The sequence below is a fragment of the Ornithodoros turicata genome, chromosome 9, assembly GCF_037126465.1.
Source record: "Ornithodoros turicata isolate Travis chromosome 9, ASM3712646v1, whole genome shotgun sequence".
NCBI lineage: Eukaryota > Metazoa > Arthropoda > Arachnida > Ixodida > Argasidae > Ornithodoros > Ornithodoros turicata.
The window spans coordinates 8787164-8858919 of record NC_088209.1 but is presented as its reverse complement, the minus strand read 5'-3'; the positions used below and the strand labels follow the sequence as shown (position 1 = coordinate 8858919).

General features: G+C 47.4%; 4 protein-coding genes and 1 long non-coding RNA gene across 6 annotated transcripts in view; all 5 read right to left on the bottom strand.

Moving 5' to 3' along the window:
- Window positions 1–2585, bottom strand: part of LOC135369275 (endothelin-converting enzyme 1-like) — a 6065-nt gene extending 3480 nt beyond the window's left edge. For both annotated transcript variants that reach the window (XM_064602881.1, XM_064602882.1), the window contains exon 1: window positions 2483–2585. Coding sequence is in view for 1 of the 2 variants with exons in the window: in XM_064602882.1 (XP_064458952.1) it covers window positions 2483–2548 (66 nt within the window). In the remaining variant the exon portion in view is untranslated. The remainder of the gene's footprint in view (window positions 1–2482) is intronic.
- Window positions 2586–12004: 9419 nt separating this feature from the next.
- LOC135369274 (uncharacterized) lies at window positions 12005–13901 on the bottom strand. Its single transcript, XR_010415042.1, has 4 exons — window positions 13829–13901; window positions 12544–12921; window positions 12314–12492; window positions 12005–12160 (listed from the first exon to the last, which is right to left on the bottom strand). It is a non-coding gene; the product is annotated as an uncharacterized LOC135369274 (long non-coding RNA).
- A 5120-nt stretch (window positions 13902–19021) lies between these two features.
- On the bottom strand, window positions 19022–19576 carry LOC135369376 (uncharacterized). The gene has a single exon (XM_064602970.1). The coding sequence runs from the start codon at window positions 19574–19576 to the stop codon at window positions 19022–19024; it is 555 nt and encodes a 184-aa protein (XP_064459040.1).
- Window positions 19577–24942: 5366 nt separating this feature from the next.
- On the bottom strand, window positions 24943–45751 carry LOC135369273 (uncharacterized). The gene is made up of 2 exons (XM_064602880.1): window positions 45658–45751; window positions 24943–27145 (listed from the first exon to the last, which is right to left on the bottom strand). The coding sequence occupies exons 1-2, from the start codon at window positions 45724–45726 to the stop codon at window positions 25010–25012; spliced, it is 2205 nt and encodes a 734-aa protein (XP_064458950.1). The 5' UTR covers window positions 45727–45751; the 3' UTR covers window positions 24943–25009.
- A 5700-nt stretch (window positions 45752–51451) lies between these two features.
- LOC135369272 (neprilysin-1-like) lies at window positions 51452–65897 on the bottom strand. Its single transcript, XM_064602879.1, has 2 exons — window positions 65728–65897; window positions 51452–53634 (listed from the first exon to the last, which is right to left on the bottom strand). Exon 2 carries the CDS (start codon window positions 53248–53250, stop codon window positions 51511–51513), a length of 1740 nt encoding a protein of 579 aa, XP_064458949.1. The 5' UTR covers window positions 53251–53634; window positions 65728–65897; the 3' UTR covers window positions 51452–51510.
- Window positions 65898–71756: the final 5859 nt, after the last annotated feature.

The window sequence follows — 71756 nt, the reverse complement described above, 5'->3', positions numbered from 1 at the left end:
TTCGGGATATGGACTGTTGTTCGGGCGCCCCGTTGGCTTTAGACATGTATGAGTATATTTTATCCATATGAATTGCGTTTCATAAGCCTTGGAAATAAAACGGAGCAAAAACACAAGTCAGCAAAGGGTGTGGCATCTCGTCAACTTGTGCGATAGCGCAACCTACGCACCTACGTATTGCTGATGAAGGCCCAATAAGGCCGAAACAGCTGTCCAATGCTGGTGTGTGCGACTTTTGGGACAGTAAACATTTGTTCAAAGTGCAGCCAAAGAGCCTCTCCTAAGACTTTACTGATTTCGCACAGGGCTTTCAGAGGTGTTTCTCACACTGACGGGAGGACATCACGTTCCACGTGACCTTCCGACTCTACTCGCTCAAATCTCGCCCACCTACGCGTTGCTGATGAAAGTCCAATAAGTCCGAAACAGCTGTCCAATGCTGGTGTGGCGACGTTTCGGACTGTAAGCATTTGTTCAAAGTGCAGCCAAAGTGCCTCTCCTAAGACTTTACTGATTTCGCACAGGGATTTCAGAGGTGTTTCTCACCCTGACGGGAGGACATCACGTTCCACGTGACCTTCCAACTCTACTCGCTCAAATCTCGCCTATACCTACGCATTGCTGTCCAATAAGTCCAATAAGTCCGAAACAGCTCTTCAGTGCTGGTGTGGCGACGTTTCGGACTGTAATCATTTGTTCAAAGTGCAGCCAAAGTGCCTCTCCTAAGACTTTACTGACGCACAGGGCTTTCAGAGGTGTTTCTCACCCTGACGGGAGGACATCACGTTCCACGTGACCTTCCGACTCCACTCGCTCAAATCTCGCCCACCTACGCGTTGCTGATGAAAGTCCAATAAGTCCGAAACAGCTGTCCAACGGAAGAAGTGCAATGGCGCAGGCGAGCTGGTACATGATAATACGAAGGGAACCCAGAGACAGGGGAAAGAAAACACAACACATAGATCGTGTGTGTGTTGTGTTTTCTTTCCCCTGTCTCTGGGTTCCCTTCGTGTTATCGTATTACAGCTGTCCAATGCTGGTGTGGGGACGTTTCGGACTGTAAGCATTTGTTCAAAGTGCAGCCAAAGTGCCTCTCCTAAGACTTTACTGCTTTCGCACAGGTCTTTCAGAGGTGTTCCTCACCCTGACGGGAGGACATCACGGTCCACGTGACCTTCCGACTCCACTCGCTCAAATCTCGCCCACCTACGCGTTGCTGATGAAAGTCCAATAAGTCCGAAACAGCTGTCCAATGCTGGTGTGGCGACGTTTGGGACTGTAAACATATGTTCAACGTGCAGCCAAAAAGCCTCTGCTAATTTTCTTCCCATATATATATATATTGTTGCTATAATGCAGAAAAAAAGCCATTAAAGAACCAAGTAAATGACACTAGACGTGTTTGAAATTCGAAATTACAGATTAACATGGCTTCTATGGCTGCACGCAGAGAAACGGATACCCATGGAATGATGCGACAGCACCAGAGGACACGTGTTTCGCCGTGTTTGCGGCTCGTCAGCTCTGGGTAGCTGCGCATCGTTCGGAGTTGGCAAAGCAGGGGTCGCTCAGCGAACGACCCGTGGTTTGCCAACACGTCTAGTGTCATTTACTTGGTTCTTTAATGGCTTTTTTTTCTGCATTATAATTCACTGGCTTGTACTGTGGCATTGAGGAGTGCTCAATCACCCTCCCAGGTGTATATCGCTCGCTAAGCGACCCCTGGTTTGCCAACTCCGAACGATGCGCAGCTACCCAGAGCTGACGAGCCGCAAACACGGCGAAACACGTGTCCTGTGGTGCTGTCGCATCGTTCCATGAGTATCTATTGTTGCTATATACAGGGTGTTCAAAATTAAGCTTTCACTAGCACTTTATAAATAGGCGAACAAAAGAAAACTGGTGCTATTTTTTCTGTTCCTTTAGTAAGAAACAGGTGCTACATAATTAGGAGCACCTGTTTCTTACACAAGTAGCGTAAAGTTATCATCCGGTTTCCTGTCATCGTTGTGTTTGCGTAGCGCTCGCGAAAGCTTAATTTTGAACACCCTGTATATGGCTGTTTAAATTCTGAAGGTCCGATTGACCACGAGAATGATATAAGTAGGAAGAACCAGAGGAACATAAACAGCTCACTGGAAAGGGCAAAAGGGAGTCTGCTAACAATTAGCGAAGTGGGTCAGCGTGAGCACTGCCCAAACGTTGACTTCATTTCTGGACTCCTTAGAGTTCTATGCTCACGATTACGTCGTAAGATATTGCGGTTCTATTCCTACATTTGACCTATAACAGTAAAAAAAGAAAAAATGCGAGCAATTCAAAACTGCCTCAAAATTTTCTCAGACGTTCGGCTGTTGCCCCTGCATTTACCTTTGAAGGAATCAGACCCGATGCCGCTAGTGTTCTTTTTATTTTTTTCTGAAACCTTTCCAACCTGCACATTGTTGATAAGAAATAACACAGAGGGGATTGCACAACTTACTTCATTGTGGTCGATTTCAATCATGCTAACTCCTGTACCCTGGACTGCACCGTATCCGCCCGCCATGTTGGTCTGAGGTTCTTTCTTCTTCCTCAAAATAGTGGCGCGTAGCCACAATTTCTTCGTCGTCTTCTACATCCGACGCTGGCCGGTATCGACCAAGGGAGATTGCTCAACGCTAGTATATTTCACGACCTACTCTATACTAGAGACCTGGACAGCTGGCGATCCCCTATGGGAGAGACGGGTCACGGGTTAGTTACGTTAGTGACCGCTGCAAGCGCCACATAGCATTATTGGGGAGAGGGAATCACCCTTGCCACCGCCTTTAGTCTGCTACGCAGGGATACGGGATACACAGGCTGTTGCTAAGCACGCGCTATTATCTCTCTTATACTGCTTCGTCGTTGTCAACACAGCCTACCATACATCGTCGCGGTTTCGACAAGTCACGTGGTAACGAATAGTGCGAGCTAGCGCCAAATCGCATAGCCAGGCGGCGATTGCCAGAACTACTACCCCGGTGCTGGGAGCATTGCGGATGTCCAGGTCTCTAGTATAGTAGTAGGTCATGGTATATTTATTACTAGCTGTGATTGGTGAGGATGGGACCTTTGTTTCAAAAGAGAAGATCAAATGATACGCACACGTCATTTGTGGTTTCTCTTTCGGAATGTCTCCTACTCTCCTTCGGAGTTTCCGTGCGTCCCATTGTGACGGTTCGGGTCTTAAAACGTTTTTCCCACAGACCATGATAGGCAAGCCTGAGCGATGGGCAGGACACATAAACAAACACAAACACGAAGGTTCAAAACCAGCAAGACGTTTAATTGATAACAACGAACTTCATGAACATGTAGACGGTGCGAGGGAAGACAGAGAGAGGGGAATAGGGAATTGAGGACAAAATGAGTTGAAGGAGGTCAAAGGAGGCGCTTGAAGGCCGGGTGGATACATACAGACGGCACACTAATACAATTGCCCACTCTCTGTATGGCCAACGCTTCTCTCAAAAGACGTTTTCGCCTGTCTGGTTCCCACGCCAGCACCGCCGTCTGGGACGATAGGGGTTGACAATTATTACACATTCTTAGATGATCCAACAAATTTGAATCTGGGGCTGTTTTTATGCTGGCCCAACCTTTGGTTAACGCATTGAGATGTTTGACCTATGGATATAAAGCCACAAGCTAACGGGATTCTATATACAACATTTTTTGCACAAGGAACAAACTTGATGGTTCTGTGTTCAACATTACAGGCAGACTCTGGTTTTGAAAAAGGCGTTAGACGATCTAACCTGAAGTTGTTCCTAAAGAGGAGACGGACCCCCATCTCATTCGACATAGCCTTCAAATTATGTGAAATCTTGTGGTAGTACGGAACTACTGCCATTTTCTTGTTTTTCTCATTTTCTTCCATTAAGCGTTTCGGGCGAGCTTGAAACTGAGCAAGTAGATTGTGCTGTATTAGCTTAAACTCATATCCTGCTCTTTGTAATTTGGCGGTCTGTAGCTTGAGAGCACTGAACATAAAATGCGAGCAAGATTTGGTCGATGCACCGGTTATCAAGGAATTTATCAAACTATTTTTCACCAACTTAGAATGGCAACTCCTTCTTGGCAGAAGGGGTTTTTTACTTGATGCACCATATTCCCAGCATAACCCACCTTTGAAGCGTAAGGTCAAATCTAAAAACTTCAACTTCCCGTCGGTAGGATGCTCTTCCGTAAAAGTTAATTCGGGGGCCGATTCACGAGCCACACGTTGCAGTTCTACTATGGCTGTTCCACCAAGTTCTATAGTTCTACCAAGCAGGAGCGGGAACGAGACACAAATATCAGATCATCAACGTATCTAGCCACCAAAACAGTGTCAGGCAAACACGAATTTACAAAAGCACTTAAATGAGAGTCGAGGCAGCCTAAATAGATTTCAGATAAGAACGGTGCAACAGACGAACCTATGAAAACACCATCCTTTTGGGTGTATAAAACGCCATCTATGCAAGTTACATTAGAATCCAAATACAAATTCAGCAAGTCCAAAAAATCACTTATTGCAATGCCAGCGTGCCAGGGACTGGAAACGTACCAGATTTGAGTTCAAAAGATCCGAAACCCGTTTCAACAGCAAAGGTTTCCTAAGAGAATAGTACAGATCTTTGACATCCAATGACATCGCAAACATTTCGGAACCATGAAACGGCAAAAGCATTTTGACAAAATCTTGAGAGTTCCTCAGAGATAAGGAGTTGGGTACATCTAAAACTGACAATGATTTCTGGATGAAGGTTGAACGCAACTTCTGCCATGTGCTATTTTCATTGAGTACAATTCTAAGGGGCAGATTGGGTTTATAATCCTTCCATAAAAATTTTGAAGAGAAAGTGCAAGAAGCAGTTCCTTTGATACTCTTTACCAAGGCTGACATTTCATTTTCATTCAAAATATTCAAAACAACCCTTTTCAAAGATTGAAGGTTCCCAATGAAAGGCACCAACAGCTTGTCAATCGCGCCCGAACACCAAAACGGCCAGATTTGTCAGTTTGAAGCAAGACCAGATTTTTAGCCTGCAACTCCTCCTGTGCCGCAACAACAGAACGGGGTTTGACACTGTAGCGGTGACCCGTGCAATGGGAAAGCTCGGCAATCGAATTTTCAATGAAAGCATGTTTCTGAGAACCACATTGCAGCTTAGAAGCTATGAGGTCCACGTCGGAGATGAAGTCGAACTTTGAAGGTTTCACATTAAGGCAGAACTTTGGCGTTTTGGAGAGAAGGTCTGTGAGGTGCGACGACAGATGCACACTTGCAGGATTGACGGGGAGAATCGATGAATGAACGGGATCTTCACTTCGTTTTGCAGCAGGTTTGGGACCCGAGCGACGGAGGACTGACCAAAGAGAAGCGAATTATTTTTCTTGACAACGTTGCCAATGGGAAAATTCTTGGGTATGCCGAAAGTGCGGACCGAAAAGTAGGCCACACAGCATATTGGCTGCGCAGCTCAGATCTGGGTTCGGAGAGCTTTCCTATGAACTTGCAGAATCCTTTTCTTTGTATTGAAAGTTTCGAAGAAGAAGAACCCCGGAGGCGGTGGCTTTTCCTTGGATCGGAGACGCAAACTCAGGAAACACACGTGTGCCCTGACTTGGGCCAAATTGTGACCAACTTTGCACAACGTCCACAGTGCATGAAGACGTAGAATCGGAAGGGACGAAGACGACACTGTGGTAAAATCCAGCTTGAGCTGCTTGAGGGAAGGTCATCGACAGACAGACATCTCATCCAAAATGCTTGTGGTAAACAGAAAGCGGTCTGTTTCGAAGGGTGATTAGAGCCGACGCTGAACCCTGGAACAATTGGGAGCTGTCCCATTGTACGCACCCGCTCCCTCGCGGGGTCGTAAAGGTCTAAAAGTCTGGGTGGCATGTCGCTCGGCCACCGCCACCCGTATGGTTGGCGGGCTATTGGTTAAATTTTTTCACGGTCCCATAATAAATTGGGACATTGGTAATTAACCGTGTCATTTGAAGTTTTGTGTAAACAACCGTCTTTACAGATTCGGTGGTTGGCCGATGGGCTTTGCTGGTTGCGGTTGCTGACGGGATACTAAGTCGGCGGTCGTGATTGGCCCTCACTGCGACGTTGAACCCCTGTGCGAGATTCGTCCGGTGGACGAGAAAAAGTTATAAAGTAAGGAGTGATACAAGAGAGGGGAGATTGAGGAGCACGAGGAAGAAAGTACAGACGGGGCCGCCACGGAAAATCAACAAAACAAACCTGGCTTGGGCAGGTGCTTCATGTGCACCCGCTCGCATCAGCACGAGACGGGAGGCGATGGCGACCGCTGCTCGCAGCGGGCCGATCCTTACTGGTCAGGGTCCGTGGATATTTGCGCAGACCCCCTGAGCCTCTTAAAGACCAACGGCCTTACGTTCATCCCAGTTGCAATCAAGCCTACCGATGGCTCCGTCATCCTGTCCAAGAACCCGAAAGCTCTGCTTCAAGGACTGGAAGCCTAGTTCCGTGACATCGTCGAAGTTTGCAAATATGGACGAGATGGCATCATCTGTAAGTCTGACACCGTCAAAGTCATCGGCTCGCTTCTGTCAACATGCACCTTCGGTAGACAGCCGGTGAGGCCTTCATCCCGCACCATCTCGCCTGTGTCAAAGGGGTGGTGAGGGGCGTCGACGTCTCTCTTCCCGCTACTGAAGTCCTCGAGCTCTTCTCTGATGCTGGTGCCCTCAACGCGTACCGCTGCAGCAGGCTTGACAACAATCGCCGCATCCCTTCCCAGTTCGTAGTTGTGTCCTTTGGACTTGCTGCCCATCTGAAATCAAGTCCTGGCCACTCATCTTCTGCGAAGACACGTGGAAGCGGAGACCTCTACAGTCCAAGCCATGTTTCCGATTCGGCCATACCACGAAAAACTGCAGATCTGATCCCCGCTAACCCCTGCGGCGAGGGCCGTGACAAGTCCAAGTGCTCTGCTATTGCCTCCCCGAAATATTGTCACTCCGACGGGAAGCACTCCGCCGACAACCAATCGTCCCTTGCCGTGAGCAGGAGTCTTCCTTGTTAGAAGTCGTGGAATCTCGCCACTCCTCACGGGCTGATGAGGCTGCTGCCTTGAAGAGACGCGGTTCGGATTTCGCAAGCAAATACCAGCAAGCAGTCCGGTCTCCATTTCCTGGCGATAGGCTTCGGGAGGTGATTGATGCCGCCGTGGAGGCTGCAGTCTCGAAGGTTACAGCGGAACTTGACTCACTATGCGCAGTGGTTGTTTCTCTCTCTTCGGCCCTTTCTCAGACTGTCAACGCCATCTCCGGCAACAAACAAATGGCCTTAGCCTCTGTGCCAACTTCTGGTCCCCCTCATCACTCCTGTGAACCCAGCTCTCCCTCCTGCCCATCGGCCTCCACCCAGCCCAGCCGCCTGCGTCCGGCCTCATCGCACGAGTCCAGGGATGCGTTCTCCTCCAACTCCAAGCGTGACGCCTCATCCGTGTTAATGCGGTGCAGCCCCTACGAAAAGCCCTATGGCAAACCTTCAAAGACGGGTTGCCGTCCGAACAGTAGTGACGACGTCCTTGCAGCCGAAGTCGCTGAATCCATACTGAGTGATGAGTAGCTTGCGTGTCTTGCAGTAGAACTGTCTTGCAATTTCATCAGCTCTACACCCGACCTCCGACCTCCACACGCTTGTCTCGAACTGCTCTCCTGACCTGATCCTCCTTCAAGGAACGTGGCTGTCCCCCCGACGATCCTTTCCTTTTCCGGGTTTACAGGTATTTCGCCTAGACCGGCCAGTGGAACCGGAAGGCGGTCTGTTAACGCTCGTCCCCCTTCAGCGGTGTCATCTCTAATGTGTCTCAGCGTTACATCGTTGCCGGTGATTTGAACTCCCATCGAGTTCGACCTGCCAGCACCCTGACGCCATGTCAACAACGGTGAAATACTGTGCTGATCCGAGCAAGGAAAGGGAAGAAAATTAGCAAAGGCTCTTTGGCTGCACGTTGAACACAAGTTTATAAGTCCCAAATGCCGCCACACCAGCATTGGACAGCAGTTTCGTCCTTATTGGGCCTTCATCAGCAATGCGTAGGTGTGCGTCGGTTGAGCGCAAGGAGAGGGTTTCGTGAACGTTTGGCAGCGGGTCGATTCGTATTACCTTATTCAGTTGACGCTAATCCGCTATCAAGCGGAAAGATCCGTTAGCTTTCTCGACTATAGCAGGGCCAGAGCGCCCCATGGCGACGCGGAGTGCTCAACTATGAGTGCTATGTGTTCGTATCACTGTGAGTGTTACTGTGATCCAGTGACGCGCTGATCTGTCTATCCATTTCCTCCCTTTGGGCGTAAGGCACCCAATATGCACGGCGGTAGACATGCACCTAAGAAGTGGTTGGTACGCGGTGCTTTATTACTTCACACCGACCCAGGTCATGCTCCGACATCGGAAATACACGACGGTGTTTTCTGAGTAACTCTGGCAGCTGTGAACGTTCTCTGTCCCTAATATGACCCAACCTGAACTTGCTGATGGCCTCCTCTTGATTGGATTCTGATATAGTGGCACACAACTCTCCACCTTCGGTTGGCAACTCTTCTACGATAGCCGGAATGAATGTTCCCCCGACGTTTCTTCGGGGCAACGAAAGTTCCTTCTCGGTTGTGTTGGCGATTCGTAATGAAACCATGTTTTCTTTGCCCATCCGTACCAATGTGGCAGCACCTACTAAACCTTGCGTCTCTATCCGGTCTAAGTGGACCGCAACTGTCGTGTGTAACTCCACCCCTTGAACAAGACCGAAGCATATGTTCTCTGTTCTAGGTGGCAACACCACCTCACGGACCAGTCTGATAGGGACACAGTCAAATCTGTCAACTTCCTGCCTACCTTCAACGTGGCCTTCTTGATCCCCATTTATCATCGGGACTTGGCATCCCTTTATAAGTACAACTTCTTTACTGGTAATCAGATCTATGTCTCTCGAACGTAAGAGGTCGTGTCCAATAACGCCTGCAGTGGGGAATACCGCTTCATCCGTGCGGCAATAGTGCTCCAATGTGACGTTCCCTATACGGAAGGGCAACTTAAACACACCTCTTGTGTCTAGTGCCTCACCAGTGATGCTGACCAACTTGGTACGTTCGTCTCGCGAAAGCTCGAAAGGCGTTTCCCAGGGGTCGATCCTGTAAAGTGTTCACGCTTTGACCAACGTAATCAGGGATCCGGTGTCTAGTAAAGAAGTGACCTTTTGACCTCCAACTTGACACTCAATGATTGAACTTGTCTCTGCACATAACCTGACCACCTTGATATGAACCGCCTCTTCGTAGTGGTCTTGCGTAGAGGCTGTCACTAATCACCCGGACTAGTACCTGATATGTGTCTAGTTTGGGGAGACGGTTGTCGCGTTCCTTCAGGGCCGTCACCATTTCGCTGTCTACGGCTGATCCACTTCCTAGGCTTGCCCTGACACTCCCGGGCGAAGTGCCTCAAGTTTCCACAATTGAAGCACCGCCCTTTTCGACTAGTCTGTTGTCGTGACTCCATTTGTCTGTCCTGCCTCATCTCGGTGGTCAGCCCCACGAGCATCCGCTCTAACCGCTCTAGCTGGTGTTTCATGTCCTCCGTCTGTTCTGAATTGGTCGCCGTACGGTCAGTTGCTCTATTGGCATCTTCTCATTTTTCTCTTCCTTTGACGAACCTAGTGCTGCTTCCAGAAATCAAGACGGGTCGCGTGATCGCACAAATCGTCTTATAGGGTCACGCAAACATGTTAAGTACCTCGCGAATAACTGACCGTCCAACAACTCTCGAGCCACAGAATTCTTCTGTTCAGAGCCATCTCCACTAAAAGTTGTGGAAACCTACGTTCCCACAACCTCGGGGCGTCAGCCCGTCCGTTCCGCGCGCAAAGGAACAAGCAACACACCTTGAAATTCAAACAGACATACGGTTTATTCACTTTCTCTGCCACAACGTGCACCGCGTCAGGGCAAGCATCTCCCGAAAAAAAAGGGTCCCTTCCCCTGTCGCACCCTGCCTTTTATCTTCTTCGAAGCAACGCCCCTCTTATCATCGGTGGCCAAGGTTGAGACACTTTCTGAAGCGCCCTCCAGTGGCTTGTGTAGAAAGCTTCGTGGTGTTCGACCACACTCCTCCCCCCTTAAAGGGCCATCAGATCGTCGGTGATGTCGAGAATGGCGTCGTCGGGTGCCTGACGAACCGATTGTGTTGTGGGCGGCCTGGCAGGTGCGGACTCCACCAGCTGTTCGGGACGAAGGCGACATAATATAGCGATGGCAGTGGCAACGTCGGACAGTATGCGGTTGCTTCGAGGCGGGCTTGGTGTAGGATGCCTCTGCGGTTGGTCTCCCTGTGCACCTCTGGCACTTGACATTGCGGACAGAGAATCCGCCTCTCCTCGGCGGTCAGGGGTTGGAGGGGGTCCGAGGGGTGCCTGTCGGCTAGAGTGAGACCCCTGAACGGGGCAGGAGTTCGTGACGGGTCTTCTCCCCGCAGCGGTCGGGGCTGGCTGCTCCAACGGGACCGTGACGTCCATGCCACACACTGTAAAAAATTTCACCGTAAAAAAAACGGGCAAATGCATGGAAAGTTGGCTGCCAAACATTGGCCGTTTTTTTTACGGTGGCCCCGTATAAGTTGTGCCCGTGAAAAAATACTGCATTGCCCAGTAATTTTAACAGGCATACGCCGTGTAGCATTACTGTGCTGTGGTCGTTAAAAGAACTGCATTGGCCAGTAATTTTAACTGGCATATGCCGTGTACCCTTATCGTGCTGTGCCCGTCCCTGGAGCCCCTCTTTCTTTCTTTTTTTTTTCTACATATAGTCGTAGCAATGAGAGCAGTTTAAGCAATGACCATGCGCAACAGATTGTGATGTTTGTCACATTGGGATTTATTTTCTATGTACATAGTGATGAAAATGCGCCAGTCACCTCTGGCATCAAAACCCTGCAAAGAGAAAGGAAACTGTTACAGGGAGCAGGGCAATTGACATGCAGTTATACTCACCGTTTATTTTTTCAAAGGAAGAACATACGAGGGAACCATGTGCACCCATCAGTCAGCTCTGGCATCAAAACCCTGCAAACAGAAAGGAAATTATACTCACCGTTTCATTTTTTCAAAGGAACAACATAAGAAGGTGCACACAAAACGCGGAGACGGCACGGAACTTCTTCTGGCAGCGTTCATAAGGATATCTGATCATGGCCCTCTCGTATGTGCTGCTTCATACGTGACAGTATCTCTATATTTGTAGTGAACAGACGGGAGCACGAATGGACGTGACATACTTTCGTGGTTTCGGAGAGCAAATCGATTCGAGGCGACCGTCCTGGTGTGTTCTTGTAACGTCCCAAAATGTGACATCTGAGTGTTGCATAGTTCGCCGCCGTGTACACACATAATGCATGACAGCACGGTATTCTGCTCGCTTCATGTACATGTCTACAGTGGTCAACGTAGCCCATAAGGGTGTTAAAAACACAAGGGCACCTTCCGCAACGATACATTACAATAACAGCGCCTTGATGACCCTACGAGCCAGGACGCATGACACACGGAGATCTGAACTAGGGAGACGCTTCACAGCAAACGCGAGCCACGATTTACTGGTGTCCCATAAGTTGAACAAAAACCAGGCATATGGTGCACCACGCTCAAATCGCAAAGAACAGGATGTGCGAACAGAAATGTGCTTACCTGACTACGTGCATTCACGAGATTTACAACGACCACTTCGTCCTCTTTCGTCAACGATCGTCCGCGCACGATGTTCCGCTTCCGGCGGTTGCGAATGACGGCAATGTCCCGTACTTGGCTTGGCCTTGCCTCCGCATTGAAGTTTTTGGCCGGCGCATGATGATGGCGCCACCGTTTTACGTAGTTTTCGCAGTATTTGTGTTTACGGTAACACGCCGTCGTCAGATACTATTAAACGCCCGTAGAAATCACAGTATTTTTTTACAGTGCAGGCAGGCCATTGGCCACGACAGTCCAGGTGGCCACGGAGCGTTGTTGAAGTCAGGAGCGGGCTGTGCGGTCCGGGGGTCCACAGTTCCATGCTGGGTCTCCGCGTGAACGGGACCGGGAAACCGGGCGGTGCGAAGGTAGAGCGGAACGTGGCTTTGAAACTGCGAGAGAGGCGGGAACACGGTAAGAGGGCATCCCCAAGCCGTAAGCGCCCGAAGGACAAACAGCGGAAAACTATGCAACAGAAATCACACTAATAAAGTACTACATCACAAGCGCTATGCTTAGCGATCGAGATAGTGGCAGCTACATACGTCGCCTGCGGGGACGCAAGTTGAGGCGCCTGGACGCAGGTCCGGGAACGGGATCCGGGTCCTGGATGGAGGCAGGTTGCAAATCGGGCTCCTCTTCGTCAGGGTCTCGGAGGTGGTAAGACTTCAGGTCCAAGATGTGAACTGGCCCAGTCTCTTCGCTGGTGTCGCAGCGACGAAGCCTGTAAGTGAGGCCGGAGGAGCACACACTTACCTCGAAGGGGCCATCCCACCTTTCTGCGAGTGAAGCTGCAAAGCCTCGAGACGCATCACTTAGCGGGTGAGTCCGTCGAAGGACGAGGTCACCGACGCTGTAGGTGAGGTTCCGACGTCCACGGTTGTACTGGCGAGCCTGGTCCAACCTTGCGACGTCCAGGTTCTCCCGAGCCGTCCGGGCTGCACCGTCCAGTCGACTCCGGAGGTTCTCAGCAAACCTTCAATAAGGAGGCCTGGTAGCACCATCCCGGAGGCCTAGAGCATTCTCCACTGGAAAAGGGGCCTCCCATCCCAAGTTAAGGAACGCCGGGGTGAAGCCTGTAGACCTGTTGACCGTCGTCCGTGTAGCGAACGCCAGCTCAGCCAGACGAAGATCCCGATCACGGTGGTGCTGACTAGTAAAAGCGACCAACATCATTTTCAGGTTCCGATTAACACGTTCGGTAATATTAGCCTGAGGGTGATACGGGGAAGTCTTTCTATGCTGAATGCAGAAACCGACACTGAAGATTTTTGTTTAAGTTTAATTTGTACAAACTTTCGCGTGGAGGTCCACGCTTCCTCAGGTACAAAGTCAAGTGGTGAGACACATAAATATATGTAGTATAGACATATACACGGCTAAACACACTGCTGTATAAAGAAAGGGAAGGGGAAAGGAGATATGGTGCCACATGTCTGTACAATGAATAGCTGGGCAGACGGATAAGTGACCTCTAACCGTTTAAGAACAGTAAAAGGTGTTATTGTGAACAATAAGGCTCGCCAACCCAGTTTCGCGGAAGGGGGGGGGTCAGGAGTATGGGAAACGAGTCCCCCAGAATGGACAAAAGTTAGATAACATCCGTTAGATAATCCGTAACCTTCCCTTTTGTCCATTCTGGGCCACTCGTTTCCCATACTCCTGACCCCCCTTCCGCGAAACTGGGTTGGCGAGCCTTTTTGTTCACAATAACACATTTTACTGTTCTTAAATGGTTAGAGGTCATTTATCCGTCTGCCCAGCTATTCATTGTACAGACATGTGGCACCATATCTCCTTTCCATTTCCCTTTCTTTATACAGCAGTGTGTTTAGTAGTGTATATGTCTATACTATATATATTTATGTGTGTCACCACTTGACTTTGTACCTGAGGAAGCGTGGACCTCCACGCGAAAGCTTGTACAAATTAAACTTAAACAAAAATCTTCAGTGTCGGTTTCTGTATTTTGTTTATGAGATCTACAAGACTTGACTTCCCTCTTCGTATACGCTTATGCTGAATGCCTAAGACAGCGCAAGAATCTGAGAACACCTTACTTGTAAAGTAGGTTGCGTTGTCGGTGATCAGCTGTGCGGGAAATCCGTACCGGCAAAAGATGTCGAGTAGTTTTTCCCACACTCTCTGGGAAGTCAGCGTCCTGAGAGGAAACAGCTCAACCCATTTCGTGAAATGATCAGTAACCACGAACAAATACTGGTTACCTCTAGGACTACGGCGAAATGGTCCCATCGCATCACAAGCAACTATCTGTCAGTGTCTATTGCTCTGAACAGGCTGTAGGCGCCCAGGGGGTAGACCATCACGAGGTTTGGCTCTCTGGCATACGAGACAAGTACGGACATACTTTGTTACATCCTGCCTCATTCCTGGCCATGTCACAGCACGACACAACTTTTCGTAAGTTTTCCTGCCGCTGCTGTGACCTGCCAAGGCCGAGTCATGAAAGTAACGTATGAAAGACTTACGCAACTTCCGTGGCACCACGACTCTGAACGGGGATGAGCCGTCGTCCTCATCTGCCTGGGGTATGTATCTGAACAGGATGCCATCCTCGCCCAGCAGATAGGAGTCGTGCCGTCCGTCAGTCGTTAGCTTCCTCCTCGGCTCAGATCAAGTGTGGGTCAAACTACTTACCGGACATCTGCGAAAATCTAAAACGAACGACAGCCTAGCAGCCATCGAAACTACATTTGGATGGACATTCCAGGGCCCACTATATACAAGAGCTGCCGTGCGACGAAACGCCTACCTTACCGTTTGTGTGCTGAGGGTGGACACAGCTGAAACGTGCCTCACAGGATTTGAAGATCTTGTTAGCTATCGCCATCACAAACTACCCTAAATCTCCAACTGAAATTGGTGCTCAAGTAATGAGGCATTTCACGGATAGCCTCAAACGCAACGAAGACCGTTACATCGTGTCCCTGCCGTGTAATGAACAACACGAGAAACTTCATGACAGCCAGTGCTGGTCATATTGCTCGGATCCACAAACGCGCTTGACAACAATCGAGACAATATCTCACAGTGACCTGTGGCTCAAGAGACCGGAACGGCTTGCCTTAACGCAGCTCAAATTTTCACCAAGTCAATGGCTGTTCACTTCGTCCTTGGGAAAACGTCTCTTCTAGGAAACGAACGAGCCAGCAATCCACAAAGGCTCATCCGTGTCATCGCACGTGTTCGAAGATTCACGTCGAACTACCGCAACGCAGTCGGCTACAGGAGACGAGGCCCTTTGGACACGTCTGAGTATTGGAAAAAACGGGCTCAACATTAGGCATATCTTAAGGTCATTACTGTCGTTCATAAAAATTCGATAAACAAGTACAAGACACTTGGTCGGCGACTCGAGGGAAGACGACACTTTTCATCAGGCTGGAAGTGACGGCCATATATGTTCGTGTACCCTACGTTTGCCAAGTGGGACCCTGTTGTGTGTGCCCTACAACATCTGTATCCTTTGGAATGCAGGGTTTCTTAGCTCCCACACCACATTTTGCCGGCCGGGAGGACGTAACAGAGCACGAACTCAACGCGAACGGAGGAGCGGACAGTGACAGCCGTGGACAATTTATGGCCGACCTCTTCAAAGCGATCCCCCCACGCTCTCTGCACATTGTAATGCCGTGTATTGCACATACATGTATCGAGTTACTCCCTCTTTGTACAGTCTTTTCTTTTTGTAATTAAAGACAGTTGGCATTCCTTTGGTAGGCGTCACCATTTGAAAGTTGGCTTCACCTAACAGTCCGGTGTACTGCGGGCAAGCCCACTTCAACGAACACTTATTGGTGCGGAATTGTACGTTTGTCAATTTTGCGAACGTGTAGATTTATTTATTTGTGTTTCAGGAAAGCCAACGTCAACCTGCCATCATAGACATTGTTTAGTAATAAATTAGGTTAGATCAGTGCAGCTGTGGCAGCTTCAATCTCCCTCCCAAGCCCATTATCGAAGCAACTTGGAACATGGAAATTTGTTATATCGGTGCATTTGTTGTGAGATGGATCCAAACATACCTCAATGACAGGCAACAGTTTGTAGAAATTAGTAATCGTCCTTCAGGCATGTGTGCTGTTAGTTCCGGTGTCCCTCAGGGAAGCGTATTGGGACCGTTGTTGTTCTTAATTTATATCAATGATATTGTTACTGTGATTCCAGAAGGTGTTTCAATAAGGCTATTTGCAGATGATTGTGCGATTTTTAAGGAGGTCACGAGCCATGCTGATCATTTATTATTACATAATTCTATGGTAGCAGTTTTAGAATGGTGTAGCCAATGGGGAATGAAGATTAATTTGGATAAGACAGTACTGATGCGACTTACTTATAACACATTTGTTAGATCAAAACTTGAATATGCAGCAGTAGTTTGGGACCCGTATCAGAAAAGGGATATTACACTACTGGAGAGGGTACAGAGAAGAGCCATAAGATTCATTTTTGGGAAATACAGAAGAACTAACTCACCTAGTAAGCTGATGCAGGTAAATAACATTCAGACACTTGAACGGCGCCGAAAAATTAGTCGGATATTATTTCTTCGTAAGGGTCTGATGGGAAATGTCGCATTAAATTTACCAAATTCTGTGAAACCGTCCTTGTTGAGAAGAACACGACACAGTCAGCGGGAACAAATGCTAGCTCCATTTTTTGCAGGAACTAATGCATTTAAATATAGTTTCTTTCCTCGAACGATAAAAGATTGGAATTCATTGCCCGGAAGTGTTTTCGAGTCAGGTAATTTTATAAGTAACGTGGAGCAAATTTATTTTTGTTCTCAATAGAATGCCTTGTGGTTTTGATAAAAAGTTGATTTAATAGATATAGTGTATGATCGTGTTTTGATGGGTCAATTTACTGAGCTCTGTTTAGTTGTCCATTGTTGAGTATGTGTCAAACATGTATGCCACTCCTGTTTGGGCCACATATTGGCTTACAGTATTAATAATGAAAAAAAAAACTTTATGGGCAAAGCAAGCTGCCATGGCCCTGCTAATCTAACCTAACTTCACTAAACTAACCTAAGACATCATAGGCTTTGTTAAGTGATCAGTTAGGTTAGATTAGTACGGCTATTGCAGCTTGCCTCGCCCTCCCGACATCATTATCGAAGCGGATTTGGGGGCAAAGCAAGCTGCCATGGCCCAATTAATCTAACCTAACTTCAGTAAACTAACCCAAGACATCATGAACTTCGTTAGTACCAAAGACTGAGAAAAAAGTAAGCAAAATCACGCTAAACAGCGAGGAAACGAAGATTTCAGCAGCACTCAGCGTTCCTTGATGTGGGCTTGCCCGCAATACACGAAAGTGTTAGGTGAAGCCAACTTTCAAATGGCGACGCCTACCAAAGGAATGCTGAACTGTCTTTATTTACAAAAAGAAAAGACTGTACAAAGAGGGAGCTGTAACTCGATACACGTGTGTGCAATACATGGCATTACAGTGTGCAGCGAGCGTGGGGGGATCGTTTTGAAGAGGTCGGCAAACCAAGTGACGATGACTTGTACTTGTTTATCGAATTTTCACGAACGACAGTAATGACCTTAGGATATGCCTCATGTTGAGTAATGACCTTAAGATATGCCTCGTCTCCTGTAGCCGGCTGCGTTGCGGTTGTTCGCGGTGAATCTTCGGACCCATGCGATGACACGGATGAGCCTTTGTGGCTTGCTGGCTCCTTCATTTCCTAGAAGAGATGTTTTCCCAGGGACGAAGTGGACAGCCACTGACTTTGTGATCTGTCGTTCCTCTTTGACAGCTTTGTAAATCGCCTCGGATGTTCCATCGTCCGTTTGCAAAGTCTTAGGTGAAAATTTGAGCTGCGTTAAGGCAGGCCGTTCCGGTCCCTTGAGCCACAGGTCACTGTGAGATAGTGTCTCGATTGTTGTCAAGCGCGTTTGTGGATCCGAGCAATATGACCAGCTCAGGCTGTCATGAAGTTTCTCGTGTTGTTCATTACATGGCAGGGACACGATGTTAGGGTCTTCGTTGCGTTTGAGGCCATCCGTGAAATGCCTCATTACTTCAGCACCAATTTCAGTTGAAGATTTAGGGTGGTCTGTGATGGCGATAGCTAACAAGATCCTCAAGCCCTGTTAGGCACGTTTCAGCTCTGCCCACCCTCGGCACACAAACGGCAAGGTTAGCGTTTTGTCGCACGGCAGCTCTTGTATAGGTATTGGGCCCTCGAATGTACATCCAAATGTAGTTTCGATGGCTGCTAGGCTGTCGTTCGTTTTACATTTTCGCACATGTCCGGTAAGTAGTTTGATTCACACTTGATCTGAGCCGAGGGGGAAACTAATGCCGTGGATGGTTGGATATGCTGAGGGTAAAATCTGATCGGCCAGGAAAGCTCCGTCGCCGTGAACTTATTTCACAAGTTCGTCTGTTTGAATCAGATCATTGCATATGAACGGTATGGCTATGGCTTCAAGTGCTACTTCGGCCAGTGTGTGCTGGCTTTTCACGCGCACTTTGAGAATGTTGTATCTTTTGCTCTTTGCAGTTTTGGAGTTGACAAACGTGTTCAGACGTAGCGTAGTCGTATTAATTACGTCAAGCTTGAGTAGTTTAGCGAGATCTTCACGAATGAAGGTTCTCTGGCTGCCTCCATCGATAACTCCGCGGAAGTAGACACTCCTGGCCTTCGTGGACTCCAAATGCCCTAAATGTTTGGAGCTATTACTTCGTTTCCGTTTGTCGGTGTAGCAATGTTTGCTGATAGCACGTTAGCTTCCGCGGTACTCTTTGTGTCACTTGTAGAATATTCGTTATTGTTAGATGGTTTTGTCCAAGTTGGGTCACATAGGGAAGTCGCGTGTCTCCTATGGCAGGTAGCACTGCAAACAATTCCAGAACGACACTCGCGTAATCGGTGTCCGATTTTAGTGCATCTGAAGCAGCGCTGTTCCTCTCCTACTTTCCTTTTGCGTTCGTCTAGCGGTATTCAACTGTTGCACTTCACTGTGGTGTGAGTTCCTGATCTGCAGAAGACATATGCTTCAGTCCTTTTCCTAGTGTCATTGTAGAGTACATGCGACTATGGTGGATCTGCTTTGTATGCGTCCTTGCTGTGTCTGTCATTAATGTCCTGCCCTTTATGCGTCATGTTGACACCTTCCATGCTCTCGATTTCTATCCTGACAAAGTTAAGGATGCTTTTGAGCTTACCGGAGGGGTTTCCTTCGGCGTCTCACGATGTTTCCGTGCTGCCTGGATTATGCCTTGCGTCGTACAAAAGGAGTCGCTTTTGTTTGTCGTTGGTAGTCCAGTGCCACATCGGTGGGCAAATTTGAGAGCAGGATTTCACACATCATCGATGCGTAGCTTTTGCTTGCGACTCCTAGAACCTTTAGTCCTCGAACGTGCGTTTGAACGTGGTCGTAGAGTTTACGAAGCCCGTGCACATCACGTGATGACTTGACGTACGGGAGTGTCTGAAGCGTTGACAGGTGTTCCATTTCGATCCGTTTCTTGTCGCCAAAACGTTCGGTCAGCACTTCGATGGCATCTGTGTAGCACTCCTTCGTTGCTTGTAGACCAAAAATTGCTGTCACTGCAGGCCCATCCAGCAAAGAGCGTAGATAGTAGAATTTCTGCGCTTTGGTGAGGGAGTTATTTTCATGAACGGCGCCCTTGAAGTGTTCCCAAAAGCTACCCCACATTGACAACTCGCCGCGAAACCTCACCAGTTGCAACTTGGGAAGTCGGATACCGTTGGCTTTCGTTTTGTTGTTCGATTGAGGCGACGATGCAGTCACTTGAGCTGTCATTTCTGCGATTGGAGGCCGGAGGTCTGCGTTCGCAAATTTACCATGGTGCTTACTGCGTTGTCCTCATACTCCAGTGCAATGTCCTGCTCGGATTCCACTTCGTCATCCTTCAGATACTGCTCCAACTCGTTATTAAGATGTGTGAGTTCTTCGTTATTTACCCGTAGCCGTTCTAGAAGACTCTCAAGTAACATCCGACCCGTCGATTCGTTAGCGATAACCGTAGATGCTTCGCCGATGACTTTCGTCACCTGACGTCTTCTCGATGCACGCTTCTGCTTTGCTCGTTCCATAACTGCAAGATTGCTCATTGAGGTCCGGAGAAAATATTCCGGGTTTCGGCACCAGAAATGTGTTGCAAACTCGCAGCTTCGTTTTAAATGTTGCGAAGCACAGCAGCAAGAGGAGTCTTCACCAGTTGGGGTCTGGGTTAGAACTGTCTTGATTTACAAAAAGAAAAGACCGTACAACGAGGGAGGGAGAGCTGTATCTCGATACACATATGTGCAACACACGGCATTACAGTGTGCAGCGAGCGTGAGGGGGATCGTCCCAAAGCGGTAGGCCATAAATTGTCCACTGCTGTCACTGTCCGCTCCTCCGTTCGCTTTGAGTCCGTGTTCTGTTACAAGAGATTCATAAGTCGAGGTACAAGGTTTATTATTATTATAGTTTTATTCAGAGTTCGAGGTAACTCGTTACTGTAACTAAGTTCTTTTTTTTTTTGGGTAACTTGTAACTTAACTCTGTACTTTTGCGCCGTGGTAACTTTCAGAGGAACTCGTTCCTTTTTCAGGTAACTTTGCCAAAGTAACTTAAGTTCCCAGTTACTTTTAACTCGCTTTTCACTCACATCCACGTATTTTCTTGCTTTCTCTCCGGTTCCTCCATGGCATTTTTTACCATAAAACGTGATATTCAATCAATGACAGTATTTTATTCAAGAAGTAACAACCGCTGCCATTGCAATGAAGCTGAATCATTGTGCGCCCACAGGGAGTAAAGATGCAAAGCATATCTGACGTCATCTGCTTACAAAAGTAGTAGTCCGCGCAACGGATGGATGGCGCTGTCAGTCTCTATTATGGCGCCATCTCACGGCATTATGGACATTACATCATTGATGAAAGAGGCCTAAATAGAAGAAAGAAGGAACGGTAAGAACGACAGTCAGTTGCAACAGTCCCGTTGTACCCACCCACCAGCAGAGTACCTATGATACTTCGGCAGTACCAGGACGCGCCGTACGCGGGACACCAGGAGTACGAAAGACAAGACTCAGGATAGCAAAATGTTTCTTTTGGAAACGGATGAGCAAGGACATTAAAGAATACTGTCCTCAGTGTCAATCTTGCGTGGAAGGAAAACGACCGAAAAATCTGGAGCGGCCGCCACTTGAACTTTTCGGAGAAGTCAGCAAACCATTTGAGAGGACAGCTATAGCTATCATAGGGTCCACTTCCCATAACATCCATGGGCAAGCGTTACTTACTCGTGTTCGTCGACCATTTGACCCGATATGCTGAAGCGGTGTCCATGAAAGATCAGAAGGCGGAGACCGTCGGGGGGAAAAGCGTTTGTCGAACGAGTTGTCCTTAGACCGGGACAACTCCTCACGGACAGGGGAGTAAACTTTACGTCCAAGCTGATGACAGATGTGTATGAACTTCTCGGCATATCAAAGTTACAGACTACGGCCTATCATCCGGAATGTAATGGTGCTGTCGAACGTTTGAATCCGACAACAACAAACTTGTTATCGCACTACGTGGCCCACGATCAGGAAGACTGGGACATGCGGGTGCCGCGTGCGCCTACCATAGCGCTGTTCACTAGGGAACAGAGGAGTCACCGTTTTTTCTCCGATACGGTCGACCCTACATTTCCCAACGTCCTAAGGACGACTCCAACTTCACACTACGGTACCCTCCAGAATTATAGGGCAGAACTGTCGCAAAGTCTCACAGTCGCTCATGACATATCCAGGAAGGCCTTGACTAATGCGGCTCAAGTAAGGAAAGCACGACTTAACAAGGACAGCAGGCAAACTAATTATCAAGTCGGCGATCTGGTGTACGTACGTATCATGGCGGGCCGGGGGACAAGGAGTGACAAAGAAGCTAGCTCCGAAGTGGGAAGGACCATACCCTGTGGTCGAGAAGCTCTCTCACGTCAAGTACAGGATCCGATGAACTACAAACAAGAGACAACATATCGTACGTGCAGCAAGGCAAAAGCCAGCCCCATTACTTTGGACCATACGAGAAGGGCGCAGATGGGGCTAATCTTAGGATAATGAGAGACGATTTCGTTGACGAACAGTTCACCTGGCAGCGGAACTGACACTAGGCAGGGCTGTACACAGGAACAGGAAGCTGAGGTTCTCCGAGACAGGGTAAGAGTGCACCATCCTGTCGGATCTTCATCTTCGCATACAGGCGAATCCGGCGGGGTAATGATGCACACCCAGTTGGAGGGAATAGTTGACCAACTGTGCCGACAACAGAATATGCTTCATCAACCACAGTTATCTCACCCTCAACCACGGTATTTCTTGCGCAGTCGAGGGCCTTACCCTCAGCGTACCAGGTGTAGCTCCGTTAGAGCATTCCGTCACCATAATAGAACGATGAAGAATATGTTGAAGAAGATGTTTATTTGTATGTACAGTTATGCTCTCCTCTCCCCTACGTAGTGCCACTCACGTGGAATTGTAGGGTACATGAAATAAATAAATAAACTGCCTGCAAGTGGGTTTAATCTCAATGAGATAGCACGCCGAGCTGGGAGAAGAGTTTAGTTAGACTTGAGTTTTAATTGAGGAACGAGTGTGGCTGCAGTGAAATCTGTTCGACTGGACACGACAAACCATCAGAAGTGGTTGGATTAAAGGAATTCGCCCTCGAGTCGAATTTTTTTGCTTTGTTGCGACAGATGTGATGAAGAGACTCTAATGGGAAAAGACGAGGAAGAAGAGCACGGAGAGGAAGCGGAGAAGAAAGAGGAGGGAGTGGAACACGAGAATGCTTCCGGAAATCTAGATTTGGTTCGGGACACCAGAAGAAGGTTAAGAACAACGGGGTCATTCCAGCTCAAACGTCCCGATAATGGCGCTCGCCCATCTCGGGTTTGCATGAAAAAAAAAATATATGTTGTTGTTATCACAAAGAACGTGCAAAACCAGCCCTGTTGAGCAATTTTTCCTGAAAACGCCGTACATAGAAATCTCAATCTTATATTTTTTCCCGCCAAAATGACTAACCGAAAAAGTTTGACGGCGGGACTCTAGACCGTTTGGCTACATAAAGGTGCCAAATTTTGAAATTTGACGGAAAATTGGAAACTTTGACAAGAAATAGCGCTAAAAGTGAACGTGGGACAGCGCTGAAATTTGCCCGGAAATGTAGCACAGTGTCCCGGTAATCACTACAAAAATATCTTGAGGGCGTTTTTTGTTTAAAGCGCGTAGTGAATTTTTAAATTTGCTACGGTACGACAAACATGAAGCTACGCTGAGGTGGCACGGTGCACCGCAAGCAGCCTCTTGCGTCATCCTTTTCTTTCTGTCTGTACCATTGCACTCACTAAGGCAAGCTTTAATGCGGAGCACGCGAGTTGACGGTATTTCTTTGTTTTAATTCCAATATTTTGTATCGGGGCTGCACAATAGTTACTCCCATGTCGCATCCGTCGCGTCCTACTATTATTGGTAACTGAGATGCGTCGGTTCAGAGATGACTATAAATGACAGTTTCATGAAAGACACTTATATTGCAACTCCTTATTTCAACAGCTCCTTTTCTGATGATGCTTGCTCATGGTTAGATGGACTGAACATGGACAAACCGCTTGACTCTGGTCCTTGTACACGCGGAACACGCTGCTCTTCGCTGAAGTAGTTGCCACCTTTACACTTACATGGATTTGGGAAACTGGTCGGAATTGAAGGTATTTGCGAGTACCAGGAACAAGGACGGCGTGCTGGAATCGGGAGACTAGGAATCGCGCCTCATGTGAAACTAAGTGGTGCGAGACCCGTATCGCTATCCACAAATTCCGACAATACCGTTTGGGTCTCGGCGAGACCTTGATGATATGAGGAACTGCTCCTCATGTTGAAGGGCGGAAAAGTCAAATAAGTCAATTTTCGGGTCCAAATGTGCAGGTGCAGAGAGCCACTGTCGCCAGTGGGTCCTTGCCGATGGAGAGGTCCGTCATAAGCACCACAAAGGCAAAACATAGCACTGAGCGGGAAAACACTTGCTCAAGTCGTTCAATGGCAACTCCAGTCAGAGGCTGTGTCTTAGTGGCCTTTCATATATCTCTATTTTCGTTTTCTTTTTGTGTTGTGACACGCATGGTTCGTGATGAGAATACTTTGAATAAAGATGGGAAACCACGAATGAGAAGCTGGTGACCGAGGTTGAAAAAAATAACACGCTGACTGTGTGCTACAAATATGCCGCCATTTCTCAAAATAAATAATTCACCAAGGTACTCGGTTGTGCTCCTGAAGCCATACTAGCAGCAGCCATACTGTAACTGGATGTCCTTGGAAACGGCAGAAGCCGCCGCCGAGGAAGTTGGCCCTAGCTTTCATCCAATCAGAAGCACGATTCTCTATCCTCGTACATGGAACAGGTTTTTCGCATCTACGTTACAAAAATGACTGCGCCCATGGCTTGTTTTGGTTTCTTTAATTTTCGTAATCGGAAGACAAAATTGAGAAACGATGGTGCGTTTCGGGGGCAGTTTGACGTGCTCGTTCTGAACATCACAAGCGTTTTAACACATCGGGAAACCGGCGTAGCTGACCTTTAAACGGAATAATGCTATATTATTGCACGGGCTCCCCGTAGGCATTACAGAATTATGGGCAATATTGGCGCAAAATATGCCCGTCTAATATGGAGCCTGGTGCACTCCCCATATTGGTGCCATATTGGCAGCCCATAGGGGTCCAATATTGGACCAATACTGTCGTGTTGCTTGGGTATGTCAACGTAGCGTCTGATAAAAGGTGGTAAAGGGTGGTAAAAGCAATTATCATATATCCAAATAGCTACAGAAAAGGCGTACGCCGGCCTCGCCCACCCAATTAGAACCGGTGGCATTATAATTCGTAGACACTTTGCATCCTTTTACTCACAACGTACCCGACATACATTACCTCCTCAAAGGTGCAAAAAAGCACAAAGGCTCACAAAGGTAAATGTTGTTGACGCATATCGTAGTTTCACGCCATGTGTGAAGCACACCGTGCATTTGGAGCTTCCGAACGTAGAAAGAAAATCGAGAAACCGGCCTGCAGGATTTCGATAGTACGATAGTTCCATATAGTATATGCTTCGACACATGTGGACACATTGGATAGAACACACTTTATTGGAGTGCTCCTGGAACAAGCAGCTCATTCTAAAATGGCTACGAAAGCTACCAAAAGAGGCATTTTTGTCGCGGATTCATTGGCGAATTGTCGGGGCAAGAGAACGTTTTGCTGAAATGGACCGAGTTCATGAGGGGAAGGTTGCACCTCTCATCTGATGGTGGATGCGTATCATATTGCCCTTCCACAGTCACATCAGTTTTGAATTCGCCGCACCAGGTGAGGCAGCCAGCGACATAAAAGAGCTGGTCACTGGTCAAGCCCTTAACATTGCCCAGCTTTACCGTGGATCTTTCAGCAGCCTTTTGATATGCCCTCAGCAAGGCCCGACTGCCGAGCGAGTCTGCCTGGTACTCCAAGGGGTCTTGAGCATAGCCCCTGGATTTCGGAGCCCCGTTAATATGCTCCACATAGCAGCGCTCCACAATCTTGAACTCCTTCGTGCTCTTTTCCGTAAACCACGGTACCTTGTCCCCTTTCCCGTCGTACTGACGACCATTGTTGTCAAAGCCATGCATTGTCTCGTGCGCCACTGTGAATCCAATTGCGCCATAATTCACTTCGGGCGGACCTCCAAGGTTAAAGTAGTGTGATAAGAGATACGGGATACTAATTTGGACAAAGTTCGCTGCGGGCATATAAAAAGCGTTAGCAAGGTACGGAGTTGCAGAAGTCAGCGTTTCATAGACATAATGGGAATAATCTTGTATCACGGCATTCCAGTATTTCCGAGTCTGAAATTTGTTAACGCTTAGAACGTCATGAATAAAGGGACCGCTGAGGTCGGGAAGGTCCTGGTAGAACTTGTCTACTTTTTGAGAAGTGTTCAATGCCGGTGATAATCCCAGGCGTATCCTAAGCATAGAAACTTTCTTCAAAGCTCCTTTTCTCGTTTTGTCATCTAGCCACGGGCAGGTTCTAAAGCTTTCCTTTATTTCGCCGATGATTCCTTCGCTCATTTTCGTGATGGCTTCAATCCTGTCGTCGATATTTGCTCGAAACGAGGCTCCTACGGACGCCGCGTTTGGAAGGATCCGCATCGTAGTGGCAGCGCAGTTGTAAGTTCCAATAAAAAGGCGTAGGTAAAAGTAAAAGGCGCATCTCCAGGCAAAGAATAATCGCATATCATCTTTGGAGACGTCCCTCTGCTTTCCAAACAGACGGTGGAAAAGGCGGATGTCGGCTTCTGTCATCTGTACTATTTTCGTTTGTAGAGCATCGGGTGCGTAGCGTCGGAGCGCCTCATTCCACTCGTCAGAGAGTTCCTCGTCTCCTTGCCCCGCTTTCCGAAGCTCCATCATCTTGACAGTTTCGTTTGATATCGGAGGCGGAATTTCCGGTGATTTTTTGCCACTCAACTTCTTCTCCAACTCTTCAATAGTCCGCACCAGGTTCTTATCGATGGGTGCCGAATTTATGGAAGACAAGATTTCTCCAACCTGTGTAGACCCGAATCCTGTAGCAGATAATGTTTCCCTACGAAACGCGAAAGTACGTGCTCCAGGCTCAACTGGTTCCAATGAAAACAGCAAATGAATGTCAATCTTGAAGATAAATTTCACCATTATGTCCAGCGGCTGGAACGACATCTTTTTCGTTATATCCATCTGGTGCTCTCGAAAGAAATCTCTGACGACTTCCAGAGACTTGTTCTTGTCGCTCTCCCTGCAGTGTTTGTAGAGCGCTGCAGACTTTTGAAAAGCAGTTTGACCGACGGGAGGAACGAGCTCCTGTTTCAGGTTTTTCTCGATGGATGCCATCACGCCTTCTTGTGCTAAACTGCCGCCAAATTTATTGACGAACATACCAGTCGGCAACTGTTCATTTTTACCGCAGGCGAACTTGAAAAAGTTATCGCACGGGTCTCTGTCCGTGTCCACAACCGCTTCAATAAACTGGCGGACGTAGTTGCAATCGTGGGTGTTGCAGACTCTCGTATCTCTCGGTGCTGTATCTTCTGCCTGATCAATACCGCTGTCCGTGTAATCCTCGAAGTTGTCCTGAGGAGGCTTTTGCGGGAACTTGGGCATCGATACGTGTCCAAGAGGAGCTGCATCGGTCTTGTCCTCGGGTGTCGCGTGATTCCGGTTCCGTGCGACAACACAGATAGCCGTGACAATGGTGATGAGAAGGATGACAAATATAGTGAATGCCACTGGAGCGTAGGACCTGGTGACTTCCTCCTGAAAAGCACGAAAGACCCGTGTTAACATGTCGCCTCTTTAATTTTAGGGTGAGGTATTAAGTTCCTAGAACCACTAAATGGGGTTTTCGATGTCCTCACTGAACAGGCCAGAGGCACTTTTACGCATGTCCTCCTGGTGAGAGTGCGTCAGTGTAGTGACGGCAGCTGTTTTAAAAACTGGGCAGCGGGACATTATTTTGAACGCTTCCATGGCAAAGTGAAGTGCTGACGAACTAACGCGTACCAGGAGGGTAGTGTTACAGCGGAGAAAGCTTTCTTTAGCAGTCATTGCGCTGATTTCCCGATCCTTCGCAAAGCGAAAGATAGTCGTTACTTCGACACCAGGGTACATTAACCGACACGGCAAATGGGAGGACGGAAGGAGATCACGACTAGACGCTGGACAATCGATGTCAGGAAGCCGTTTCCATGCAATTTCCTAGTAGGGGGATGGTAGTAGGAATGGAGTCTGCGGAGTCCATAAAAGGGGAGCAGCTCCATGAGCAGGAAAAAGATAATTGAGGGCAGACTATCATCGCTCGCTCGGGTTACATTCTACAGCCCGACTCGGAATACACGACTGGATTTGACACCATGCAACCTCTCAACAGCCAACTCTCGGCAGTCGCCATCAGCACTGTGCCGTCACAGATTGTGGTGAGCTTGGTCGTCTGTGCACATATTGCTTGCAATAGATTAAAGTGTGTGGACATTATTTACTGGTGTTGACATCGTTACTCCCATAGACTGCCCCCTACCGTTCCTACCAGGAGCGGTTATCCCAGAGCAAACTGAACCTGAAGCATCTCCCGCTAAGAAAGAAAAGGTCTGCCTTCGTTATTTATCATTAACGTACCGAGTTATTGCTTAGAAGAATAAATATTTCACGGTTACTGTTTCGGAAAAGATGGATACGGGCCATATTGTACCTACATTCTTTCATTCTTACACGCTGATACTTTTTTCCACTACAGGCGCTCTCACCCAAGAGCACAATGTACTGAAAGTTGAGTGCAATAGGGGTGGAGGGGACACGGGTGGACTTCGGGGATGCAGGCTGCTTCTTTTCAAACATCCAAATCGCGATATCCTACAGACGTCCCTGGGACATCAGATATTTACTAGGTAAAACTGAAGCGAATGTTGTTCTGGGATATCCCACAAATATCGCATGGATGTCCAGATATCCAGGACGTTCACGACCTTGCCGGGATATCCCTGGGATATTAGTGGTTTGCCACAGAACCATTAGCCGCCCATCATCATCTGGCGAACGTCGGAATGTGGCTGCTGGGTACGTCTCACGAACGTACACATTTGCTCCCGACTAGGTTTTTACTTCGCCCATACTACCGTGCTAATCAAGAGAAAATTATGTGAAATGGAAGTCGTAGGACCGCCGATGCGGATCTTCGAGGGACCTGTTGAGGATCTCTATCCTGGCCCCATAGGTATCGCGCGCCTATGGAAATATCATGCGCTTATGGAATTTTAATCATGAGATGAACACAAGGATGCAAGTGTGCACCGAAAATACTTTATTTCTATATGGACTTTATTTACATGTGTATTCGTACATGCCTGTAGGCATATAAGCAGCACAAATAACGAAAGAACGTGATAAGGTGCCATATCTAGATCATTCCCGTTCATACAGATCGTAATCACAATATCGCCTCGTCATGTAAATAAGAAAAATAATCTTCCATGTTACACGCCGTAGAATTAGTTGACATCTTGCATGGAATCGACGCAACTGTATCCTCAGGCTCCCTCACGACTTCTGAATTGATGCCGGTCTCTTTATATTGTTCCTTTCTATGTCTTCCGGCGTCTGGAACTCATTGGCAGGTTCTGCTGCCGAGGCACACTGATAAAAAATACAGGCATAATCGATCTCTGCCTATGGCAAATACTCATACCAGCGTTTGGCCATACTTCCCGTTTACCTAGCATTCTTACCTATAACGCATAAGACGCTTTGTTGTCGCTGCGCCACTAAACTCCCAATCATCATCATCATCAGCATAAGACAGTAAATAATTCCAAGACTGCTCGTATAGAGAAAACATCCAACACTCTCTGGGGAATGCTGAGACGTACACAGCAATGAATGGCCGATGCTGAGCGGTATAGCCGTTTAAGCCTGAAAGAACATTATTATTATTATTATTTATTAATCCATCAAGGGGCCTTTAGGCCATTACATGAGGGAGTGAGCACGTAACACACTGGCACTGTACATCAAACAACAAACATACACTAAAAAAAACAAGGGGGAAAAAACAGCAGACAGAAAAAGATTATAACAAGATGAAAAGCAAAGAATATATCTAGATTAGAGAGCGATGATGTGCGTGTACATGGAGCGACAATGATCAAGTAAACTCGGCGATTAATGCGTTGGTAAATTGGATATGATCCGTGAGTTCTGCAATATGCCGTGGGAGTTTATTCCAATCTGATGATGTTCGTTGAAAGAAGGATGCCTGGAATGATGTTGTACGTGACCGAGTTAGTAGTACCTTATGTTGATGGTCAACGCGGCAGGAAAGATAAGAAGGGGAGCGGATGTAAACTACTGCGGAGCGCGGAAGAGTGATAGAACTTGAGAAATAATGACAGCCGTTGAATCATGCGACGTGTTTTAAGGTCGGTGAGCTCAGCTCGTACCTTGAGTGAGGTTACGCTTGTGTAAGGTGAATATTGTTTGAAAAAGAACCGGGCAGCCCGATTCTGCAAGGCTTCGATATTATTCGAAAGATAAGTTTGGTAGGGATCCCATATGGCACTGGCATATTCGATCTTCGGGCGGACAAACGTGAGGTAGGCCAGTCGTTTGAGGTGTGGAGGTGCATGAGTAATGTGTCGCCGAAGATACCCAAGACTACGATTTGCATTAGAAAGAATGTTCGAGATGTGTGTGTTCCATGTTAGGTCAGACGAGAAATGTACTCCAAGGTATTTGTATTTAGTAACGGTTTCTACAGGTGATCCACTTATGATATATGTAGTGGGACATGATCGTTGTTTTCGTGAAAACATCACATGTTTACATTTAGTGGGGTTAAGTGATATCTGCCAGGTTTCGCACCATTCGCCTATTTTATACAAGTCACTCTGTAAGGCTATATGGTCAGCTGTGGAATGGACTGTGCGATAGACGACGCAGTCATCTGCAAATAGGCGACGAATGTGCGATGAAACTGACTGTGGGAGATCATTAATATATATTAAAAACAACAAAGTGCTAATACCGTACCCTGTAGGACACCAGAGGTGACATGCGCATATGAAGAGTAGTGGTTGTTAGCGTATACCGTCTGTGAGCGATGTGTTCAGAAGTTCTTAATCCATTGAAGTATAAGTGGGTGGAAGTGGAGCGCTGATAATTTTTTAAACAGCAATGAGTGTGATATCCTATCAAAGGCTTTTGATAGGTCGAGGAAGATAGCATCGCATTCAGTGTTGTTATCTAAAGCGAGGCTGATGTGATGCGTGAACGATGCAAGTTGGGTTTCGCAGGAAAAACCCTTTCGGAATCCGTGCTGATTGTGGAAGAAGAACTGGTTATTTTCAAGAACTGGATCACGTGTTTGTAGACGACATGCTCTATGAGTTTCGACGGGACGCTTGTTAGTGAAACTGGTCTGAAGTTCGATGGAGTGTGTGGGTCGCCTGCCTTAAAGATGGGAATAATTTTGCCAGTCTTCCAGTCACGAGGAATGTCACCTGTCTCTAACGGCTGCTGAAAGATAAATGACAGGAAGAGTGAGGATATGTCCCTGGTCTGTTTTAAGACTTTGATATTTATACTATCAAGACCGCATGATGAGGTATTCTAAGAGAGTCGATAAGTTTAGCGATACCATGCGGGCTGACGGATATACTCTCCATGGTGGGATATGGGGGCGTAGAGAGTTCTGTGGGCGCAGTCCTAGTGCAGTCACGCGTTAAGACGGGAAAGGCGGAACATCAAGAACACAGTGAGTGAACCACAGAATAAAAGTAGCACACACCGTGTTAATATGGCTATACTACAAGCTCAGCTAGGATCGATTGCATTTTTTTTTTCACTAGCCAGTGGGCTAAAGCGACTTGTAGAACAAAGAAGTCTAAAACGCGAGCGCTAACAAACAAAGGCACCACGACCGTTTGCCTGTATTTCGGTAATAGATAGTGCCCCCCCCCCCATGGAGAATCCATTACCTACAATGCACGTGCACCTAACTCCTCACAACAATCAAGCTGTACTGGTGTTCGCGTTGAAAATTACCGTATTACTCCAAGCCATTGTAGACGCCGCCATGTTTCTCCAGCCTCTCCAGCGGCGTTTGGAATCATCCGCAGAACGGACTATGGCATCACGTGACCCTCTCTTCTGCGCGTTGCGGAAAAAAAACAAGCCTTCTGCGCAAATATCTCCTTTAGCGGCGACGCAGTCGGACGTCGGACGACAGAGCGGAAGAGAAGAACGAGGAGGAGGGTGAAGAGCGAAAACGGCTCTTTGTGGACGCAGCTAGTGCGGATGGGGTCCGCACTGCGTCCACAAAGTGATATATGTGGGACGTCTACTGCTGTATACTCACTGGAGCATCCCAAGTAACGCGTCCAGGAGGCGTTCAATGGATGTTCACTTTAGGCTGCGGATGCTCGGACCCTTGTGGGCTGCTCAGGGGCGGTTCCTGGTTCTGTGGGTTACTGTGTACGTCAGCGATCATTTCAGCAGCTAGGGTGGCCATCGTGCGCCATTTCAGCAGCAGGGTGGCTGATTAGTATATTAAACGTGATACTTCATGAATGCTACCCCAAACTGTCGTTGATGTCTAATTCTTATATTCACGTGAATGTCTTATATATTCGTAGCATGGGCGTTCCCTCCACTGTTTTCCAGGGGGGGGGGGGGGTCAAGAGTGCAATCCCCCACCCCTACCACTTCATTATCTGGAAGCGGACGCTGTGCACTGTGTGGATGTTCAGAGGTCCCTACGATGACATCTGAGAATATATCTTACGACGTATTACTGAAAAGTGCACTATTTTCACAGTGCCCTTGGAGTTCCAGCCCCCCCCTCCCCCGTTGTCCCCCCTCGGTACTCCCATGATTAGTAGTCATAACAGTTTTCGGTTACCATCTTTGTAGTTATTTGCGATCCTGAGCCCCGGGGTCTTCATGTAAAAGGCGCGTTACCGGATCATAAGTGATCGTCGCAGTCCTTCCATGTCGCCGTAGTGAAGTGTCTGTGGAACAGTAGAACAGAGACTGGGCAAGGGTAAGTACAAACAGAATTTTTGACCCATTGGCACTCACTAAATGCGATTTCAGCATGCTTGCTTTGTCTCTTTTATTTCAAATGCACAAAGAAAACCATATTCGTATGTTCTTTTCATTCTGACCCATATGAGGAAGCCTTGCTCTTTACTTTGTAAGGGGCTTCTGTAAGTCCACACGCGCGTTCGTTCGGAATTATCCTGCAGCGTAAAAACGGACGGTTGCGGTAGCTGAATTCAGGTAGTTTGCTTTCGCACAGCACTGCAAAACACAGAAGCAGACGAAACAAAAATAAAAAAAGGAAAATGAAGATGAGAACATTTGAAAGACCGAAGGTTGCACAGCGGACAACATACCCGTCGCTTGGTCGGCGTATTCGACACTTATGTACAGGATGCCTGCGATAACTGTAGAGATGATCTCGAACACAGAGCGCTGTCAAAGAAAAACACATGCTTGTGTTTCAAACGGACTGGCCTTACGATACAGCGCCTGTTTGTGACAGAAACGTCGTGGGAGAGTGTCAGTTTTCCTTTGACGGTGCTATGTGCCAGCTATCATTTCTGTTGCTATTGGGTAGACGCCCTGTGCATAGCTGAGTCTCATTAGGATATTATAATATATGTCGCTTATGGACTACTGCCCAAGGCTGTCGCTGATCCCTAATTTTTATACGTATTCATGTGTATGTCTTTGACATGAGTAGTCCTAACAGTTTGGAGTTACTTTTCTTTTGCTATTCCGTAACACGAGAAAATGCAGATCATTGTTTCAGGGCACGACTGTTTCGGCAAGCAAGAGGAAGTCGAAGATAGCTAGAAAATGAAGAAAAATACGAAAAATAGTTTTTGTGTTCATGCGCAGCATGCAAAATTTTGCACTTAATTCCGTATAAACCGTTATTTGAACCGATAACCGGTATTTTTTTTTTACCGGTTTAGTTCTGGTTCAGCTCCAAGATGGCGTCGATTGTTTCGGTTCGACCAAAAATAACGGTTAATAACGGTTTTCGGTTCCGGTTCGACTCTCTATACAACCAATTTTATCCACAGCTTGCCTCGTTTGCATGGCTCCCAGGCAGTGATAAGGGGACATTTTGTTTTCAACTGTACGGAACTGTAACAAATCGGAAGCAATTCAGCCTCGACTAAAAAATGATACAGCTAAGTCTTGTCGGAAATGCGTGATGAAAACAGGGTACATACCCTTAGAGACTGCAGCATGTTGCCATTCGGTGATGAGTCCTCATCAGAGCATTCTGAGTGAACTACCTTTTCCCCCCGAGTCAGCTTCCCCTCTTTGGTTTCGAAAAATCTATGTCTACGACGCAGGCTGGTTGCACCTGCCACAGTTAAACGGAATTGTATTAGCAGCAAACCTACTAGGAGTTTTGCACATTGCTTTCGGTAATAGTGAACGCCGGTTTATTCGACAGAAAAGATGCTCCTTTTAGTAAGTGTTATGAGGGCAGCAGACTTGCCTTCCCCGAACAACAGGCTTCCTTCCATGCACACAGAGTGGAGGTACTTGACACATCTCTATCACATACTCTAACAGCAGCCTCCACGTGAAAGAGCACAGCGGCGACTTGGCTGCATACTTCACCAAGCCTGGGGAAATAACTACGGGTTTATACAGGCCTTTAATTACTTCCACTCGGGGGCTTATATGATAGCTCCGTACTGTTGAGCTAGCACCCAAACGACGTAAGCCTGAATGACTCCCTCTGGCCAGCAGTCACGGAACCATGCACAATTCGAGCGCTTGCACGTCCAGTTGGCTTACACCAGGGTGGCGGAATGGGATCACCCATTCCATTCTAATTCCATTCCCAGGAACGGAGATTCGCGATAATTCCATTCCTTTCAATTCCTCGGCGTGAAAAGGTACGGCCAATTCTCACTCCTGGAATGGCTTGGCAACCCCATTCCGTTCCTTTAATTTCATCAATAAAAGAAAAGGGACCGGTAACCGTGCTGCGGGTAGCCCAGCGGAGAGGAGATTGACATTGACAGAGGAGATTGACATTATCCATCACGAAAAAAGGCAGAAAGACAAGGTTATTTCGCCCTTGACCGTATGGCACCCAGACTAGTCCATTCCAATTCCATTCCGCCTGCGAAAAAAATACCTAATTCTATTCCATATTACTAGGAAAGTTTCCGCCATTCCGTTCCCATTCCGAGCTCTGATACATAAATAAATAAATTCTGAGAAGGCAGGCCTACAGTTGAATAGGAAAGAAAAAAAAATGTCACTTCGGCTTTGAACAAATTAAAACGCTTGACCACATTGTATCTGCTACAGGAATATCTCCAGACCCGGAAAAAGGGAAGGCCGTCGCAAATTTTCCGAAGCCAGCCTGCATCAAAGAGCTTCGTAGTTTCATCGGGCTCCCGTCATACTTCAGACGGTATAATTAAGGGATATGCCCATATTGCCGGACCTTTCACAGCGCTCCTGTCTCGGGACAAGAACTTCAAATGGGATCCCGAATCTGAAATGTCACTTGAGTGCCTTAAAGCAGCCCTGGCATCCGCTCCCTCTACTCCGGCATTTCTCTCCCTCAGTTCCCACCGAACTACACACAGAAGCTAATGGCACAGGGCTAGGTGCTGTTCTTGCACAACGGCCCCCTGACGCACCAATGGAGCACGTCACTGCGTATGCCAGCCGCACGTTGTCTAAAGCTGATAATTATTATTCCGCAACCGAAAAGGAGTGCTTAGAAGTTATATGGGCTATATACGGAAATTCCGCCCGTACCTCTATGGCCGGCACTTCTCAGTCATAACCGATCATCACGCGCTATGTTGGCTCGCATCGTTGAAGGATCCTCTTGGGTCGTCTCGGGCGCTGTGCTCTACGACTTCAAGAATTTGACTTCACCGTTCACTATAAGTCCGGACTGAAACACCAGGACGCTGGTGCCCTTTCCCGGTGCTCGTTTGGAATCGGGAACTCTGACACACCGCTTTCTTTGCGCGGATGTTATGTGCTTATCCCAACTTGAAGCAACGAAATCTTTCCCTTCGAACAACTTAAGGACGAGGCCGCTGCAACTCTCACCCGCCATCTCGATGGCACTGTTCCGTCTACAGACAAAAAGCTCATTCGTAAAAGCGAGCACTCTGTGCTGCATGATGGGACACTGTACAAAAAGAACTATTCCCCTGAAAGCCTCCCGACTTCTGTTAGTCGTTCCCCGATACCGATTCGGATTCGGTGAAGGCGGGTTTGAGCCGATCGATGGACACCGTTTCCCGACGACCACCGTGGTCGATGATTATTTGGGATGGCGTTCGATCACGTGGTGGGGACCAGAGTAGGGGGGCTGTAGAGACCGTTGGAGGGCATCAGTCCGGAGGAGAACTTGAGATGCTGATCGGAGGTGGGGTGAAACGAAGGTCCGATGGGTACTAGGAACTCGAGGGGCAGTTGGTCGAACTCGGGAGAAGTGGTCGCGAAGGCGGCTGACATAGTCCGTTGCTGTCAACTGTAGGTTGTCAAGCGGCTGGGGGTCGTAGAACTGGCCTGGAAGGCGAAGGGAGGCCCCATAGACGAGGTCCGCTGGTATACATTTCAGATCTTCTTTCCAAGCACTGCGAATGCCCAGCAGTATCAGGGGAAGATATTCGCTCCATTTTGGGCTGTCGTCGTAGGTTATGGCGGCTTTGAGGTGACGATGAAAACGTTCAACAATGCCGTTAGCGCACGGGTGATAGGCTGTGGTGCGACATCGGGTGGTACCAAGAAGCCGAGTCAGAGCAGAAAAGAGTCGTGATTCAAACTGTCTTCCCCTGTCGGTGATTAACTGAGATGGAACTCCGAAACGGGAGACCCAAGTTGAGATGAATGCATGCGCGACGGTCCCGGCTGTAGAATCGTGCATCGGGGCCGCCTCCTGCCATCGGGTGAAACGGTCGATGCACGTCAGGAGGTGTCTGTTGTTATGAGACGGAGGCAGGGGACCGACGATGTCTATGTGGACATGTGCGAACCTTGCGTCAGGCAAGGAGAAGGTCGACAGGGGAGACGCGGTGTGCCTGTGAACCTTTGCCCGCTGACATACAAGGCAGGATCGCGTCCAGGTGCGAATGTCGGTGTTCATCGATGGCCAAACGTAATGGGTGGCTACCAAACGTTGCGTGGCTTTGACTCCAGGATGAGAAAGGCCATGAAGCGATGAGAAGATGATGCGACAGCCGGTCATTTGACCTTCTTCAGAACCTACGAGCGTATTCGTTGAAAATTCTTCTGGCCATGCCTGTACAAAACCGTCCACAAATACGTATCGTCGTGCTATCTCTGTCAACAACGGAAATCTCCTACTACTTCCGGTCAGCTTCAGCCGCTACCCTCTCTTAAACATACAATTCCACCGGTGTGGAATTGACCTGTTCGGACCTCTTTCTCTATCAGCTTCTGGAAACTGGTGTATTGTAACCGCTATCGACCACACGACCAGGTACGTTGTAGCATCCGCTCTTCCAACCGCTACGGCAGCCACGAGTTTGCCAACTTCTTCATACTCCTCCAGCACCGGGCGCCAAGAGTCCGTGTAAGTGACAGGGGCTGCCAATTCGTCGCAAAGCTCCTTAAAGAGATCCTCTCCAGCTACTCAGTTTCCAACCGCTTGACATCACCTTATCGCCGACAAACAAACGGGCTCACCGAACGATGCAATCACACGCTCGCAGATATGATCTCATTCTACATCCCACTTCGTCAAGACAATTGGGACGACTTACTTCCTTACCTTGTTTTCGCCTGCAATACCGCCATGTAGTCCACGACGCGGTTCAGTCCATTCTATCTATTATACGGGCGTGAACCGGTGCATATAGGACACCCTCTTCCCTTATGTTCCACATATTGCCAACCCTATCCTTGCGAATGCAACTTGCCGAGTGGAAGAGTGCCGACAAATCGCCCGGTGCCGGACCTTCGACGTCCAAGCTTCAGCCAAAAATCGCTATGACGAATCCCACACGAACGTCGTCTACCATCCGGAACAACTTGTTTGGTTCCCCTACGCAAGTCTGGCCTGTCTCCTAAATTTTTATTTCATTATTGTTCCATCGGAGCCCTAACCAACACGTCCGCATTCCATTCTTCTTCGTCATCTCCTTTATTCCTCGTCGCCTTTACAACACAACAGCCTTCCCCACTTGGGGTACAAAATCACCCAAACACAAACCAGAAAATCCTACCAACGTTAAGCTAACGTAAGGCTTGTCCAATAAAACTTTTATTTGCAAATCAAAACCTTCAGTCCAACACAAAGTCCCTCAGAGCTGCTGGTAGCCCTTGCTTACGAGTTGAGCGCCGGAGCGGTACGCCCTGAACTGGTGCGTCGCCTTCCGGAGCATGCTCTTGGTTAGATGAGGCTCCATCTTGAAGAGGTCCTATACATATGTATAGCCTCGTTCGGAGTCCCAAGCCCGGTGGTTTGACCACTTGTTGGCTCTTGTTCCATCGTAGCCGGTAAATTCGATGCTAACCCATCTTCATCCAGCTGCTCCTGTGCTGATGCTGCCTGCGGTGCAGGTCCTGTAGCTCCTGCTGAGATTGTCGAACCGAAACTCCCAAACGGCGGCCACTTTACGGTGCGACTGTCTCTGAGACGTTCATCATCTTGATGGTGCTCGTTTGGAGTTACGAGAACCAGTTTTGACGCATTCCAAATGCGGTTGTCTTGCAACAAAAAGGAATTCTTCCCACATTGCTTCTTCACTCGTAATGGTTTGGAGTAGCATGGCTTGCTTTTTGCTTTCATCCTGATCCGTACAAGGTGTCCTGGCTTGAATGCAGGCATCTTAGTATTTCGACGCAAATCTGTATACTGCTTCATCTTCTTCTGTCGTTCATGCACTGTTTTTCGAAGATGAGATTCTGCGGCGTTGGACTGGAGTCTGCTGTCTTGGATATGGCTTAAACCTGCCACATGAAGTGTTGTACGAGGGCATCTTCCACGGAGTAGCATAGCAGGGGCACACCCTGTCGTTGCGTGAGCCGTAGAGAGATAGGTAGCCAGGTACTCCACAACCGTCTGTTGTATTGGTTTTTGCTGCAAAGGCGCCAGTTGCACGTAGCCTTTGAGTACTCTATTGAAACGTTCAACGAGTCCATTTGCCTGTGGATAGTATACGGACCAGAACCTGTGTTTGATGCCTCGTTCTTCCAGATATTTAGCGAAGAGAGCCGAAGTGAACTGCGGTCCATGATCCGACACTAATTCGTCGGGTAATCCCTCTCTACTGAAAGCACGGTTCAAGAAATCGATTACCACTTCTGGAGTTATCCTTGACGAAAACCCAACCTCCGGCCAGCGACTGTAATAATCCATTAAGGTAATTGCAAATCTTGAGCTGTGGCGGGCTGACTGGAACGGTCCTACGATATCTATTGCGAGCTTTTGCCAAGGTTTCGCCGGCAAGGGCACTGGCTGTAGTGGAGCTGGCACTGGTTTGGCGGACTTGTCCGGCGCCTGACAGGTGATGCATGTGCGTACAAACTCTTCCACCTGCCTGTCCATGCCCTGCCACCAGTAGATATCTCGTATGCGTTGCTTTGTTCGCACGACTCGAGGATGAGACTCATGTGCTGCTGCAATAACACGTTGCATAAGAGATTCTGGCACTACTACTCTGTCGCCTCGGAAAACGATGTCTTCAGCTGTGGAAAGTTCGTGACGAACTTGAAAAAAACGGCATTAGCTGTATTGGAACTTCTTTTCTCGCTGACCATGAAGTATGTATGTATTTCTGCACTTGCTGCAGTAACAAATCCTGCCTTGTAGCTTCCTGCATGTCCAACTTGTTCAAAGATGCAGTGGTCAAGTAAACAACTTCCTCCTCAAATCGCGTTTCGTTTGACGACGGCAAAGGCAATCCAGAAAGTGCGTCCGCAACCACATTCTCCGATCCTTTTTTTATATTACAATGTAAAGTTGTAGGCCAGAAGACGTGCAGTCCAACGGGCGATGCGTTTTGGTCGATTTCCCGAACCACGATGCGACAGGAGCAGAACTAACGGATGATCCGTTCGAAGGGTGAAATGCCTACCACACAAATATCTGTACCACCGTTCGCAGCTCCATACGCATGCCAAGGCCCCTCGTTCTCCTGCGGAGTACTTGCTTTCCGCATGTGACAAAGATCTCGAGGCAAAATCGACCGTCCTTATTCCTTCAGGACTGACTTGTTGCAGAACATCCCCGAGACCCCTCTCGGAGGCGTCCGTTGTGACTACAACGTTCAAGGCTGGGTCGAACGGTTGAAGGAGGTCAGCTTCTGCCAACTGTTTCTTGAGTTGCTGGAATGCATACTCTGCTGCATCGTTCCATGTGTAAGGTTGGCCTTTTCTTAGTAACGCCCGTAGCGGTTCCACCAGATGCGCAAATCGTGGCACAAAGCGGGCATATAATACCTTGCAAGTCCCAGGAAAGATCGTAGGGCCTTCCCGTCCTCATGCACTGGAGCACTTGTAATTGCATCAATCTTGGATTGCAACTGTACTATTCCTTTCGCTGACATCCGACGCCCCAGAAACGTAATTTCAGTAATTTCAGTTGCGTCGAGGTAGCACTTCCGGTTCAAGGTGAGTCTTGCGCCCGAGAAGCGCTTCAATACTGCACGCAGATTATCTCGATGCTCAGCGAGAGTGCGTCCGAAAACAAGAATATCGTCCAGATATATGTCTCGCCACTGCAGTCCCGAAGTCATCAACTTTTGAAAGACTGACGGTGCTGAAGCTAAACCGAAGCACACTCTATTAAAATGGAAAAGTCCTTCGTGAGTAATGAAAGTCGTTAAACTGCGACTTTCCGGGCTTAGTTCCACCTGATGACAAGCCGAGGTTAAATCCAGCTTCGAAAAATGACGAACTCCGGCAAGAGAGTTCAACAGCTCCTCGATGCATGAAAGTGGGTACGCGTCAACCAGAATTGCTTGATTTGGTGCCCCGAGATCTACGTATAGTCGTATAGTCGTTCTTCACGTTCTATAGTCGTATACTACCATTCGGTTTCTGAACGACTACAGTAGGAGAAATCCAGGCTGAGGCGTCCACCCATTCAATGATTCCCTTCTCAAGATCTTTGCGCCCTTCCGTCACTTTATCTTTCAAGGTCAATGGCAATCGACGTAGTTTTGCAGCGACTGGTACATCAGGTTTCAGATGAACCCGGTGCGTGAACCCTTCAGCGAGTCCCAGCTGCCCTTTGAACAAATGGCCAACTCGATCCTTAAGTCTTCCGGAGGAACATCTGCATCTCAGTAGATGCTTGCACACTTAAATGAGTCCCCTCGAATACAAATGCCCATCTTACTTATCGCATTTCTTCCCAGAAGAGTTGCTTCTCTTGCTACCACATGAAATAGGACAGTCAGCTTTTTCTCGGAACCGCATGTTTGCACGAAAACATCCAAGGACTTCGATCCTCTTGTCACTATAGTCTACCAGTGACACCGTAGGGGTTATCAAAGTGAACTTGCCCTTGAACATCTTCTCGTAGATCTCCAATGCCATTAGTGATGCTGCAGATCCGGTATCGACCAATGCGTGAAACGGCTGCCCTTCAATTATGACATCCGCAAAAATCGGGTTATCCCGCATGTCAGTAAGGTGAACTGGTCGAACTGTAAGAACCGGATACACCTTCCTCCACCAAATGTACCCGAGGCTTTCCACGACAGACCTTCCTGAAGTGGTCAAGTTTCCCACATTGCTTGCATTTCTGACCGATGGCTTTGCATCTCTTGTCACTCGCAAGATGGTCAGCTGCTCCACGTCTGTAACAATACGACGAAACATTCTTCGAAGAACGGGATTGTAATTGCTGTCGGCCGTGACGTGACACTGCTGTACGTCTTGGCTTCCCGTGAATTCGTTGTACTTCTGCAGTCCTCATGGGCTCGTTCATTGTCCCGGCATCAGTGGACCGCACAAACTCCTTAGCTGCAGCAGTCGCGGCTTCCGTAGTTGTTCCCAAGTTGACTGCTTTCTCTAATGTGAATGTTTGTCCTTCCACAAGTAGGTGTTCCCGAAGTTGCGGAATGATGGTACCTTCTAGTAGCTGGTGCTTGATTGCTTCCGCTTCGAAGTGCCCGAAGTCACACTGCGCGGACAACAAACGTAATTCTCCAACGAAACATTTGGTAGATTCGCCAGCCCGCTGCATTCTTGCGCGAAAGCGATGCCATTGAAGTTGAACATTTAGTGGAGTTCCAAAACGCTTGTCCAGAAGGTGCAGTGCCTGGTCGAAGACGTTGACGGTCACTGTCGTCGAAACTGTTGACGTTGTTGTTGACGGCTTATTTGACGGCTCCAGCGCATAGATGACCCCCTGGCCTTCTGCCCATAAGCAATGTAATAGAATTGCCTTTTTTTTCTGGCCGGTGAATACGTGTCTCCCGCAACGGCTTCTAAGAAGGTCAGGAAGAACCGTTTCCATTGTTCCCACGGGACACTCGGCTCTCCTGGCACTGGTAGAAAGGACGTTGGAGGCAGGAATCCACCGAAATTCATATTAGTAAAGACTTGCTGCGGCCGATTTCCAAAGTTTCGTCGTTGTCGCCAGTATGTTCTATCGGAGCCCTAACGAACATCCAAGGTATATTTAAACAGGTAGCGCAACTCCCATAGGCCCTTGTGTCTTCAGAATGACGCCATGATAGAGACGGTCAGCGCCATCCATCCGTTGCGCGGACTACTACGATTGTAAATAAATGACGTCAGAGACGACGTCACTAGTATGAATAATAAGTAGTGCATAATTAGCCATGCACGTTTATACTGGCCCACTTCGCTTGCCTTGTATTCCCTTATCCGCGCCCTGTCAACAATACCAGAGGAGAACACAGAAAAATAAAGCATATCATATTTGATGAATCATATCAATTCCAAATACATACAGTTATCACAGATTTTGACAACTCCAAACAGAAAGGCGTCGTGATGACCACAAAGAAATTAGAAAGGCTCACATAAGGCCCATTTCTCACCTAGAGCTATACGTACATCTAGTGATTAGACGTTTGCATTTATTCAATGAGTGGCCGTTATAGGTCCATTGCAACAAAACACAACGTCGTTGGTGCACAGTTGGTTCCTGCTAACACTCACACCATCATGGCCGCTCGTACCATGACGAAATCTTTTTTTCGCGGGCCCAGCAACAGGAGATGCATTGTTGCATTCATCTGTTCACACCTGTTAATCTTGGTCTACAGCACGGAGATGTGAAGGTCGCTTCCTGTTTAACCCAAAGAGTGTACGAACTCCGTATTACAATGCACGGACACACGGTACGGATACAGAGACACACGGATAAACACCCCCCAACTGTGTCACATGCGCAAAGGAGCAGGATACGGAAATGTACTGGAGTGGTAGATGATCTCGTATATGTGCACGAGCGGGGCAACAGAAAGCTTTTTCTACATTGAAATTAAGAATAACCTATTAGTACACACACAAGCCAGGCCCATGTTGTAAAGTTTTTCTGTTTACAACCGTACTTCTACTGTCAACACCCAGGATCGCTCGCGCCTCTTGCTGGTGGCCTTGCCGATGGGTCTGATTTGGTATTTTCGCTAGTTTTCGCTACCAGTTTAGATATACCTTGGAACATCCGTCCGCATTCCATCCTTCTTCATCGTCATCTCCTTTATTCCTCATCGTCTTTGCAACACAACAATTATGTCGGATCTTAAAGTCAGTTCCCACATATAGCGCTTTGCTACATAGCACTAGAAAATTGCGCTATATTTTCCTCCTCGCATTGCTACGAACCGCTATAAAACCGCTCTTGTCGAAGTAGAGCCCCGGTCAACTTTTCTAGCGCTATATTGAGCGATGAGTCTACGTTAACCAATCGTGAGCGTCTTTTAGCGGTGACGTCGCGGAAGCTGGGATTTGTTTTGTTTCCGATCACTCGAAGAGACGGGAATGCGACGACGACGACGACGACGACGTGAAAATGGTCACGAGTTCCATCTGCCAATGCATGGGTGTTTGGTTACTATAGTCTGGTATCGCGATCACAGCATCGAAAGCGTCATCCCCCTTGATGATGCGGATACCCCGTACCGACAGTAAGCAGTCACGGTAGCACCGGTGCATCACGTCGCAAAGAGATATCCCGTGAGCTCAGCAGGATAGCGCTATGTGCTGGGTTGTATGTGAGAACGGCAAACGGAAAAACAGCGCTAGGTTTCGAGCGCTATTTTCTAGCCCTATATAGCGAAGCGCTATATGTGGGAACTCGCCTTTACAAAGTCATGCGGAAACTCTCCCCCGTCACGCACCTTATTCAACCTCTCGAACTCCCTACTGACTTTCGTTGCCGCTCCACTGAGTCTGCACATGTGTCACGCCTTAAACCCTATACATAGCGCGTTCACGGTAAACTCGCCAGGATAGCTCCTCCCTGCCGGGGGGGGGGGGGGGGGGGCACTGAGACAGGTTTCATCATCCTCGTCGTCATCCCCATCGTCATTACAATAAAGCGTGTGCCTTCGGACCCCCGACAATATTCGTTTTTGTTTTTCCCGATACACCATATACACAGGGTGCGGCATGATCTTCGGACACGTTTCGAAAACTCGTTAAAATTCGTATGCACGCATAATAACAACGAAATTTGGTACACTACCTTATCGTGAGAAACTATCAGAAAGTACAAACTTTAATTTATACGACCACCACGTTCTGAGAAACGAGTCGAAGAATATCGGAGCCCGTGCATTCTGAATGCCGTATGCCGCTGTCGCTAGGCTTTGTGCGGAAGCAGCTCTCCGTTCCACGCTGTATCGTGTGCTATGCGCTGTGCGCAAAAACGAAACTTATCTTGCGCCACAGACACAGCGACGAACAGGCGAGCTGGTGGGTGAGGATTCACTAGGTATACCCTGATATTCGGGGGAGCTGGAAAGTTAACAGAGCACAGCACAAAATCTCATGCATTCCACCGCATGCACGTGGGTTAGATCGCTGCATTTCCAGCTGTACGAGCGTAGTGGTTATGCTCAAGGTGATGAGCCGACTTCGACGGTGACGTCATGATGCTTGCCTCCAGTTGGGTATTGCACAATACAAGAGCAATAATATGAGTAAGGAGAAGAGCAGCAGGTCGGAAGCCCGAACTATCAGAGCAGGAGAAGCCAGCCTACAAAGCAGACGACCGTGTCATCTGCTTGGTAGGATCGCTTCATCTGCTCTGATAGTTCGGGCTTCCGACCTAAGGAGGAGCAACGAGGGGCGAACGATATACGAAATTTACGACATTCTGCTTCATTGTGTGGCGGCCGTGATGATGTCTTTCATGTCACTTGACGACATCTGCAACTTTAGTTTCGTTTTCGAGCAGAGCGCCAAAAGACCCGGTACGGCATGGAACGGAGAGAACTGCTCCCGCGCTAAGACTAGCGATTGCGGTATACAGCATCTAAAATGCATCACGGGCTCCGGCAGTCCTCGACTCGTATCTCGGAACATGTTGGATGTATAAATGACAGCTTTAGTTTTTTGAAACCTTCTCACAAAACTACGGTAGTGTATCAAATTTCATTGTTATTAGACATGATTCCGATTATTAACGCTTCTTCGAAATGTGTCCGAAGATCTTGCCGCACCCTGTATATATATATATATATATATATATATACAGGTTAAAGCGGTTAATATATCAGACGGCTGCGAAGTTGAATAAAAGTAAAATAATAAGACGTGAAACGACAGATTGCAGGAAAGTTAAAAACTAAATTATTTAATGGATAATTTAACACAGAGTATAATATGCTATGAAACGTTTAAAAGCACGGTCGACGTTTCGTCAACGACGTTTCGTGACGACGTCGTCAGGACAAAAGAGGTACAAGGGTTGCGCATTGCTTAATTGGTTCGGTAAGTGATGCCCTCCACAAATCTCGAGCATTTCTTCACTCGAAGCTTCTGAGAGCGCTATGCTGTCGAAGTAACTTAGTATAGTATGCTCTCGAAGTAACTTATTGCAGTTCTGTTCCTACATTTGACCAATGGCTGTACAAAAGAATTAAAGAAAGAAATTCGCACAATTCAAAATGACCGCCAAATTTTCTCAGACGTTCGGCGGTTGCTCATGCATTTACTTTTCATTGAATCAGAAGGGAGCCAGCTAGTTTTCTGCTGAAACCTTTCCAACGTACACCATGTGAGATAACAAAGTACACGGAGGGAACTGCAGAACAACTTACTTCTTTGTGGTCGTCTTCAATCAAGACAGCTCCTGTACCCTGCACCACAACGTACCCGTCGTCCGCCATGTTTTCTTTTTTTTTTTTTTTTTTTTGTTCCTCAAGCGGTTCCTTCTTCTTCTTCTTCTACCAATGAGATAATGGCCGTGAGCCACTAAGGGAGATTGGCCAGGACAAAAGGGCGTGAGATGTTTGTTTATGTCTGTGCAGTAATGATGGGGACTAAGGCCAAGTCGGATCCAAGTAACTTATGACATATATGACATGTGATGACTAATGCTCCTCTGAGGTTCCTTTGTGTCTTCTTCCTCAAAATAGTGCGCGTAACCGCAATTTCTTCATCTTCTTCTACATCCACCGAGGGAGATTGCTCAAGGCTAGGATATTTATTACTGGCTATGATTGACGAGCATGTTTTAAAATAGAATATCAGATGATACGTGTCGTTTGTGGCTTCTCCTTCGGGGTCTCCATGCTTCTCTCATCCTTCCTCGTCTCTCATCTTTCTTATACATCGTCACGTTGCTGCAAGTGGTGGTATCAAATTTACCAGTGTATACTAGATGAAAAATGGGAAGGGGAACAAATTGCTGACCATGTTCAGTGCGATGATAAATGTTAGCACAAGAAAACGACAGAGAAGCCTTCTTCGACAGGTTCATTGACGACGTAAAAGGGGGGATTTCCACGCGTGAGAATGATTTCAGCTGTCCATTTGGGGGTTCCACGCGCCCGTGCATGGTCTGGCTGTACCCGGACCCGGACTGGGAGGTACCCGGGTTCGAATCCTACCGGTGGTGCTGTCAGGGGTTTTTCCTGGCTTTTCCTCACACGCTTTCAGACATATGTCGGCACAGTTCTCTAGAAAGAAAGAAGTCGGCCCAGGGCGCACATTCCCCGTCAGTCGTGACGTTGCCCACCTACGTAAGGCCGACAACGGCAAGCCCTTTCACCATCACCACCACCACCACCACCACGGTGTGGCTGTGAAATGGAGGCCCGTGCAGAGCTCTACCTTGTGATACCGTGTACATATCCCATGGACACCTTGTGCTCGATACGGCAGAGTGCACGCAGTACACGGACTGCATGGTGGCAGTAATTTCGGTGGAGTGTGAAGAGGGTGTATAGGAGAGAGTGATGAACGCATTTACTAGAACAACAACAATTTTATTTTTGACCTTGGAGAGTGGGGAGTTTCATCGCCACAGGCGATACTCTACCCCATTGCTGGTGGGAATGTGCGAAATAAAATACGAGCCCCTTCACAATAACGATCGAAGTCCGATGGTGTCTAGAAATGTCAGAAGAGCTTTGAGCGCAGAGCGTTGCTGGGCTGGATTGGGCCAGGGACCAAGCAAGTTCGGGTTTTAACTGCCGGGGCGTCAGTCGTGACTTTGCATTTACAAGAGAGTCAGGAAGCACCAGTCAAAGGTTAAGCGGAGTAACGCAGAAGGCTCGTAGGTATAGCTACACATATCATTAGTTGCGCTGTTTCATTTCATTAATTTAACCCTTAAAGGCCCGAGGGCATTACATAAGGGGGGGCATAGGCAAAGCAAAACACAGTAATGCTAATCACAATGTGAAAGGACGGGATACAGCGTAAGGTAATACAAAGAATACAAAAAATAACGTATAAACAATATGACGGTGACGATGATGATGCATCTTATTAGTGTGCAGCCTGCTTTGCAACTCTCATATTTAAGTTGTCACTATATGGTATCTCACTTGCACTCTGCAAATGGTTTTCTTCGTATCTCTGCGGCCGGTACAACATTGTTCGATACAAAGATGCATATTCTCATCCGTACTACATGACATCCGGTGTGCCCCAAGGACCTACCCTGGGGCCATTACTGTTTAACAGGTTTGTTAACGACTTGCCAACCTGTGTACGTAACTGTCACGTCCTGCAATATGCTGATGACATTAAGTTATCTCGAGTCATTGATAAGATTCACGACTGTACCGCTCTGCAAGATGACATTTCACGGATCCATCGTTGGTGCTCAAACAATTTGCTTAACCTGAACATTTCTAGGACAGCCGTCATCTCTTTCACTAGAAAGCAGCATCCATGTCATTATACTTACTCCCTCGACTTTATTCGAATTTATTACTCGATATTAGGGGTCTGGATAAAGGACTGACGAGGGGGACTCCTCTACCCCATGTAAAGCCTCATAAAACACCTCCTGAAATATTTTCCTGGCTATGCAGTTGCATCATTATGACGTAATTGTCATTGTTGTCCATTATTCTTGAACATGTTTTGAATGTATGAAAAAAAATAGTTTGCTTGACATGCCTTATGGTCATCATCAAACAAGAGCATATGTCGTTTTGTTCAGCGCCTTATGTACTTTTTTTAAATTTCAGGTGGACTTAAATTGTAGAAGGCAGCTAGTGGGGGAAAAGGTCATGGTCATAGGTCATGTGGCTCCTAGAGCTCCCAGTGGGCTCCTTTGTGGAGTAACTTTTCAGAACACACACACACAGTTTGCTCACAGAACCAACAAGTAGGATGTTGCTCGAACGCTGAGAGAAACACATACGAATATCGTGTGGCACAGTACGACAATAAAAACATTTTTCACGAGGGATGCATGAAACACTGTCGCAATATTGTGTGCATGAACCATTGTGTGTGTCACACGCCGTGGGGGACACACACAGTGTGTGACGTGACACACACTTTGGGAAGCATAAAAACACAGCGATTGCTAATATGGTGGATGCTTCTTTTTTTCTTTTTGGCCGTGATGGAACATCTTCGGCCGAGATTTGGCCGTAACGAGACACTTGGGGATTAAAGGATTTTCGGCCGTAATGAGACTTTTCCGCAATGAAATGTTACCCATGTAAGAGGTAGCAGGGAATCTGTTCTCCCTTTTCCTGGGGAACTGATCTCTGGAGGAATTTGCCTAGTTTGTACCATTATGCACCTGCATGATGCGTACAAAATACGCTGCTCTGTCACAATGGTACATACTGTCACGCAGGATGTAAGACCCGAGACTAGGGAACACAAAGGGGACAGACATAACACGAAGTCTACAAAATCAGTCCCACAAGTTTTTTTTTTTATTGACATATTGTCAATCATTGCATTCTCCGATCCTTTAACTGCAGTAAAAGTGTGATACGTGTTTCAGACTCCGACGGCTAACACCCTGACGCTTCTAATTGAACCTCTGTATGCAATAAGGGGATAAGTCGACTTATCCCCTTTTTACTAGTTTTGCTGCAATGACGTCTACATACCAGTATATACGTGCCAAAGAAAATTTAGGACCGTATTGCAATTTATTGGCCCGCTACAGGATGGTAAGAAATGGGAAATGCATGTGTGTCAGTGGGACGGGCAATCAGATCAGGCTCGTTTTCTCGGTTTGGGATTTTTCGACTTATCCTTTTATTGCATACAGAGGTTCAATTTATGTGGCCAGCCTGCTCGCTATTCTACTTTTTGCTGCATCGCTGTCTGTTCACTGCGTGAGAACACAAAGGGACAGACGTAACACGAAGTCCACAAAATCTGTCTCACAAGCCTTTTTTTTTTTTTTTCATTGACGTATTGTCAGTCGTTGCATTGTCCGATCCTTTAACTGCAATGCTAATGACCACTAGAAGTGTGATACGTGTTCCAGACACCGACGGCTAACACCTGACGCTTCAAATTCCTGTGGCCAGCCTGCTCACTTTTCTCCTTTTTGCTGCATCGCTGTTTGTTCAGTGCGTGAGAACTACACAGAGAGCGCCACTACATGCATAGGCCATACACGGACCACCAAGAAGACCCGTCCCGTCCAAAGCGCAGAAGATTGCGTAAGGCGTAAGGGGACTATATCCGATCATGCTTGCGCTTCGTTAGGAATTGAGAAAGCCATACTCAATCTAAATGAAGCAAAGCCACCATCTACCCCTGATTCAAGGTAGACTCGTACCGGTGTCTCAAAGCAAAGTACAATTTAAATGACTGACTCTGAAGTGAATGGCTAACCTATAGCTGTAGAGACTGTATACTTCTCTGAAAGGTTAGAACTTGCGTGCTTCAGATAAAAAATAGCCCTTGCTGTAGAATATGTTTTTTTTTTCAGCAATTGAATTTTTTCCCCAAAGATTGTTGCGCGAAGCAAAGCTTGCGGACTCCCAAACGCGCCGAGCCCAAGGCGATTCGCGTCAACTAGGCGAGCAACTAGGCGTACCATTTAGACATGTACAAAATACCGCAAAAAAAGTATTTGAAATAAGATACAGAGTACATCAGCGATAATGTATTTGAAACACAGTACAAATTGCTTACGAATAAAAGTATTTAGAGTAAAATACTAAATACTTGAAAAAGTAATTAAGGTAGTCACTCGGCATAAAGAACAGACACCACGATAGCCTTTTCTCTGTTTTGGCAACGCATTCGAAATACGGCCTCAGGTAAAGCCAAGGAAGTAAAGGCGCAGCCTTCGTGTGGGGCTCCATCCTGAGATGTGATCATGCGCGCAGCCAACAGTGACTGAAAACAACATTTAGAAATCGTCTCCCTATATGGTATCTTTCGAAGCTGAAGGAGGTCAGCACTCAGGTCAATGACATATCCCAAAAGCAGGTCCAGAATTCACCGAATTCCAGAAGCGGTTAGACCGTCGACCTGAGAGCCACTTCTTGCATGCCAGCCCTCTGTGGAAACCGGCCAGAGGTACAAGTCCCGGTTTGTGTCTGAGTCACAGGAGGGTTGTAGGGAATCCCATCCCACGCATGAGTAGAACATCCAAGAGGATTAACATGCATCCTGCTACTCCGTACACGCAGAGAGAACGCAAATTGTGAGGTCATCTCTTGACTGCCCTACCCTGACCTGTCATGAGTAGGATGAGGAGAAGGGAAAAGTCAGCGCACTTCGGAAAAAAATCCTCACGAGTCTATGAGCCAGAATAATGAAAGTAATTGAAATACTGAGTAGAAAATACTAAAAAGTATTTAAATTAGATTACAAGATACATTTCTTAAAAAGTAATTAGCAAGATACAAAATACTGATAAAAGTATTTAAATTACTGTATTTCAAATACAATACTCAAGATACGTACATGTCTGCGTTTAGGCGAGGTCGCGGCGGTTATCGGGACTGAAGAGCGCATTTGATCGTCGGAGGTGCACAGTTTGTGTATCCCGGAACACAATATCGTATGGTATACAATACATCCGTATAAGTCATACGAATGAGAGATTCTGCTGCCAGCAGCGATATAGTACGGGTAGACATCACAGAGACGCGGAGAGAAGCCAACAGACGGTGCAGGTCGTACAGACACGGAGATCACGTCCAAGAAGTTAACATTGTAGTCCCAACTGCTCAGGCGTTGCCGTTGTTTTCCAAAACAGGTCTATTGGTTATTACTAACCTGTCAGGTTAGTAATTACCATTAGACCTGTTTCGAGACCTGAGCAGTTGGGAAGTCAATATCATGTCCGACATTCCGGTGCCGGCGTCCATTCTGAACATAAAGGGTCGCCACCTTCGAGTTTTTAGAAGTGCTCAACATTAGTACGAAAAGAATGAACTGAATGAATGGTGATGACTGAGCCAAGTCCGACATGATGGTATCTTCAAACACGCTGGTTATATTTCACTTTAGATCCTTGAAGAGCCGGGGAGTAACTGCCAATAGTGCGGGCCTAGCACGGCCCACGTAATCTATGGTACGACCCACGCCCTAGAATATTCCGCGTGCACGCACTTCACGAAATCCGGATATACTAGCGATTATACGAAAAACAGGCACAGAGAACATTGGTTGTATTCTTTTAAAGTTCCTGTTATTCCTCTCATTCTTAGTATTAAAAAAAACTACCAAAACAGACATTTGTTTGGCGGGTTCATGGGCGAATCTTCGCGGCAAGAGAATGTTTTGCTAAAGTGCGCAGAGTTCATGAGAGGAAGATTGCACCTTTCATCTCCCGGCGGATGACCTGACGGACTCTCCTTGAGCACCAAATCTGTGCACCAGAGGAGGCAGGTAGCCACGTAGAAGATCTGATCCCTGGTAAGCCCTTTGACATTGCCGAGGTGAACATTGGATCTTTCAGCGACCTTTAAGTATGCCCTCAGGAGCGATCGAATGCCGAAGATGTCCGCCTGGTACTCCGCGGGACGATCGGCATACTTCCTGGCTTTTGGAGCCCTGTCGATTTTCTCCACGTAACAGCGCTCTAGAACAGCGAGCTCTTCGGCGCTTTTTTTCGTAAACCAGGGCGAGATGTTCCCTTTCCCGTCGTGCTTGCGACCATATGGATCGAAGCCATGCATCATCTCGTGCATCAACTTGCTTCCCAGTTCGCCGTAGTTCATCTCGGGCGGACCTCCCAAGGTAAAATGGGGCGGCAATAGAATAGGAACATTGAGTTGAAGGAAGTTCGCTGCGGCTACGTAAAAGCCGTTCGCTTCGTATGGATTTCCGAGAGTTATCGTGTCGTAGAAATAATCGGAATATCCTTCTCGTACACCTTTCCAGAGCCTCTGAGTCTTAAATTCGTTAACGCTCAGCATGTCCCGAACAAACGGACCGTTCAGGTCCGGGAGGTCCTCGTAAAACCGGTCGGCTTTTTCCGACGTGTTCAGATTGGGCGCCAGTCCAAAACGGAACCTAATCATCGAAACCTTTTGCAGGGCTCCCTTCCGCGTTTCGTCATCCATCCAGGGTGAGGTCCGCAAGGTTTTCGAAAGTTCGCTGCGGAGTTCTTCCTGCATTTCGTTGACGGCGCTAATTCTCTCTTCGTAGCCGTTGAGCAATGGCGCACCCGCGGCCACTGCGGCTGGAAGTTCCTGCATGATGGTCCGTAGGCAGAGGAAGGAGGGGCGAAGGAATATTACACCGTAGAAGTAGAGGGCGGCCCTCCAGGCAAAGAATACTCGCATTTCGTCCTTCGATACGTCTCCCTGCTTTCCGAAAAGACGGTGGAAAAACGTCAGGTCAACCTCAGTCATGTGTATCGCTTTCGTTAGCAGTTCAGGCGGTGCGTAGCGCCGAAGAGCTTCATTCCAGTCTTTGGACAGCTCGTCGTCTCCTAGGCCCACATTCCGCAACACGACAGCTTTGACGCTGGCGTTTGACATTTGGCTCGCAGCTCTCTGGGGCTCAAACTCTTTCTCTAACCTCGTAATAATTTGCACTACGTTGTCATCAATGCGTACCGAATACACGTCAGCCAAAATGTCTCCAGCGCCCGAGAAGCGTAACGCTGTCGGTGCGCGTTTTTCCACACGAAGCGCAAACGTTCGAGCACCAATCTCGGCTGGTTCCAAGGAAAACAGCAGAGGAATGTCGATCTTAAATATAAATTTCACCATCACGTCCAACGCGTCGAATAACATCTTTTTCGTTATATCCATCCGGTGTGCCCTCAGGAAATCTCTGGCGTCCTCTACGGAAGTGTTCGTGTTGGCTTCCGAACAGTGTTTGTACAGCGCCGCAGCCTTTTGAAACGCTGTTCTACCGCGAGGAGGAATGTGCGCTTTTTCCAAATTTCCCTCTATAGATGCAAACAGAGCATCTTCGACCATGTCTGAACCCAATTTATCGATGTACATATTTGGAGGCAGCTGTTCATTTTTACCGCAGACGAACTTGAAGAAATTATCGCACGGGTCTCTGTCAGTGTCTACAACCGCTTCAATGAACTGGCGAACGTATCGACAGTCGTGGCTTTCGCAAACTTGCTTTTGCACCGGGGACGTCGCTACCGTCGCATCGGTGTTGTCCGAGTAGTCTTCATAGTCGGTGTAAGACGGTGACGGATTATTTAGCGAAACTTTCGGAACCGTTACTTTTCGGGCTGGAGACGCGTCGTCTTGCTTCTTGGTCGTTGGGAGTTCCTTGCTCCATAGGAAAGCCCAGAAGACAAACCCCGCGGCTGTGACAATGGCGACGAACAGGACGATTGCCAGGAGGGCGTTTCTACTGCTTTTGTCTTCCTGCGGTAAAGAAAAAGAAAATTTGAGTGTATTCACACGGGCGACATTACCGGCAGAAGCGGAAGACGCGATAAACGTCACCGCTTTCTGAGCGCGGGCTCTCCAAGCACGCTGCTAGCCGGTGGGAATATCCTGCGACACAGCCACAAGACATTCCTCAGCAAACGACAGGAAACACCACTGATCTCGACTGTAAAAGGCTTGATTGCAGATAAGAGCACGAGCGTGCGGAAACCGGCCGCCATCTTACTGTACCCGAAACAGTCGTCTCAGCGATCATGGCAACTTCTTGCAATTACGGTCGTACCAACCGTACCGGCAAGGATACAGGGCTTAAATTTCTACAGGTGAGTTATTCTTTATCAAGGAATAAATAGGCGTCCATTGTGTACATTTATTTAACAATTACGAAGTGTAGAGATAACACCGACATCGGTTATCGCGTCCGGCGACGGCTGGGACCATACCTTCCCTTTCCCAATTTCAGCAACCGTCACTTTTTCTACTACTATCACTCTGTGGGCTGGGTTTCCAACCTCCTTTCGTCGGACAGCGATTGCGCTCAAAAAGTCCTCGCGCGTTATGCTCAAGCGCCCGGAGAAACATGATGTTCGGCTATTTTTCCCGACAGGATAGATCTTGAATATCACTATCAATTATCGCGAATTTGAGTAAATTCGGCACACGCTCTTCGTGTTGGTGGGGTAAAAAGTGATCTTTACTTCGCAAATTTCCGAGTTCACTTCGCAAAAATTTACACGATTAAACTAGATTACATGACATGCACATCGGGACTTGAAGTGGTGGCAAAAAGCTAGCAAGAACAAATGCCGTTGACCGCATGACTCCAGGGTGGCGTACTTTATTATTATTATTATGACTATAATTCAATGACACGTTTTCGTTTTTTATTCCGTGTTAGCGCCGCGAAGCAACAGTGGCTGTGAGCGTCATGCAGACGCGAACACACGGAGAGAGTACCGCGAGAAGGAGTGGGGGCGATTAGTGTACGTCTTCTGCAGACTAGAGTCACTAAATAGGTGTACAGAGTATCGCATTCCTTTTCCGCGCTGGAGCCGCCGTTCGGTGTCCGCGATTGGGCCCCCCGATCGTGTCACGTGGTTTCTCCTTCCAAGAACGCGTCGTCATATTGAGTCCCCTCCATCCAAAACCGCTTTCTTCTATGACGAGAACCCGAGACTGGGAAAAAGACGAAAGACAGACGACACAACACAAAGTCTCAAACACAGCTCAAGTTTAATCGACAGCCGCACACTTTTAACACATCAGGTGGGGGAGGAGGGACAGTGCAAGAGGCTCGCCAAAGCAGGGCCGAAGGTCACAGACGCTTTGCTGACACTGTTCCCAGCCCCCAAAATTGACAACGTTTCTCTTACAGCAAAGCGTCTGTGACCTTCGGCCCTGCTTTGGCGAGCCTTTTGCACTGTCCCTCCTCCCCCACCTGATGTGTTAAAAGTGTGCGGTTGTCGATCAAACTTGAGCTGTGTTTGAGACTTTGTGTTGTGTCGTCTGTCTTTCGTCTTTTTCCCAGTCTCGGGTTTTCGTCATGGATCTTAGCCACCAGCTGGCTTGCTTTTTAACCACTTTATCGGTTTCTTCTGTTGCGAGCTGGCTCCCCTTCACACTGTTCTCCAGCGGAGAAGGGGGAGATTAGCGTCCCATTGCTAGGCGACGCAACCGCGCCGGACCCAAGATGGCTGTCTCGCTCGCCGGCGTGGCTCAGTGTCGCTACTCTGCTCCCTATTTAGTGACTCTAGGGCAGACTTCAGGAGGAACAGTGCCGACATTCGTCTGGAAAGTCATGGGAAAACCTCAGACAGCACAGCCGCTGAGAGGCTTCGAACCCGTGTTACTTCCCAGTCTCAGCGTGGAAAGCGATTACTTTAACCACTGTGCCACGGGAGCTTGTGGCCCGTTTCCTGGGACACCTTGAGTACAATAACATTGCAAAGAATGAGGCAAAGTTGGCGATGGATACGAGTGGGGGCTGCGGCAGGTACAGCTCCTGTCGGATACCGTTTTAGGAAGAAATGAATGCGTCAAGTAGGAACTTTGATAACTGATGGACCCTGCTTTACAGGAACGATATCTCGCTTAGATTAGGTGTATATTCGGCGTATGAAACGAGGACAATGTGGAAGAACCATAGTGGAGTTTGTGAAAGAGGCATACGTTATAAGAAGACAAAAAAAAAAGAGTAAAATGGGGTGCAATTGCGGCTTCTGGTCCCATGGACTGCAATTACTCCCTACTTTTAGTCCTCTAACCACGACATTTACTCCGCAGGACTGCAAATTGTCACTGAACTTCGCAAATGGTCTTCCGAATGTGACAGACTACGTAAATATGCGCTCTCGGTCAATTTGATGGCATAATCGCTGTATAACACAGTCAACCAAGCCAAGATTTACATCACTCGATATACCACGGTTGACGGTTTCATTCCAAGTATTTTCATGCAATTATTATGTACCTGGAACTGTTAGAACAGAGCGTGAATAGCAGTCTGCACTCTGACATTCATTTACTTCCGTGCATTTACTCCCGAAAGGGTCTATTTTTTGTGGCGATGCATGTAGTCCCCAAAAGGAGTAAAATTACTCCTTTATTTCCTAGAGTGATAGTTAGCGAGTGATAAAACGAGGACGATCTGGAAGAACCATAGTGGGGTTTCTGAAAGAGGCATAGGAAGGGAGGATTTCCTACGTGATGAGAGTAAAGACAGACCAAGTGATGACATCAAAAGCAAACTGATATGCTTCAAGGGTAAGGATAATCGGGGATAAATCTGGTGGCGCTGGTGAGTCCCATATGCTGGATGCGTACTCTAGTTTTGGCCGAACTAAAGTGTGATACGCAAAACATCTGACAACAAAGGCATCCTAAGGCCCGATTTGCGTCAATAACAGTAGCCTGGATTTGACCGGACCAAGAGGGGATAGTACAGAGGTTAAGGCACAAGTATTTGTAAGAACTGGACAAAGGGACGGGAGAAGGACCAATGTAGTATTGATGGGCTAGGGCAGAGATGAGACCGCGAAAAGGAAAGGTTCCGACACTTTGATGCACTTAGGGGTGGCAGCCATAAATTACACCAAAATTACAGCAAAAATGGAGTTGAGGAGCTGATGCTAGGGCCAACTGGTCAGATGGAGAAGATATAGGTCGATAGAGGACACAGTCATCTGCAAATAGCCTGGTAGAAGAACTAGGGAGATCGTCAATGAAGAAAAAAAAAAAGAGGTCTGATTACTGAACCTTGGGGAACACCGAAAGGAGCAGGGAGGAAAGGGGAAAGAATGTCGTTAATAGACGAGTTCAGAAAATCCCAGTGCTCTTTGCGCACGCATTGCATCCTGGGCGCTTGCTGAGCGGGGGAACGAAGAATAATCCTTCACATTTGGCTTTCGCTGACATTGACACGTCGTGGACAATGGACCCGTACGGGAGAAATCGGAACAGTTTGGAGGCCACCCGTTTCTTTCGTATTAGTAAACTCCCACAGTTCAAAGCGGCGCTAAGCATTCTGGGATTTTCTGAACTCGTCTATTCGAGTGTAGCCTGCGTTCGGTCAGAAAGGTAACTCTGGGTCCAACGGAGGACATCAGGGTAAAGATTAAGCAGACATTCTTTATAAAGAAGGCCAGCATGAGGCACACATTCGAAGGGCTTTCTCGAGTTCAGAAAAATCGCTTCAGTTTGGGTAGAATGATCCACGTGATCAATGATGCCGAGTTTCGCAGGAGAGCCCTTTACGAAAGCCGCGCCGATATCGGAAGATGATGTTACTTTCCAACTAAAAAAGAAACAGCCAAACTAATGATACGTTCCAAGGATCTTACAGCGCGTGCTGGATAAATAGATCGGTCGGTATAGTTGAGAGAGCTGCATGGCTGTGACCTGTCCCCGCTCTTAGAAACGGGAATAACCTTCGCCTGACGCCAGTCACTCGGGACCCCGCCCTGGTCGAGAGACTGCGTGAAAATGGCACACGCGTGTAACGAAGATATTTGCTTTGTATTTTTTAAGAATTTTAGCGCAACATCTGACGCACAAGAAGACGTCAGTTGCTCGATAAGTTTCATTTTCCCTACCAGTGTGACCACAATTCTACCCATCGGAACAGAGACATGGTAGCATCTGAAAGTACATCTTTCGTAGAAAACCACCAGCGGAGGGCTCGTTGAAGGCGACGGCGCAGTCAGCATCAGCACGTTCAGAACCCTCAGTGCCCGTTCAGAGATATAGGATCAACACTAGAAGGGCGACATTACATTACAGTTACTAGGAAAAGGTAATGGCATTATTAAATGATTACTGCGAGCTTAATCGCACTCTTCTATTTGTCTCGTGTACATGTCAGGCTGCCACGTTGCACAACGTAGACGCGAAGACTGCACAATGTATCAGGATAACAGGAAGACTGTACGGAGGATGGGGGCCCGCAAACAACGATTCTCCAATGCCACAAGCCGTTAACCTCGACACTCGATTCTTTTGTAAAAACTAATGAGTAATATCATTGAAATTACTGCTCAAATGTAATTAAATTACATTACATATTACATAACATAATGTCGAAAGTAATACATTACATTACAAATTACCCGAAAAAGTAATTCATTACTGTAAATTCCATTACGGTAATGACATTGCTTACTACACAGTCCCCAAATAGGCGGACCTGGAGCCTGTGCTTTTCCCCTGACGGAATAACTGTTTTTCTCTTATTATTACTATTAACCGTAGAGCATACATGGGTAGTAATGTAATTACTGTAATGACATTAAAGTAATGATGACTTTTTCTGGTAATTTGTAACGTAATGTATTACCTTTGACATTATATAATTCGTAATCTAATTTAATTACATTTGGGCAGTAATTTTAATGACATTACTCATTACTTTACAAAAGAATCGAGTGTGTGTTCTGTGTTGGCACTTGGCAAAAGGAGGGTTCCCGACTGGCGAATTAAAAGAATTCCAAGGCCCACTATGAACGGTGACGCGCGCACAGAATAAAATACGCCTTGCTTTTACAACGCAGTGTTGTCTGACAATGAATCTCTCCACGTCCTCAGCATCGATTAAACTCGCAGTAATGACTTTGTAATGTCATTACTTTTTCGTAGTAATAGCAATAATGAGTAATATAATTTATTTTAATTTTAACTGGAGTAATGAGTACTGTAATTAAATTACATTTTAGAAATAATTTACCCTGATACGTCGAAGAGTATGGTATCTACAAACTGATTAATTTTATTACGGTATAGCTTACAGTTGCGTTTTACTGAGCGTGAATTTAAGTCAGAAGTGAACAACGGCTGGCAGGAAAGAAGCTGATCATTAATTGGTGTAAGATGGTCCTGTCAAAATTTAATTTCACTCCCGTCAAATGACATTCTTCCCTGGCGTGTCACAGGGCACAACTAGATGGAAATACTATACCAGTTCTGGGAGCGCATTAGTTCTTATTCTCGCGTCGCCTGCATGCCACCAGAGAGGTAGCAAAAACAACCTAAACTTGGCGATGGTTGCACAGTCTTTATGAACACAATCCCCAGCGCTTGAAATTCCTGCAAACCTAACCTGACGTAGCCTTGGTGACTTCGTGAACACAGCCTACCCCAGGAAGCGAAATAAGTAACAACCTGGCGCAACCTAACCTTGGTGAAGGTTGCGCCGTCTTTCTGAACAGAATATCCAGCAGCAGGTGAAATACCTAAAAACCTAGCCTAACCTAACCTGATCTCACCTAACCCTGGTGACGGTTGCATAAACATTCGTAAATACAGGGTGAATTTAGCAAAGGTTAAACATTGGGAGCCGAGAAAGGGACAGAGGAGGGACGACACGGGACGACACGACACGTTCTCGAACACAGCAAACCCTTCTCGGGTTCCAATTTTTTCACCATGTACCAGCTGGCCTGCACCCTTGCCCTTTTGCCATTAGCAAAGGTTACACATTTCGATTGAGCAGTAAAAATATAAGATAACGTCTCCGACGCTTCAAACTTTGCAGACTGATACTCATTTGTCTCAAGTTACAAGCATTTTTTTTTTTTTTCAAGTGGTATCACTTTGTAGAAAAAAAGTTAGAAGCAAAGCAAATTCTCACCCCATGCATTTCCTATGGCCTATACCGCCTGCAAACCGCCATTTTTTTCCCCTGTCTGCTTCACGTTCATATCACCACGTATAGGAAGTGTTGCGTCGAAACCCTGCATCTGGTCCATCTGGTTGTTGGTTGTTCCATAGGTCCTGGTTTTGCTTTGTCTCCAGGCAGCGCCACCTACACTTGGTGGTGAGAAACATGAAGGAGACAGAGGAAAAAATGGCGGTCTGCGGGCGGTATAGACCATAGGAAATACAACTTTTTTTTTCTGCAAAGAAATAGCATTTGAAAAAAAAGAAAAAAGAGTAAAACTGCAGGCGAATGGTTACCAGTATGCAAAGTTTGAAGAGCCGGAGACGTTATCATACATTTTTACTGCTCGATCGAAATGTGTAACCTAAATTCACCCTGTAGTTTGCAGCGGGTTAAACACAACCTGGTCAAGCTGGTAATGGTTGGGCAGTCTTCGCAAGCACAACCTCCAGCCTCCTTTCAAATGCACTCGCTGTTGTTCTAAGAATCCACAAGCCGTTTGGGGCAACACACCTCCTAAGATTCTTTACGAATTTGCTCGCTTGTTTTATTTGTCCTCAGCGCAAATAAAAACACACATATCCGACCGAAAGCGCAAGCCGGGTTGAACAGTCCATCGACAAGATCATACACATTCTTTTACCAGAGGTCTTGGGAGTGAAAAACACCTTCATAGTACACAACGATCTACAAATCTCTAGGTGCATCGTCACAACTTTTTCAAAAACATGGAAATGTGAGGCACAGGTGAAGATAATTCCAGGATTATGAGTACAGAGGAAGCCTTATTCCAGGAAACCTCGTAGGGAGTAAAGAGTAAGTAACGAGTAGCACGAATCTGTATTCGAATGTCCCGCCTGATTGAAGGCGTGCAGAATAGAACGTGCGTAGGAAACGCTAGCGTTACCGCGTATTCACACGAACGACATTTCCTCAGAACTGGAATAGACGAGAAACGTCATAGCCTTTTGCTGTCACGCGAGCCTGGGGAATCACTCCTAACCATGGGAAATATCCTGAATATCCTGACAAATCCACAAGATGTCCCTAGCCGACAAAAAATAAATAAAGAAGAACGCTGACGGTGACGTCTAGAGATGCAAAATTTCTGGAAATTTTGAATCACTCGAAGAAAAACGTGGGTTTTCGGGATTTTGCCGAAAAATTGGAAGAAAATGGTAACAAACGCGGTTATTGCTGAGTCGAAGTATTGCCGGCCAGGCCACAGCATACAATGAGCTAGAAACTTTAGTTGTGTTCACCCCCTAGGCATAAAATGTAGAGCAGAGCATCCCATGAGACTTGTCTAATCAGCGATAGGTAATTAACAACCCGTCCACTCCGAGCAGAACTCCGGCATTGTGTGAACGCGATGGCGATCGCTTGGAGCAGCCAGACGGAGCTCTAAGTTGGTGGTTGTTGGCGGATCAGAGGCACTCGAGGCACTGTTGGCGGGTTGGAACGCATCGAAGGCACGAAAATTTACATTTTAGAATTTTGTCGCCTGGAAATTTTGCGCAGTTTTTCCGGAGACGAGGAAAAAAAACGAACGAAACATTTTTTCTTCTAAAATTTCTGTGTGTTTTTTTTTTCGGGGCTCCGCATCTCTAGTGACGTCTGCTAGGTGTCGTCTGCTAACCGCGCAGTACGCCACTCCCCGTATTCCGTACCGTGTGAATACCCAACACACAGTGCGGGACGGAACTTCGCGTCTGTGAGCAGTGTTTTCGCTTTTTCTTCCACTAGAATATTCCGTGAGGATGTCGGTAGTGTAAATACACGGCTATAGTCTACAAGGTCGCACACTTTCAGGATACGCAATAATGGGGAAGTAGGAGAAACTGATTCGCAAAGATCCAAGCTCAGAATATATCAACGATGGAAGATGAAAGTCACTGAAAAGGTTAGCCAGCTGTAGGAACCGAACCCACATCTTCTGGATTACCGCTAGCTTACAGCTGGCTAACCTTTTCAGTGACTTTCATCTTTCATCGTTGATTTCTTAGGCATTTGAGGCTTTGTTTGTATCTGTCCCTTCTATGTTGTTCCAGCCTCAGAACATCAGTTTCCCTCTTGTTCAGAATATATAGTACGAAGAGCACGCTTCTAGATGACCAACAGGGGACGAAGGTTGGTGGGTGCGTATAATACTATAATACAGTCGACCCCCGTTTATCCGGACTTCATTTATCCGGATCCCGCGGTATCCGGACAAAAGGCACGGGAACGGATTTTCCTCCATGTATTTTGTTCTCGTTTATCCGGACTTCAGCTTCCAGACTCAGACAAGAATTCCAGGGAACGAAAGTCGAAAATTCTTGTAATCCAGCTTCAGTTATCCGGACTACCGTGAGTAAGAGGAGACGCTGACTACGCTTCGTCACCCTTTTCGCTGTTTTGGGGTTATTCCCGTCACACGTCAGGGACCTACATTCCTCCGTAGGGGAGACAACCGTGCACGATGACCCCCTTTTCTGTTTCTGTGCGTTGGGTCACGTTGACCAGTCATTTGGAAATTTCTCGAGCAACTGTCCGGTTCTAGAGGGGAGAAGTTCAACCCGAGGGCCTGCTGCTTACGGCCCGTTGGCCGATGAAGACATTCCCCTAGCTGAGCTGCGATCCCTGATGCAGAGGCTCACTGCGACTGCCGTAGATGATGCTGCGGTTTCTGACTACGTTGACGTTGATAAGGATGATGACGCGTGTGCAGCTATGAGTGATGACGGTGTGATTGCTGCTGTTGCCTCCGATGATGTGCAGCAAGACGGTGCCGATGACGCCAGTGAGAAACAAGGCTCCGACACTGACACTTTGCGACCGCACTGACATTCTTCGAGCAGCGCAAGAGCGTGGCTCAACTCTATGCACTTAGCAAAAGTTTGCAGGAATCGAGTGCCTACACTACTATGTAACAGCAGTCATTGTCGAGATTTTTGTGTTTTAATTAAACCTTGCTCTGTAGGACGTTTCTATTCGGTCGTTTCATTTATCCGGATGCTCCGGTATCCGGACGATTTCGCCGGGAACGGCACCGTCCGGATAAACGGGGGTCGACTGTACTAAATAGCTTAATGTAAGGTGGGAATAAACAAGGGCGTAGTAACAGTTGTGGTCGACGTAAATAAATCAAAAACACCAGAGGTAATTCCGCCTGTAGTGGAATCTATATGATGCCACCGTGTACTATACAAGGCTGAGAAAGCGAGCAGAGGAGTACCATGTTTTTGAAATAGTAACTTATAGTTTGTTACAGAGCCTCCACGATAGAGTGTGTTCTAATATATATACGGAGCTCGCTTTTAGAAAGATGCATGGAATATTTTATTTTATATATATTTTTTTTTTCTTGTCTCAACAAAGATACTGGTGTCGGCCGTGTATAAAAAAACCATCATGGTTGAGAGAAAATCAGGTAAACCTTAAATTTTGAGGAGCAACGAAGGAACGTTGAGAAACATCGTGTTGTAGTGTTGTCTGCTGGTACAAAATGAGTTAGTTACGGATAAGTAGTGATCTTGGTAAATTAAATGGTGCTCCTCACAGACAGTTTTTCTCCAGCTTTGTAAGTAGTGTGTTGTGCTTGAGCAGATCTAACCCTTCGGTAATATTAACCAAAAATACCCATAGTCAGCAACTTGGCCTCAATATTCCGCCTGATTTTTCAGTTGCATGTATACTCCTTGCTGCTTTAAACCTTCTCAAATTTCGGGCCGTTGTAAGATCATTTATTTCGAAACACGTGCACCATATGGTCCATTCCCAAATACAATATCGGAACATCATTTTCGATTGCAATCAATGAAATATATGGGTGGCAGAACTTCTTACAGGAGATTTTCAGACAACAGTGATCATGAGCAGTACAAGCGGTAGACTTAGCTTTGCGAAATCCGTATACTGGGACAGGTGACACAACTCAAAAATCTCTCCACATGTACTAGGAACAACCTTTTTTTTTTTCTATAATGTCACCGGAAATAGAACGAAAATTACTGACGTCGTTTTTGCTCCCTTCCGCGTGTACCGGTATGACGTTTGCCAACTTCAAATTCCTGTGGGAAGACCCCTTTAACAAATAACCGTTCGTGATAGGGGTTACACAGATCGTTTGCAAAATGTGTCAAAAAATAGAGAAAATACCGTCGTATCTGCAGGGTTTCAATTATTTTAAGTATTGAATAGCAGAATAAACCTCCTCTACATCCGCGGGGCTTAGAAAGAAAGAATCTCCATTGAATTGTCCAGGGAACTGAGCGCTCGTACAGGGTGTACAAGCAGACACTTCATGCAAGTATACTCCTCCAATATGATTGGAATTTCTGACGGCTCGATAATTGAAGCATTATTATGTAGGAATAGGCGCGAGGTTTCCAAGAACCATTTGTTTTTGGCACTATGCCAACTATGTTTACAGGAATGGCATGGTTCAACTACTGCTGCCTCGCTAATCTCAGTTTGGGATGTCGTTCCGCATCGAGACCACTAGCTTTTAAAGAAAAATACAAGAAACACAAAAATCGAACCCTTTTACGTAAAAGAGGAGCTAATTAGTAACGAAATTAAACAGGAAGGGCCCTCGTATATTCCGTGAAACGTATAAAACTTAAATTTTATCGCTCGTTTCTTGGAGGCGACCCGCCATCTTTACTGAGGACCTTCTCATCTAACCGGAGGCCCAGTCTCGATGCCCGCACCCCCTGTTGTGTGCGTGCGGGAAGGGAGCAGCGCCCCCACACGCCCCCAATCTGCAGAGCCTACCCTAGACTATCCTCGCTAAAGTAAGGTGATTTAGCCAAATTTAGCGACCTTGTAAGCGGGCCAACTTTCTGCACCAACTGGGACCAACTTTGGAGGTGGTGGCAGTCAGCCGACGCCACCAACCATCACCAACTCGAGTTTCTGAGAATCGGTCGCCGAGCGAAATCTTCGGAAAGTTGGTGGTGTCCTAACCAATCAACGTGAGGAGCGTTGCCACGTAACACTCGAGGGGGTCAAGCGATTTCGTTCCTGTCGTAGTGCCTGGAATGGGTTCAAATCCTACAGGGATACTTGAGTATTTTTTATTTTATGATTGCTAGCGTTATATAAACATATCAATAGGCATTTTTTGAAGATACTGGTGATGTTCTGGCAAAATAAAATGGCTTCGGTTTGATTAATGACAGTTAAAGAAAAGTCACCAGCGGTCGACTTGAACCCATACACCCCGGTTGCCGTAAGGTTGCTTGTCGGTGCAGCGTGTCGGTGCAATAGAGGAAACGCTGGTCGGCGCAGTTACCGAATTGGTACGTGTAAAGGCGGAGACGGTACCGGCGCCTTTACGCGCCTTTACACGGTACCGGCGGAAGGCAGAGGCGGTGTTGAAGTTGGTCATAACATGTTCGAGTCGGTGCAGAAAAGTTGGCCCGTGTGAACGCACCCGTGTGAAACGGGCCAACTTTCTGCACCAACTGTGTACGACAGGAACGAAATTGCTTGACGCCCTTGAGAGTCACGTGGCAATGCTCCTCACGGTGATTGTTTAGACCACCGACAACTCTCCGACGCTTTCGCTAGGCTACCGATTCCCGTCAACTCGAGTTGGTCGTAGTTGGTCCGTCAGAACGTCCGCTAAGATGGCAAGTTTCCTGTCAGTATATGCCCTCCTTCCACTTCTATGCAATATTTACCTTCCTAATGCTTTCAATAAATTTTTAAAAACGAATGGTCAGGAGCTACACCCGAAACAAACGCAGCCTTGCCAGTTCCAGAGCACTACTGGATCACGGGGTGTTCCGTACTTTTCTTTTTTTTGCCTTGGTATTGTTGTTCTTGTTTTTGCTGAAACTTTGCCAACCACTGTTGATAAGCGAACACACGGCGGGAAACGCAAAACTCCTTACGCATTCATAATCTTAAAACTGAGTTGTTGTCCTTACCTCCGTGGACTCCTGTTCGAGTAAGACAGCTCCTGTACCCTGTGTAGGAACGAACACGCTCTCCAAGTCGCTCTGACGTGGCGGTGGTAGTATAGCTATAGTGAACTAGAGGCTAGGACTAGAACTAGAGCCCTTCTAGTTTAGCTGCCGCGGAATCGACCCAGCTCCTCTTCTTCTTCTTCTTCCTCGCAGGTACTCAGGGAGATCCATCTTCGTCAAAAAAAGACTTTAAGGATTAATAATATAATTAATGCGAAGGAAATGCATTAGCAATAACGTGTTTTCTGATACATTTTTGGTGTTTTATACTTTGTCTTATCATATGTTACCTTTATGTGAGTAGTATTGGATTAGCTCAAGTAGCCGGCAACTCACACAGTCATCTGGACGCCATTAATTAGCAATTAGAGCAATTTGGGACCTCCCACAGTAATTAGGATCATTCAGTGAGTCATTACACTAATTGGGGAGCATCTAAGACGTGTCCAGACCACAGTGTGAGTTGCCGACTACTTGAGCTGATAAAAAATAAAAATAGGTAGAAAATAAAAATAGATAGAGTGGAGAGAAGGAGTTTAGTTGAAGATCAACGACGCCATCTTGAAGAAAGCAGTACGGAACGTCCGCTGACCATCGCTGGGTGACGGAGCACAGAGGCAGGTTGCAAAGCATCTTCAGCTGCGACCGCAAGTTCTGGACATTCTGTGACGTCATCATGACGTGTCTGGGCAGGTTAGGACAGCTCTGGACATGCGAGGAGAAAAACACTAGTAATACAGAGGCTGGGAAAGCAACAGTAAATATGCTAACCATCAATAGCTAACAACAAAAAGAATTAGTTAAACAACAAATGAGCCCACCACAACAAGAGCGCTAAACGATGTGACTGCTCCATCCGACAGCCAGGCAGAGAACTGAATCGCAATGCTTTTTTCTCCTGTATAAGGTCGCGCATCTGCACCCCCGTAGCGGGTACTTGCTCAAGTAATTTCCTGACAAAATTATTAAGAATCACGCCAGCGCTACTCCCGTTCCCAAGGCAGAAGAAGATAGAAAATGGCGGGGATGCCCGGACAACAGCAACCAGCACCCGACGTGCACAGGCATGAAAATCACAAACAAAGCGGGGACACAGTTGGCGAAAGAATTAGTTTCACAACAAATCAACCCACCACAACAGGAGCGCAGACTGATGCGACTGCTCCATCCGACAGCCAGGCAGAAACTGAGCGAGAGCGGGGACTGCAGAGCAACCGAGCGCACGTCTGCTCTCCGCAACAGCCAGCGAGCAACTGACTGGGGCGCTGTTCCGCGCCCGCTACGCATGCGCACGCTCTTAGCGCCCTCTGCGGCGACCACCTGCGAGAGGCTAAGGGAGAAGAGCATTCCTGCGCCCTCTTCTTGCGTTGCTCATTGGTCGTGACGTCATCCCATTGTCCCAAGGCTACACCGTTTTTTTTTTTCACACAGTCGACACAACTGGACAAGGTCAATCTGCAATGAAGCCATGGCATGACGTCATCATGCACCTGCGTGGCTCAAGGACGCGTATGCTCTGGACAGGGGACCTATTATTTATTGAATCACTATCCCAAGATTATTTCCTTTATTCTTCTATAACGGGCGGGGGGAATATGTTTATTATATATAAAAAAATAAGAGGGAAAGGTTAGCCACCGGTATGGCGGCTTGCTATTCCCAGGAAAAAAGGGGAAAAATAAAGGCAAACAAAAAGAAAAACAAAGAAAAAAGAAAACAAATAAACAAAAAGAAAAACAAAAACGATTGCATAGGAAACTATTGCAGAAGAGCACCATGCATGAAAACTGCTGGGCAACAGGAGAAAACAAACACAGAGACACTTGAACAGAGTGAAAAGACACTCACCATCATCGGCCACGTACACTACATTCCCTCATTGAAAATCTGCTCATCACAAAATCCACCTGCATCGTCGAACACCATTCACCAGTGACAAACCACACATCCGCACCCCATCAAAGGCAGACAGAACCCCACCGAAGCTACGCTCTTCTACTGATGGCCAGCGCAATTCCTAGGAGCAGAATTAACGTGTCCACACCTGCCAGTGTCCAAGAGAGAAGTGAATCCTTGCGCCCCCTGCAGGCCGTTCTCATTGGTCGTGACGTCATCCTATTGTCTCAGGGCTACACTGTTTTTTTTTCCACTGATGCTCCTCTGGACAAGGTCAACCTGAAACAATAGTGTCGCGGTATGACGTCATCATGCAGGTGCGTGGCTCAAGGATGCCTGCTCTCTAGACAGGGGGCCTGTTCTTTATTGAATCACTATCCCAAGATTATTTCCTTTATACTACTATAATGATTGCATGGGGAACTACTGCAGAAAAACACCATACATGAGAGGAGATTGCAGGAATTAAGCATTTCATTCCCAAAGTCTTACTGTACAGGAAAAAACAAAATAATGGTTCAGCAAGACATGTCCATCCTACAGACAGCGGCAAAGACAGACTCCTATTATTTATTGAATCACAAGAGTATTTCCTTTGTCCTACTCTTAATGATATTCATTGTTACATTAATATTCAACAAAAAAGCACAGTTCATAATTAACGATTTTCACCCCAAAGGCTCATCATGGTCATTATAATCACGTCACCAGTAAACTACCACTGCTCTTTTAAAATAATAAGTGAGTCCACTCAACATCATCACCAGGCTTATGTAATACATGACCCTTTCTATGCTCATACATTCGTTGTCTGAGCCTACACCTGCGAGCAATAAGGCGCAAACGCCGGGGGGGGGGGCAAAGTTCTATTCGCGCTCGACGGAGGACTAGACAGAACTACACGTATTCACCAGCCGACTAAAACGATTGGTTTAGTGACGTCGGGTTTAAATCGATCACGTGATCTCTCCGGCTATGAAGCGCCATCCAAAGGGTTGACCACAACACATGCGTATTATTCACATTGTCACGCGACGGTTGAGGGGAGGGAGAAACAAGCAGACGACAGGACTGCGAAGGAGGGAAGGCTACTGTTTGTTTGTTTTTTTATTATGAGGTTGTTACGGAAGAAAAGTTGAGATGGCGCTGCTGCAGGTGGTTGTGAATCGGCGTCGGTAATCGGTGGTTATATCTACTTTTGTATCTGTTAATGACAAGCTCCGCGAGATATGGGTCTTATGGTCGCTAAAAAGATGTTCATAGAGAGCGTTTGCCATGTTATTTGAAAGACAGCAGTCGGTATCCTCACGGAGGTGATCGTTGGGCTATTGTCAGAGTTTGGTCGTCGATTGTGGTCGCGTGTAATAATTTCATCCGCATATACCATCGCTTATTTATAGTCTGTTATGCGATATGTGTGGTGAACTGCAACGATCAAGATTGCCTCTCGATTGCTGGGGCATTCCAGCAGCGTCCTTTATACGCTTCTGAGCCTGGTGTCAAGTGCGCAACGTGTGTGCAAGTGTTTGATCACTGTAGGCTATGTAAACAGAAAGAAAGCTGATGCAAAGGTGGCCTTATGGTGCATGGGACTCCCACACGCATAAGTTTTACGATGTTATCGTTTTAAGAAATTGACGTGGTACTTTCAACGTGTCACAAACCTGCAACGCGTTAGAGTATCTCCTTGCTGGCTGTGTTTCTTTGGAGCGCAACTCATACGGAAAACGTACTCAGGGTGCTGCCTTGTTTACGTCCTCGTCGTGTGTGTGTGTGTTTCGTTTGTGTGTTTAGCGCTGTTTTCGTCATGTTACCCAGGGCGTCCTTGCTTGTGAGCGTGGAAGTGTCGTGACCCCCTGTCAGTGCGGTGCGCTGCTGTGCTTAACTTGTGGGGGGCGCTGATGACCCGGCAACTTCCGCGCGATAGCGCAGATAGCGCAAGAGATAAAAGAGTGAGCGCTCGGGAAGAGAGTGAGATATTCGTGCGGCAGGCAGGCTGGCAGACGGTCACAGAAGCGAGGAGCGACGAAGCGGGCAGACGGCCAGCAGCTGTGATGTAAGGCAATAAACCTTGTTTCTTTTGTTCAACTGCTGTGTCAGTGTTCTTCAGGGTTACGGCGGGGTCGAATACGGAACCACCCCGGGTTTGTGGGCCGAGGTTCCCACAAAATTGGCGCCCAACGTTGGTGTTTTCGTACCGTTTTCCCCGGAGGGCACGGCATAGTTGCAGTTAGTGTGCATTTTTGTTTGTTTTTTTTCGTTCTGCCGCCGTCTGCGTTGCAACGCAGGTTCTTCGACCGGAGATGCCTCCCAGGAAGAAGCACGAACCAGACAGTGACGAGGACGAGCCTGCGCCAGTGGCTGAGGACTTGCTTCGACAGATGGCATCCCTCTGTACGTTACTGACGCAGCAGCTTGGTAGCAGCACGCCCGCCGCCCAGCCGTCCCCGGACACGCAGCTGCGCCTGAACTTGCCGGTACCGACATTTTCGGGCTACAGCGACTCCAAGTCGGCTGAAGATTTCCTCGCCGACTTGAGTGCTTACCAAACTGCCGTTGGAGCCACCGACGACGTCATTCTGCGTCGAGTACTTCCCGCAGCGCTGGTAAGCTCAGCTGCTTTGTGGCGTAGGTCCCAGCCCCCATTTCTCTCGATGAGCGTATTCAAGCAGCAGTTTCGGGACGAGTTCCTCCCCCCAGACTATGTGATACATATGCGCGAAGAGCTTGCAGCCCGAACGCAGCATAGTGATGAGAGCCTTTTGGAATACATCCGGGCGATTCAGGAACTGCATCGGAGAGCGGACCCTCTCGTAGACGAAAAAGAGAAGGTGGCACGCGTTATCCGACAGTGCCACCCTCGGTTCAAGCCATATTTACGGGGTCGAAGTTTTACTTCCCTGTCGGAGTTAGCTACAGAAGCGCGCAGCATCCAGGCCGACCTGCTAGCTGAACTGCCCTAGTAGCACAAAACGTCGCGGAAACGTCTTTATTTGGTCAAATTAGGATAGAAGACGATCAGGACGTCAACGCGACGTCTAGAAGCCGTAATTTATAGTATGTTTATAAGACGCGCCGATTTAACGTTTATAATACGTCTTCGGCATCTCTGTCGAAGAGATATCCTAAAGGAAGACCTCCCGTAAACGTCTTCCGTTCACGTTTGCAAGACGTACCAGCTTTCCATTTATAATACGTCTTCGCCAACTGTGTTCAAGACGTATCTTAGACGAGGACGATTTGTGTGCACTGTATAAGTTTACTTTCGGTAGACCTACTGACTGTCTCAAACCAAAAGCAGTAGGAAACACAGGCGTTGAGTTGACGGTGAGTTAATACTCCCAGAAATTTTCCACCTCAGTGTTGTTTGTGTGCGTAATTGAAATAAACTTAGACACCTCACCCTCCATTTTGACTCAGAGGCGAGCACGGCTATCGAGTTTACGGGAGTTTCTAAGACGAGCAATGTATAGTATCTGTTTTCCCTTTGCAAGGGAATAAACCACCTCTACGCTCTGGTTCCCCTACGTGTAACGCCGTGGAGGGAGCCTGCTGTTCTTACGGTGGGAGGACCTCTGCTAACGCGGTCCACCTTGGTGAACCGCGTCTTGAATTTGGCCAAAATGCCACGTGGCAGTGCTGCTTGCAGTTCTGCATTGAGAAACAGAAAATGGAACGTGTGGTGAGGTTGAAAAATGAAAAAAGAGGCAGATCTCCGGAAAACTGTGCCCGGTGGATATCCACGGGGCTGAATTTTCTCACATTCAAATTAGTGTTCTAAACATTTTTTGGACGTCTTCAAGACGGCCACAAACACGTCTTCAAGACTCGGGAAAGCGTCAACTTATCCGGGGATAGAAGACGTTATGAAGATCAGATTGAAGACGTCTCCTAGATGAAAATGTGGTTGTGGCTAGACCTTTCCTCGACGTTTACAAAACGTTTTGTGCTACTAGGGTGCGTTACCGCCCACCCCCTAGACCGGAGGAGACCCTTGAGCCTAGTTGTGCATGGGGCGGATCGGTACAGGCAACGGAGCTGCACCCCCGTTGGCCTGCAGGACCGAATAGCGGAGCGTCGGCAGGTCCTTCACA

Coding starts and splice junctions, on each gene's coding strand:
- LOC135369376 (XM_064602970.1), bottom strand. CDS start 19,576: ATGACAGCTCAAGTGACTGCATCGTCGCCTCAATCGAACAACAAAACG.
- LOC135369273 (XM_064602880.1), bottom strand. CDS start 45,726: ATGGCGGACGACGGGTACGTTGTGGTGCAGGGTACAGGAGCTGTCTTG. Junction 27,146..45,657: donor TTGAAGACGACCACAAAGAA/GTAAGTTGTTCT, acceptor CGTGCTTTTCAG/GAGGAAGTCACCAGGTCCTA.
- LOC135369272 (XM_064602879.1), bottom strand. CDS start 53,250: ATGTACATCGATAAATTGGGTTCAGACATGGTCGAAGATGCTCTGTTT.